Here is a 72089-nt window from a genome sequence, read left to right as displayed (position 1 = left end):
TAGAAATCTTTATTTCTAATATATAAACATGCACCGAAAATTTCGGATCAGTTGGTGGTCCAGATTTTGAGTTATGGCCATTAGCGTAAAACTATGTTCTTAAGTTACATAAACGGCCCTTTTCGTGTATAACCTATTTCTGGCCACGTTTTGATATAGAACTTTTTACCCACTGATGTTATATATTATAGTGACTTTGTTAAGCTCACGGTAATCGATGCACAGACGCATCGATCCATCCTTCTTTTTAACGAACAAAATTGGCGCTCCCCAAGGAGAAGAGCTAGGTCTAATAAAACCTTTAGCTAACAAATCATCCAACTGCGTCCTCAACTCCTTCATCTCCGTTGGTGCCAATCTGTATGGTGCTCTTGCTACCGGTGCTGCGCCTGGTATGATATCTATCCGAAACTCTACTTGTCTATCTGGTGGCAAACCAGGTAGCTCTTCAGGGAATACCTCAGGATATTCTGAGATAACAGGGATATCCTCAATCTTCGGCTCATCAATGGTAACTTGTGCCATATAAATGACACATCCTTTCTGCATGCATCTGGATGCCTTGAGCATGGACACTTGCTCCGGCAATCCATGATGGGTATCTCCTTGAATAGTAAGTGACTCACCAGCCGGAGTCTCCACTATCACCTGCTTTCTATTGCACAGAATCTGGGCTTGGTTACTCGACAACCAATCCATGCCTATCACTATGTCGAATCCAGCTAGCTTAAAGGGAAGCAAGGATAACGGGAAGGAATGATTCCTAATGGATATAACACATCCATCTCGAACTGTCGAAGCGGTTTCTATGGTTCCATCGGCTAATTCCACCTCATATTTCACGCTTAAGGTTTTAACAGGAAGGTTCAACAATTTACAAAACTTATCATCTACAAACGACTTATCAGCTCCTGAATCAAACAAGACTCTAGCAAAAACATCATTTACAAGAAACGTACCTGTAATGACGTTGTCGTCAAGAACTGCCTCCTTGGCGTCCATTCTGAAGACTCTCGCATTAGTCTTCTTCCCATCATCAGCTTTCTTCGCATTCTTTGGGCAGTTTGGCCGAATGTGCCCCTTCTCGTTGCAACCAAAACAAGTTGCATCCTTCATTTTCTTGCAATCCACAGCTTTATGATCTGTGGACTTGCAGATCCCACAACGTTTCTCGAAAGACTGGGACTTAGACTCCTGCCTGCATCTCCCAAAGTGATGCCTCCTACAAACCTTGCATTTGGGTTTCTCACCCGACTGACGATCTACTTTCTTAGATCCCGACCCTTTTTGGTGGTCGTTGCTCCCTCTGTGTCGTTTCTCAGACCTTCGTGAGGTGTCATCCTCACGTTTCCTTTTGTTTTCTTCTGAGCTCTTAATAGCTCTCAATCTGACCAGATCTTGAGTGAGGGAGAGGGATAGATCGGCTACTGATCTAAATGTAGTAGGCCTTGAAGCCTTGACGCTTGCCTTTATCTCTGGTGCCAGACCCCCAATAAATCGAGCAATCCTACGCGGTTCTGGGGTCACTAGATAAGGCACTAAACGAGACAAGGTGTTGAACGTAGTGAGATATGCCTGACAATCGAGGTTTTTCATAACCAGGGATACGAAATCTTATTCTATTCTTTCGACCTCATGCTGCGGACAGAAATTCTCCTTGATCAGTGCTACAAACTGATCCCATGTCATGCTATACAGAGCGGTCTTTCCAGTAGCTTGTAGAAGCGACTTCCACCATGCTAACGCGTCTCCCTTGAACGACTGGGACGCGTACTTCACAACATCCCTATCAGCACACCCGCTGATATCAACCACAGTATCCATCTCATCAATCCACGTCATACAATCGACGGCTCCCTTTTCCCTAGTGAAATCTCTGGGCTTGCAAGATACGAAATACTTGTACGTACAGGACCTGCTGTGCGTATCATGCTTCATCTTAACTTCTTGCTTTGGGATGCTGCTGTGGTTGGAGGAGTGATTATCATCCTCATCCTTCTTCGGCTCACTCTTTTTAGGAGGTGGCTTACTATGAGCCTCAGAATGAGTCTTGGGCTTTACGTGCGTTACTGTTCGGGTCCTACTCCGAGTACCGCTAGATTCTCTGAATTGCCTATCCATCTATCAGTGCTTGCAATTCTTCACCAGTGACGTGAATCCTGGTATTATCTGGGTGCTCCCCAGAATGACTGTTGATCTCCTCCGATTTGGCCATTGTAGCTTTAAGCTACAATAAAGGACAAAGTCTATTTAGAAACCTAACAGTATGATCGTTCTAGACGATTTATTAACCATGGTATCAAGAATCTTAACAGTTAATTTAATAAATTTCATTCAGGCTCGTATTAGCAATCAAGGAATGAAAATATATATATTGGCTCCATAGGCCTAGTCACTACGGACAATTACTAAATTATAAATTTAGATTTTTATAGGATTATAAATTGTATAATTAAACAAATAATCCTTTACTAGACAGAGGGTCATAAACCACAACTGCCACTATATGACATAGTCATAACCCGTAGGTATCAAATCATTAATAGACTTGTATACAGATATAATCTGTAGATAATTTATTAAAAAGGGTGGCTTGTGTGATTTTCAGATCACGCTTAGCCAGGAATGTTAACATGTTTTCAGATGTTAACCGGGAGTTGAATCTTTTCAATCAGGTTTTACCATCATGGCCAGGCCTGTTAATAAGGCATTCAAGCTAGGTTATACCTTACTAAGATTCTTATAAATGGCAAATCAAATAAAAATTGATATTTTCCATTATTTAAATATTAAATTCATGCACATAAATAAAATGAGAAATTCCAATTAACCATTTCAAATTTCAAATAAAGTAACTAGTACATCTTTGCCCTAAACGGGACTTTAATTCAAATAACATGAATAACATGCCCGCGAAGGGGCTAAACAAATAACAACAACAACTAAGCAAAACAAACCCACGCAGGGGTTAACAGAACAACATACCCACACAGGGGTAGAATACAGGAATAAATGTCCACGCAGGGACATGAGTAAATGAGATAACAATCAAAGGATTCAATGATCCTTCTTACTCTTACCCTTGAGTAAGTCAACACCTTCTTGAACATGCCACTGTTGCGTCGGCGATCAGCTCGCATCTCGTGTTGCAACTCACGTCGCATGCTGTTAATCCCATGCAGGATTTCTTGAACCTACGGCGGCGACATCATAGGCGCCGGTGGCGGTGGCTGGTACTGCTGCGGCTGCGATGGCTGTGGCTGCTGGTAACCCGGAGGGTAACCAAAAGTAGATTGCCCAGCAGCCCAAGTGTCTCCAAATGGACCACTAGGTGGGAGCGAGCTGTAGTTTGCAGCTTGCCAATAAGGGTCTCCTGTGTAATCGTAACCCTGAGGGAAAACCTGCTCAAAAGGGTTGAACTGAGCTGCGCTGGCATAAGCCGGAATCGGCTCTCCGTAGTTCTGCGGCGGCAGAGGCGGGATCGGTACTGAAGTGACCTCCGATACGGGATGCGGAGACTCCCCCGTCTCGGACTCCTCGTGAAGAGGCGTGTAGCGGCTGCTACCAACGTGTGGAGGGGTGCCTATGCGAATCCCTCCGCGCGTAGACATACGCGCGTTCCTCCTTGGCCTCTGAGGCGGAGGAGGTAAAACTGGTGGCGGCGGTGGCGACGGAGTGATCACGTCGCGCTAGAGGGCCTCAGATAGGTCCTGCTGCAAGGGCGGCTGCTGAAGCTGCTGCTGCTGAGAGTGGTGCTGCGAGTGCACCGGCGATCCATGGTGTGACTGGAGCATCGGAGAGTTGTGGCGGCTGGGGGTGTAATACCAATCGTGCTGCCGAAATCTCTCCTGAAAGCTGTCCACACCATTGTAGGGTGATCCCCTAAATGGTGACCCATCCGATATCTCGATGGGATGGTTAGGCGTACCTGACGGTGGCAGTGAAGGGTCCGTGTCCTCGTCAACTTCCATCTCGTGATCACCAGGAAAGTGGTCCTCCAGTCCTAGTGGGTTATGACCCACCGGCTCGTCCAAATAAGCATCAGGGTTATACATACCCTGGTAAACTGGTGCTGGGTATTGGTGAGGCGACTGATGAAGAGGTATATAAGATCCATGAGAACCATGGGGCCCATTCTCCGAGTGGGGCCCAAATGATTGGGTAGTGATGGCGAAGTGCTCATAGACACCGAGTGTCTAGCCGGCTCGGCGAATGATCCCCAAAGATCATTGGCTGCAGTGTTGTGCGTAGCTGACGGGGCTCGCCTGTGTGAAGGTCCTGCCTCATGGTCGTGAGATGTAGCGAATCCTCCTCGACCTCTCATACGTGGCGGCATAATGATCCTGTCAAAATTTAAACAAGTTGCACAACAAAATATATAAGACAAAGCTAATAATAAAAATAAAATAAAATAAAGGAAATGTTGAACATTTCCTAAGTTCTTTGTCAAGACTCGAAAATCGAGGAATGTGCAATTGTGTAACTGAGATTAAACACATTAGGATAGTGTTTAATTCACTCAGCGTTGGCTCTGATACCAACCTGTCACACCCCGATTTCCACGTGTCACCGGTGGGCCCGGTGTGGGGTACAGTGACGTAGTTGGCATCGTCATAGACAATCAACACAATATAATAATGCACAGCGGAAGCAGAATAGATACATTTCAACTTTTAAATAAAGTGCAATAATAATATCACAGTAGTTGAAACGGATCCACAGGCGGATCAAATAAAAATAAGATAAAATTTGTTCAACAGTTTATTTGTCGTCCGAGCTTGCGAGACTATAGTGGACGCTCTTAGGAAACAGCCAGCCGAGTTCGTATAGTACTTGCACTTAACCTTTTGGGGAAAATACGTCAGTTTACACTGGTAAATACAAATCGACTGACTCATTTGAAAATGATTGAAAATTGATTTAAATGCACAAGGCATAAATATTTTTATTAACTTGGGATAATTATACAATATAAACTTGTGAACGATTTACATGCACTCGTATCTTTGGTGGCCCGGGATCTGCTGTCCGGGCTAAAGATTAAATGACACACCACATTAAAGAGTTATACACGCCGAGTGTACGCCTACACCCCGTGCTCTGGTCGTGGCCATCTCGTAAGATAATGCCAAGGATATCCGGGACACGGTCAATAACCCCCCAAAGCCTAAAGTAAGACAAGAATGTTTAAACGAGTCGCACAAGCTATTCAAGACTGTACACCCATAAGGTGCAGGACTTGTGCGCCCGATCAAGCGGTATTTTAAATACCGTACCCCAAGCCCGTATAGGGAAAATAAGTCAAAATGTATTTACCTGAGCAAGTATGTAACAAAAACGGTAAGTGTGGTAGCTTTTACTGGGCCTCCTAATCTGGAACAAAGGTTTATAATAACCTATTAGATTTCTAACGGGTCTTTTATTTAAGCTTAAGCTTTGACCGGTTAGTTTTAAGGATGATACGGTTTACGCACGATTAAGCGAAAGACCGGATAGAATGTGATTTAGACCCGACAAGTTTGAATACTTGTATAATATGGGTATACTAAATACATTCTGGATTTTGAGATAAAAATGATAACGTTTGACCCGTTTCGGTCAATTTACGCATACTAGTTACGTAAACCGAACCGAACGCAAAAAGGGCGTTACGGGTAGCCAAATGAGTCAAATGCAAGTTCCCTGAGATAATATGCTTTTTATGTGATATAATATCAGTAAGTTATGTTCTATATTGCCCGGAATAATTTTAAACTCAATTTATGCCTTAGAAGGGCATTTTGGTCATTTAAAAGATTATGAAAGAGTCAAATTAGAAATCTGAGGTTCGGGTCTGGTTCATACAGAAAATATACTTAATTTAACATGTTATAACAGTAGGGTATGACCCATATATCAAATTTATCATTTAAAACCAAACTATGCACCGTAGGGGTATTTTAGTAATTTCACAAGGGCTAAAAATGCCAAAACTGGAAATCTGAGTTCAACATATTATACTTACTGTTATCATATGAAAATATGTAATTTACATCAGTAGGTATAAGTCTTATATGTTTAAAACGAGTTTAACGCTTACTGTGCGCTTAAAACGCTAAAAACGCGATTTAGAGCCGTTTCCGGGTTTATATATGAAAGCTGAGATTTTTATATTTCCAGGAGGCTCAAAATAATTTATTTAACATATAAAATCAGTAGAAAAAGGTTTCGGGTCAAAAGAATGTATAAAACTCATTTTATGGCTTAAACGGTCAAAACCGACATAAACCGAAATAACTAAGCGATCTAAGATCCGTTCAGCCAAAAATTAATTAAAAATCATCAAAAATCCCAAAATAATATATAACATCAGTGGGTAAAAAGTTCTATATCAAAACGTGGCCAGAAATAGGTTATACACGAAAAGGGCCGTTTATGTAACTTAAGAACATAGTTTTACGCTAATGGCCATAACTCAAAATCTGGACCACCAACTGATCCGAAATTTTCGGTGCAAGTTTATATATTAGAAATAAAGATTTCTACTCTTTCACTTTTCCAAGAATCACGTTTTATATCAAAAAGGGCAAAATAGTCAACTTTGTGCATAAATCGGAAACATGCATTTGAATCGGCTAAGTATAGACTCAATCAACAAAAATTCCAGAAAGTTTTACCAAAATAAAAATGGTCAAAAATACTCCCCAATACAGATCTCAAACATGCATGTACGAATCCGAATCGATAGTCTACGAATTAGTCGTTTTACAAGACTTTCGGCTCCGATTCGTATTTATACTAAAGATTGTCGAGTTGATCATTGTAAAACACATTCTTATATTCATTATAAAGCTATCTATGATGATCAAACAGATTGCATGTTATTTATATTACCATTTAAGCTATTTTTTCTCAAAAATCACTTCTGTTGACTTTTTAGAAACACGTTTGACTCGACAATTAGCATGCATATAGTGGGATTCAGATAATACCCATTAGAGGGATTGTTTCCCACATAAATACCAATATATATCTGGTTTCAATTTGAGAAATGACTGAGTGAAACTCGTTTAATCAGAAAGTCAAAGTTTATGAACAATCAGTTTGACTTTTACTAATAATCGATGCAAGAACGAATTAAGGACTGAATTAGAAGCTTACCAAGGTCCTATTGATGCTTAGTTAACACTAGGATTCGGCCTTGATGTCCAGAAATGCTCCAGAGATTGTTTGTGAAGTTCTTGCAAGTTGAGAGCTTCTTGGTTACTATGAAAATGTCCAACAATTGGTCTTTTAATCTAATTTAAAGCTGGATTTCAGAGGTTACTGTTGTCCTAGCCATGCAAGCAATGTTATTGGAGCAAATGGAGGTGAAAAACAGCTGGTTACCACTCAATTTCGGACCCAAATCGCTGCTGTTCGCGAGATCCGGAGCTGGGCGCTGGGTCGCGGCCCGCGTAGGACCTCAGGCGGGCGCCTGGGGTCTGCAGTTCCAAAGTTTGCCCATTTGTTGCAGTTTTGGTCCCTGTACTTTGGTTGCGATGATTTGGCCATGAATCTTGACTCGTAAACCCTCGAATCTGGTTTTTAAGGACCTTGGGACATTTACCTACATGGTAATGTCCTCGGATAATTTTGCGCTCAACCGAAAAGCCATGAAATTCGACGTTGACGCTTTTAGTCCCTTAAGTACGGTTTTGGCCATAACTTTCTCATACGTTGACGAAACTTCATGAAATTTTTACCACATTTTCTAGTGAGTATATTTCATCTTTACAAAGCTTCGGGTCTGCCAAAAGTTCACTCAGAGGTATAAATTGAACATGTTGACACTTTTGGCCCCTATAGTTTACAATACTTCACTTTCGTGCAATTTCCGCGTCGTATGATCCATGAACCATCCGTTTAAGGTTATAAACATTATGTAGGGTTATCATAGAGTCTATTTATCCATTGTTGACACTTTGGACCCTTACGTTCCATAGTTTTCACTGTTTGTCACTTTTAGTCCCTCTAAAGTTTGTTTTCACATACCGGAACCTTATGACACGTGTCAAGGCATTATTGGATGAAATTTTTTCGAGGTGTTATCGGATGACCATCCGAACGGATTGTCACCCGATCGACCGGCCACCCGATCGGATTACCGTCCGACCCACTAACACTTGTTCCGTTTTACGCGTCGCTTATCGTTATTGCTATCATTCTTATCAGGCTAAACCCATTCTAAGCGCTCCCTTCAATCCATCATTGCTTTGAGTATATTCGATCCCTTTATGCTTTACGCACTTTTGGGTGTACATACGTTACTTATACTAAATCACAGCGAACACACTATGCAATACTTTAACGCTAACCGTTACCGCATGTTATACGTGACTTAATGAATGCCTGTTTGTTATTTTTACACATGGAATGCTGTCTACCTGCCTTAGCAACGATAGTACTATAGTTTGGACTCAGCACCTGTTTACTCAGGGGTTGTTAAGGACAATTTGTTACGTGGCTCACAGTGGTGAGTGTGTATTACGAACTGCCTTGGGCAGTCAACCCGCAGTCATTGGTATCGATAGGTTCATGTCGATAACTAGCGTGCTTCATTTCACTCTGTGTACGTGCCGGTTATGCGTAATCGATTTCGAACTCTATTATATCTGTTAAACTTGTATGCTCACCTTTACACTATGTGTATTGACTTTTACTTTAACGTATGTGGCAGGTGCTTAAGATGTTTAGATGCTTGGCTTGCTGTGAAATCGAGGCTAGGAAAGGTCTAGAAACAAATAAATGAATTATCTGTATTTGAAATCTGAGTTGTCGGAGCAGAACAATTTGACTGGATTTTGTCTGTAATAATTGTATTACTTTTTATGTCATGGTATGGGATATGATGCTTTAAATAATTGGTAATTATAGTTGTTATGGAAACTTCTGGACAATCTGTTTCGCGCAGTGCCACGCCCCGATGTTTCCGCCATCGCTTGGGGTGTGACAAGGGACTCGTGGCAGCACTGGGTGCTTGCCTGGTGTTGAGTTGTCGCGCCCCGCGAAGCACACCCCCATCAGGGTCGCGGCCCGCGGGCGGCCCTAAAATCTTTGTTTTATTTGATTTTTGTTAAAATTAAAGCTATTTCGGGCTCACTTTTCGTATTCGGGGTGTATTTTAGGACATATAGGGGTATTTTAGAGATTTTAGGAGAGTTGTTATATGTTACAACTGATACTTTTGTATGTGTGAGAGTGATATATCCCGAAGCTGATCCAGTTAAGCCAATTTATAGTACAAGTCCAAAATAAATCCTAACTACTGCTCTGAAATATCCAGGATCCTGAAAGAATTAGGCTTTGACTGTTGCCAGCCTCCAACGTTATTTCCACACGTTCTCTCGAGCTAACTTAACGACAATTCAGATGCAAGCTCCCTCCTAGTCGTTAACAAAAAATATTCCTGCAAAATTTTCGCTCAACAAAGAAGCAATTGATTAGTAACAAACATGTTCAGGATTCTAAGTTCTTCCAGGATCCTGGCACAATTAAACTGCATCAGGATCTTACTACATACTTGCTAAAGCCAAGATCCTGACTACAAAAATTCTATCCCAAATAGATGTCACCAGCAGTTTACACCTCCTATATATAGTTCTGAGTATCCTTGTAATTAGTTAACAGTAAGAGCCGAAGAGCATAAAAACTTAGTGAGAGTGTGATCACCTGGTGAGGGGGAGTATTGTGTACTTATTGATTGTATTACATATCCTAAATCTATTATGAATCATTTGCAATGATTCCCTGTTCGTTTATGATTTTGTTTGATGTGTTTGGATATTACTGTTTGATTGAATTTTTTAATTTGATTAATTGTTCTACAAGAAAAACACACAATACAAACTCAGATCCAACACTCACCATGGGATTCGAAGCTGGGTCATCGTGTTAAAAGCCAAACCTCTAACCAACTAGGCTACTTGCCGGTTTAGATTTATAAATGATATCTATTTAACCAGTATTATTTAATTTTGTTTGGTTGCCTTTTTTTAATATATAGATGTATATTTGTTTTTAGTTTTTTTCTTAATTCAAACTAAATGTTTTAGTATGTAAATAGTAATGTTGTTTTAATACCGATAACGTGTCAGGGCTATTCTTCATTTTTGTATGGTTTTATTATTTATGTATTTTGAAATGAAACACAACAACAATCGAACCCAGTAAAACTCGCTCATTAGTAAATTTATATATAGGGTCTGAGAAAGGTGGGATGTAAGGAAACATTTACCCTATCCATGGGAATATAGACTGCTTCCAGAGAGACCCTACCTTCAAAACAAACACATATAAATAGATTTCAAAATGAAACAACGCGCTTAATTTAATTGGTATTTCGATGTGAACTATTTTCACGCAATTGATACCGGTGTACAATCACGATTTATTTAAATTACAACGTACTTTTTCGTAGACACATTTTCGATGTTCAAAGCCGAGCCAAAACACGATGATACAAACACACGTAGACATCATATTACAACTTTATTTTCCAGGGTTTTCATTATCAATTGACTAACATATTGTGCGCTACCAAGTAAACTCCCACCTTGTCCTGTAGCAACAAAGCACTAGTTTCAAATTTTAAATTTTTGTTTTTATTTTTTTTATTTTTTGAATGACAACCCTTACGTACTTAAAGTTACATTAAATAATTTTTTTTTTGAATGTAAATTTCTCTTATTCCTGTTGTCTCTGAGATTGAACCCAATATCTTCCACTAAGACACAAAAACCTCTATCATATTAAGTTGCCCCACATTAGCCTAATTTAAATTAAATTAGTTTTTGATACATTTTAAATAACTACTAGCTTAAGAACCCGTGTATTACACGTGTGGTCTCACAATAAATTATATTATTTAACAGTTTTGACATAAACTTTTAATCGAAAGCAACGTTCCATTACTAAGGTAAATATTTTAATTACAATGCATGAAAAGAAATGACTACGAAAAAATCACAAGTTGTAAAGGATTTCATTATACAATGCATTTGAAGCACTTTGCACTAGTGACTCACTACTTAGGCAAACCACAACTACCATGCTGTGAATAAATGGTCTATAGACTCCACATCACAGTCGCGCATAAACTTGGATTTTCCTTTTAGCCAACGTTCAACTCCGTCCTCCACATAAAAATAGTACAATTTAAAGGCACTCACTTGCCACATTTTATAACATAATTCTGTCTATAATTCTTATTTTAGATTAGCAGTTTTCTTACCGATTTAACAGAATCCAAACCCATGTGTCCTTAGACCTTTTCTAACCAATCACACTAATCACCTTAATACACTTTTCCCACTCCGTGACCTCCTCAAGCGTGCTCAAGGTCTCCTCCAATCCCACTTCCATTAGATGACAAAGTTAATCCATCTAAACCAATCCATAATTTTGCAACTTTTGTTCCTTCCTAACATAAACAAAAATAGCCTGACATGCATTATTAGCAACAAAGATGATCACAATTTTGTTAATTATTATGTTTAAAACTCATATTTAATAAAATCTATTCGATCTCAAAAATCAAACTTAAACCATTTATGTGTGTATTTATGTGTGCAAAATATACCAAGTACAACTGTTCATTTTGCATTGATTTCAGTAACAAAGATTAGTGTTTTCTACTTTTTATTTTTCTGAATTTTCAAAAACAACTAACTTACTATGGAAGACTCGTCCAATCAGGCCATGTATTTTTTATTACTTATGTTAGTTAGATAATATAAAACGTATATTTATGTTTTCATGATGTATCATAGTAATATCCTAAGCGTGAATATTCGAAGCCCTATACATGCTTAATTCACAACCCTATGCAGCTGTGTTTTTTCGGCCATATAAGGCTGTATAACAGTCCTATTTACAGCCATGTATAACTATATTTTCCAGCCATAAAATACAACATAACAGTCCCATTTTTACAGCCCAAATTGCTGCATTTTAGGGGTGTTCAGAATTCGTTTCGAATTCGAAAAATTCAAAATTCGTTTAAATTCGATTCCATTATCAAGAATTCGTTTCGATTATAAGAATTCGAATTCGAATTCGATTCAATTCGAGTCAAGTAAATCGAATACGAATTTACAATTTCAAATTCGATTCGATTCGTAATTCGAATAAATATTATAAATTTTTATTTATTATTTTTATATACAATACATATAACTTTTATTAGGCTATACTATAAATTATTTTCAAAATTTATTCCATGTATTAAAATTACCCATTACAAAACCAACTACATGTCCCATAACTAAAAGCTAAGTAACAAATCTATCAATAGATTTCTAACTTTAAAAATATTAACTTGTAATGTGGAGTGGTTATTCCTGACTTCTCGTTTTGAATTTTAGATTTGTGATACTTTATTTAGAACTGTTTTAATATGATTTCATGCTTTATGGTTACTATAAAATTGATGTTTCATTTTTGATAGTTTTTTTACATGTTTTTAAAGAATCTAAATCAAATCGAATTTATTCGAATTCGAATTTTTAATCGAATACGAATTGGGTTTTTTTATTCGAATACGAATTCGAATCGAATTTGGTAGATTTTAATCGAATTCAAATTAAATACGAATTCAAGGGAAAATAAAAATTATTCGAATAATTCGATTCGCATAATTCGAAAATTCAATATTCGATTCGATGAACACCCCTACTGCATCTAATACGGGCGGGGGCAGGGTGACTTGGTTGGATTTGGTTGGCTACTTTAATTAAAAAAAATTCACATGGCTGGCCACGCCAAGCTAAGCCACACCCCTCCCCTCATTTTTCACCATAAGCTTGTGGATCCCACCCTCGCCACGTGTCAAGCAATGCCCCCAACCCAAACCCATCCACTCCCCACAGTCTAATAGAGCAGCCTGTATCACTAACCCATGTAACTATCATTTTCCTTCAATGAATATATTTATGCATCCATTGGCATGATGAAAAAAAAAATGTTTCTTCAATGCAAGTATTTATGCGAAATGAAACCAAACCAGGAGTATGAACCATCAGAAAAGAAAAGGCAATGTTATTCGATAGATATCGGAATGAATAAGTGACCTAAAACCGTTCAAACAAATACAACTTAAAATCATTCATCTCAATCACTGCTTTAGAAATCAAGCTTACAAATAACATACATCATCATTTCTTACCAGAGCTAGGCCGCTGTCGTCATACAATCTTACTGCACACAATACAAAATTATCAGACCCACATAGTGCAAAAGCAATTTATTTTATTTTGAAAAAAAATAAATTCAAATTATTTTTATTATAATATAATCAATGAGCTACTCCAGAATTGCTGACTCAATTAAAGAGCTCAAGTCTAGCCTATAGCTCATTTAGTAAATGTGGTCAAACTCAGGCTTCATATGCTAAACTTGATTAAGCTCCTGAGCATAAACGAAACTATTATTTATATGAATATAAGTATTTTGTTTAATGCAAAAAATATTATTGTACATATAACTACGAAAAAATATATATACTTGAAACAACCATATTTGCATATAACTAAAAGAACTAAACAATTAATAAATAACAAAGAAGCCAAACTCAAGCTTTAAAAACTACTTACAAACCGGGCTCGAACCAAGGCAAACTCGGGCTCTGCTTGTTTACACCATGTATATAATTCATAAACATATATGAAAAAGGCTACATGGAAACCCAACCCAATTTTCTCTATATATCTAATCTGCCTTCTTTTTAAAGAGCAGTGGTGGAGTATTATTAAACAAACTAAAACAACAAAGCGTCCAGCAGGGAGCTAGATCATACAACAAATATCCGACATCTGAACCAACCCTATAGACTTGACCCACATTTTGAGTTACATGTTTTGACCCGAACCCATATATTGACCCGTTGGCCAGCATAGTCTAATCATATATGTGGTTATTTTTAAAATGAAATGGCAAACCCAACGGAGCATTATGATTATGAATTGCTTACCTCTTCCGCACCAGATTTGGTGATCTCCATCTTTTCATCTTCTGCAAATGCAAGACACAACAATAAATAAAGAGGCATAAGGTTCTACTTAGCTTTAAAAAGTGTGGGGCGCTCCAAGACATTCAAGTCCCAAGGCCGTGAGAAAAGAGTTATCAATACAATCAAATAGTATGGATCAAATGTTTGGTAAAATGAAGACATATTAAAAATAATCAGACAAAGCTAACAAACTCAAATAGTAGTATGGAAAATACCTCCATCCTCTAGAATGTCGGAAGTCCACAAAGTGAGGTTGTCCCTCAAGAGCTGCATAATTAAAGTGCTATCTTTGTACGATTCCTCGCTCAAGGAATCAAGCTCTGAGATAGCTTCATCAAAAGCTTGTTTAGCAAATATTTTGTAGCAAGTGTATAGAGAAGAAGATTAAAAAATACCTTTCAGGAGAGTTCATGATCTCGTAATAGAACACAGAGAAGTTCAAAGCCAAACCCAACCTGATCGGGTGAGTAGAAGATAATTCAGCTTCTGCTGAGGTGGAAGCCAAGTGCAAACAACAAATTTCATTGGTGTTAGTCAACACGATGATTAAAAGAACGTATACATAAGGTAGTTATCAAGATGAATATAAAAAGAAATGTCAATGAGAAGGCATCTAAACATCAAGTGCAGATGGATATGTGCATAAATGACAAAACATTTAATATTTATTAAAAGGATTTTGAAGCATTGAAAAGAAAGTAAAAACGAAAATGACAAATAAGTAAACCAACACTAACTGCAACCTTATATACTTACTTGATAAGCCTTCAAAGACTATTCAGCTGCCTCTTTCTTATCATCGCCAGTCTTGAACTCTGCAAGATACCTATAATAATCTCCTTTCCTGTATCCAATCAAGAAATCATTAATCCATTAGGTTGTTCAGTTTTATAAATTTCCCAGACAGGGTGTTTTAAACCCTAACATTTGAAGAAGACATAATGCTGGTAAATCAAGTTTAATTTAACTCACTGCAGCCTGATCAAGTTTAAATACATACACTACAACCATGACTGATTAGAATTTGATTCATCTTCAGGTACTGAAAAATGTGTGTTTCTTTTTTAGAGGTGAATAATCATGTTTGATCAATGTCCTATTCAGGTTCCAGCTGGTTTCTTAGTGATGCATGTGACAACCCTCATAATTACAGGTATCCGTACAATTAATTAATATTGATTTATGCTTAATGACTGTGCTTAATTACAACTGATGATATAAACTGCTTTCTGCTATCTGTATCATACATACATGTGCATCACATTTCATACTGTCACACCATTTATTACATACAAACTTTAGTGACCTACATGATGCACAAAGCACAGTTAGCACCGTTAGCGGATAACTCAGAAACATGCTGACAAGGTCAGTACATAGACTGACAATGTTTTGAGACCCCGTAAGGGCCAGAGACAAGGTACTACACTAGTATGGAGTGTAGGGAAGTAAGGACCATAAAACTACGTCACTAGGTGATAGTTTAAGTGCCGGAAAGTGCCTAAAACCCACTCAAAGTGCAGAATTCTGCATTAATCAGCAAAAATCAGCATTTTAACATGCTAGTAACATGCAAAAATATGGCAAAATGGTCCTGTATGCTTTCCTAAGTGTCGGGAATTAAAAGTGTCGCACAAAGTTACATAAAAGACACTATACGGAATAACTTGACACTTTAACGAACCGGTATCAAACTAAACAACCGGACATTACCCGGAACACCAAAATACTGCTAGAAGCATTGTTTTACTTTTTCTGAGCTAGTTATGAACACCCTAACATACTACATAATGCAAGATACACATAAAATGCTAGACTTTATACTTGTATTCCAACTAATTACACAACTTATCATCTAAACTTGCACTTAGACCCCTCCCCCCCCCCCCTATATTTTTGGCTCAAGGTGGCCCCCACCTCCAAAGATTTCACAAGATTGCTCTTGATATTCCTTGGATTCAACAAGATTTAGTAGAGATTTGTGTGTACTTATGAAGACATATAAACCTATGGATAAAAGGAATGAGAGTTTATATATTGGACCTTAATCATTCATCATCTTCATCACCAACTCTCTTCTCTCTTCCTCCCTCCTACCTCTCGGCCGTGTACCCCCTCCCCACCATCACCATTTTCGAACATCCATCCATCCATTCCAAGCTCCACACAAGGTGTAAGGTGCAAGATTAGAAGGTTTGGTGGACTCGGATCTTGAAGGACCTCACCCGTTTGCTTTTATCCACTCCATTTTCACCATTGTTCTTCCCTAGCTTTAAGCTAGTAGTAAGGCTCTCTTGATCCTTGTTTACTTCTAATTTTAATGGTCAAAAGATGTAGTATGATGCAAATCACTAGAACCATAAAAGACATAAACTTGAATCTTGAAACATAAGATGAAATATGATGAAATCTTGTTGAAATGATGTTGTTTAGTGCATGAATGATATTTGCTTGTTGATTCCTTGAGATGATGATGTCAATCATCACATGGAGCTTGCTAAGTGGTTATTAAACACATAACCTAGCAAGTGGGAAGATGAATATGTAACAACCTATGACGATCATCTTCTTGTGAAGATATGAACTTGATGAATAAAAATGATTTCTTGTAAAATAATAAACAAAGTGAGCTAGTGAACTAGTAGATCCAAGATTTATGAATGATTTTCCAAGAAAACAAAGTTTAAAATATGATTTTTGGAAGATCATAGTTTTTACTTAAACCTACACTATATTTAGTGGAAAACGAGTGTAGAGATACTAGTATAACAAGAAGGTTTAATAAATAAACATTTTTGTAAAATATGTTTGCAAGTTGTAAACATCTAAAACCTTCAAGAATGAAGTTTATCAAGAAGTAAATACATTTTGGAAGGTAACTAAGTCCACTAAAAACATTACCAAGTTACTACAAGTTTTTACAAAAACTCAAGTTCATGATCTTGGTATAGATAGTTTATTCATGCACTTGGTAAGTGCAAGATGTTTAGAGTTTGATTGTTGATCTTTGTGTGTTGAATTGGAAAAGAAAATGATATGCTAAATAGCATGGACACCTCCATTTTCAAAGGAAACTATGGCGAAATTTTCTAAAAATGCAAACACTTAGAAAATATTTTCTAGACAAGTAATTACAAGAATATTTTAAACCATGTTTTTCGATATAAACCTTGCCATAAATTTTATTACAAAAATACAAAGTATTGGATGTTGGTTTTTGTAAAAAAAATGGATAAATATATATTTAGAATATATATTTTATATTAAAACACTTGTGTGAATATTTGTATACTTTGTGGAATAGTTATATTATTTTAGGGTAAAATAATATAACTTAACAAATACCAAAATCTACAACTCCAAAATAATACCAAAAATCACAAGGAATGAAAGATAAGTTACACACTTAATACTGTGAAACCGAACACGAAAACGTAACTTACGAAATATTCTGAAAAATACCATTACATACATTTTTGATAAATATTATTTTGGAAACGAAAGGAGTGAAAATATGATTTTTGTACATATTGACAAGTTATATCATATTTTCGAGAAAAAGAAAATATATTATTTTTGGGAGATAAAGATATATTTTCCTAGTATATTTAGACGATATATAATTTTTGGGAAAAATATATAATTTCGGGACAATACACTATTTTGGACAAAATAAGTTTAGATATATTTTCTAAAGTGAGACTTGGAAATATATTATACAATAATACAAAGATACATGTATAAGATACCCCCATCCTTGGGAAGGAAATACGGAAATAAATACTTGAGAAGTATTAATACAAAAATATTGTTTAACGATTATTCCAAACAATATAATTTAAAGTTAAAATAATTTATTTTAACAAGAAATTATCACTTGGAATAATATTGGGAACATAAGAAACGCAACTCAAAAACATTAAACTCTAAGCCAAGGCACGACCCATTCGTCTAATAGACGTTCGTACACTGTAGGTAGTCGTGTTTGCTGCGGAGACTTGAGTTGCTAGTGCTGAAGACGCAATACAGTGGGTTCATGTCCCTCTTTTACTTTAAACTGTTTTGTTTATTAACTTCGTGGGTGAAATACATGTTACAAGGGATTACATACAAATACTATTGGTATGATTAGCCTAGGAAAGAACCATAGATCATGTGATAGGGTAGGCGGATACTTGGGACCACTAATCCTCGTATAAGGACCGAGGTGCTTGAGTAATAGATCTATTTGGGTGTAGCGAGCCCACACCCATGAGGCCAGGGTGGCCCATAGTGGTGACTATGTCTTCCAGCCGGAAGCCCGGTATAACTTTGCTAGGTTTGAGTCTTCCTACACCGTCACACATATCAGTGGCTTTGCAAACCATTGGTGATCTTTTCCTTGTTTGCAATCATACCGGGACATACATATATACACTGTTTACAAAGGTTTACACATACTTATACGAACACATGAACTCGCTCAACTTTTGTTGATGTTTTCCAAACTACATGTATTTCAGGGAACTAGTGGATCTGGCAGGGTATGCATGTGTCTTCAAGCTGCGTTTGAATAAAAGATGTCATCCATGGTTGTTGAGTCTAGGGGGTGTATCCTATTCCTGGACGGGATACATAATTCTAAGCTCAGGTTTTAATTAAAGTCTTTTGTGGAGTCTTTATGAACTCAGTTGAACATGTTATGGTTTGTAACTTAATTTGGTGTCGATGTTTCCAAGACAAGTATGTTGTGTTATTTCTAAACTTTATTAATGGATGAACATCTCATGTTTTATCATATAGAGTTGTTATGATTGAATGCTATGGATTAAGAAGTCTCACCAAATAAACCACGCTTCCGCAAAGTCAGGGTGTAACTGCTTAGTATCAGAGCTTTGATCGTAGCGAACTAGGATTCTTTCTTGAGTCTAGACTACGATCATTAGGACTCTCACAAAAACATTTTCAAACATGTTTTACATTGCATACACGAAATGTCCAGATCCAGGGAACAAACATTTTTACAAACAAAAGGCACAAAAACACATTTCAAAAGGGCTATGTTTATTCAGTCTTAGAGACTGGGGGAGTTCAGTCTTAGAGACTGGGGAAAATTGAGTCTTAGAGACTGGGGAAATTGAGTCTTAGAGACTGGGTAGTTCAGTTTGGGAAACTGGGGAGTTTTAGTCTGAGAGACTAGGGAGTTCAGTCTGAGAGGCTGGGTGGGATAGTCTGGGAAGACTAGGATGAATACTTGCTTACGTTGTTAGTGCTTACATGCTTATTTGATGATTGTTGATATATGTGCATATGTGTGATTTTTTTGTCACAGACACCATGTCATCTTCCTCCGAGAGTGGAGTATCAGACACCATAGACCCTATAGTTATAGTATCGGATGACGAGATCATCCCAGAGGACGAGGTTTTTACATTTGACACCACGAGTAGCGACGGCGATGACTTTCAGCCCTTAGCCTTACCAGATTTTGGAGATGACATACCTATAGCTGATGGTTTTCTTGATGGGGATCTACCTCATGTTCAGATCCCTGCTCCTTTTCCTCTTGCTGCATTTCTTGTTGAGGATCTGCCTCTTGACGCGATGTCTGACGATGACATCGATCTTTTCATCGAGGGTCCCCATGAGGATGCCCAGGATGGCGGGGCTCCAGTTGATGATGATGTTGCTATTCCTCTTGATGAGATTCCTGTTGTCGATGCCATTGTTATTCCACCTGTCGAAGTTCCTATTGTGGAGGTTTTATCTGACCCGTCTGGTCCCGATTCGTTTGAGTCCATGTCGTCTTCTACTCTTCATGCACTGAGATTACAACGTTATCCCACAGACACTGATTCCGACGCCGCTATGTCTGCAGCGCCTGTTCCGCCGCAGGATTTTGAGTTCGGCGATGAGTTTGACCCTATCTTTCCACACGACCTTGACCCAGATCATGAGATCGAGTTTGTCCTTGAGGAGCAGCCTTTTGAGGCACCTGTTTTTCCTGACGATCAACTCCTTGATGTACCTGCTGATCATGAGCTTGCTCCAGCTGACCCAGAGCCTGAGATTGCACATGAGCCTATATCGGCACACGATCCTTTACCTGAGCACGATCCAGTACCTGTTGTTGTACCAGTTGTTGCACCACCCCTGCTGTCACACCCTGGCTTTGCAGAAGCGTGGGTTATTTGGTGTGACTTCTTAATACCATAGCAACAATCATAACAATGCTATATGATAAAACATGAGATATTCGTCCATTAATATAGTTTAGAAAAATACCATTTTATACTCGTCTTGAAACAACAATCACAAAATAAGTTACAAACCTTGACTTGATTTAATTGAGTTCATAAAGACTTAGCAAAAGACTTTAAACAATACTAGGTTTAAAGGTATGTAACCCGTCCAGGAAGAGGTTACTCCTTCTAAACCCTGGATGACTTCTTTATTCAAACGCAGCTTGAAAATACGTGCATACCGTGCCAGATCCGTTAGTTCCCTGAAATACATGTAGTTTGAAAAGTCAACATAAAGTTGAGCGAGTTCATGTGTAAGTGAGTAGGTATAAACCTTTGTAAAAATATCCGTATGTATGATAATCCCTGGTATGTAGCAAATAAGGAAAAAGAGATCACCATTGAGTTGCAAAGCCAATGATATGTGTGAACTGCAGTAGGAAGACTCAAACCTAGCAGACTTTTGCGTCGGGCTCAAAGTCACCACCTGGCTCATTCAGCGAACTCAGGGGTGGGGCTCGCTACACCCAGATAGATCTACCGCTAATGACCCTCGGTCCTACAATGAGGATTAATGGCCTCCAGTTCCCGCCTACCCACTCACATGATCTAAGTAGTAACCCTCCTTACGCTAACCATACCATGTAAAAAGTATTCGTAATCATAGTAACATGTATTTCACCCCCGGAGTATAAAAACTGATAATAGTTAAGAGAAAAGGGGGACATGAACTCACAGTATTACGTCTTCGTACTCGTAACCCAAATCTCCACGGCAATCACGACTACCTACAATGGTCTATTGTCTATTAGACGAACGGGTAGTGCCTTGTCTTAGTATTTGTGTTTTTGGGTTACGTTTCTGGTATTATTCCAAGTTATAATAATTGTGTTTAGTTTTGGAATAATTGTTCCAAATAAAAAAAAAATATGTTAATATCTTCCCAATATATTTTTCCAAATCCACATACTTCAAGTCTCACTTAACTATATATAAACAAACCTTATTTTTATTTAGTCATGTATCGTTCCAGAAAATATATATTTTTCTCAAAAATTATATGTCTTCTAAATGTACTAGGAAAAATATTCTTTTATCTCCCACTCGAAAAATATATTCAACTCATTTTCCCAAAAACAACGTATTTCCAAAATATACATATTCTTCCCAAAAATATTATATTTTACTTCACACAAATTCCAATATATATATATTTTTCCCAAAAATATTATATTTTACTTCACACAATTTCCCCAAAATAATACTTTGTCAAAATACACCATTAAGCGTATTTTCCGAAAATATGCGCGTTACATTTTAGAGTTCGCGTTGTAAAAACAATACCGATGTAACTTGAATGTTTATTGTGAAGGCGTTGGTATTATTTTGGAGTCGTTACGTCTCAGTGTATTCGGGTTATATTATTTTTACTCTAAAAATAATATATATAGTTCACAAAATAATCATAAACTCACACAAGCATTTTATTATGAAATATATATTCTCAATATATATTTAACAGGTTTCATTTACGAAAATCCACCTTCGACACTTGGTTATTTTGTAATAAAAATCATGGCGAATTTTATTTGGGAAAACAAGTTAAAATTGTGTTCATAACACTTGTCACAAAATATTTCTAAGTGTTATTTTCTGGAAAAATTTCGCCAGAGTTTCCTCTGTAACTTGAGGTGGCCACGCTTACAAGCGTATCATTTTCTTTTAAAAACTCAATCAATCAATTTTCAACCATCAATATTCAATATCAAAACATCACACTAGTAAAAAAAATACTCATAAAACGCAATCTCATTAACTTGTAAGTTGTGTAAAAGTATGTAGTAACTTTCCAATATTCTTAGTAGATCTTTCTATTTCTAAAAATAAAATCAGTTTCTTGGAAATCTTATCTTTAAAGAAAATGTAACTTTACAACTTCTTAGTCGAAAATTATGAAAATATTTCTTTGTTAAATCCTTTTGTCACACAAGTGTTTACACACTTGTTTGTTCACAAAATGCCTTTAGTTCATGAAAGATCCGGCTTTTAAACATGATTTGCATCTTACACTTAGTTCTTCCAAAAAACCACTTGTAGATCTTTAGATCTACTAGTTTAGAACTCTATTTTACAAGAAAAATCACTTTTACACAAGTTCATGTTCGTAAGTAGTAGAGTTCATCATCTTACCATTTTATACTTATCATAACACTAGTTCACGTTTCATGAACATGACCTAGCCTGGTTAGATGACGATCCGTTCCACTACTGGCATCAAACAACATAAAATAACCATAACTAAACAAGTTTCACAAGTTTTACACCACTATTTTCTCTTTAACCAACAAGTTTATCATTCTTACAAGACTTTTAGTTTTGATCTTTAGTGTTCTCGATTTTTATCCGTTAAATCTCTTATTAACCACTTTAAACAAGAACAAGGAAGTGTTTAGAATCACCTACAACTAGCTCAAGGCTAGGGAAGAATCAAAGCGAAAACTAGGTGGATAAAAGCGATGTAGAGAGGTCCTTGTGATTCCGTAAGTACCGAGCCTCCTCGTATGAACTCTAGCACACTTGTATGTATGTGGTTTAGCAAGAGTGAAACTTGAAAGTGGTGGTGGGTGTGTGGGAGCTTGCGGCCGAACACAAGAGAGGGAAGGAGAGAATGTGCAATTTGTTTTTGATGGAGTGTTTTGTGAAGTAAAGTGGTGATCTTATGGTCACCTTTATAGACCATAATCTCTAATTACCCATGGTGTAACATGTAAGCTTGATATGAGACATGCTTGATTAAAGTAATCAAAACTTTGTGGTGTGTGTTCCCTAGGGGAACCGATCGGATCAAGGGGGGCGGCAATATGGTTGGATTTCAACTAGATAGTTAGTGATGGTTATGCTTAGTTAGGTGATTAATAGTTACTAGTGTGTTATGTGTTATAACGGGTGTTAGGGCGTTCGGAGACCCTAACTAGCTCAGAAAAGGAAAAACATTGTCAATGGCAATATTTTTATGTTCCGAGTAAAGTCCGGTTGTTCGGTTGGATACTAATCCGTTAAAGTGCTTAATAAGTATTTAAAGTGTCTTTAATATTATTTTTAGTGACACAATGAATTCCGGACACTTTGGAAAGTGTCTAGTATTATTTTCCCATGTTTTTGCACTTTACTAGTCATATTAAATGCTGAATTTTGTATTATAGTGCAGAATTTTGTAATTAGAACATGTTTTAGGCACATCCGGTCACTATAACTATCACCTAGTGACGCAGTTCTACAATCCTCATTTCCCTACACTCCCTACTAGTGCAGTAAACTATTCCCGGCTCATACTGGCCTTAGAGACAGTGTCTGTCTGGTGTTGGCTATGTCAGCACGTTTACTGGGTTATCCGTTCATTGTGCTACTGTGCTATTGTGCATCAAGTTTGTCACTATAGTTTGTATGTAAATAATGGAGTGACAGTTAATAAAGTATGATGCATGTATATGTATGTATCAGAATTCAAGTAGCAGTTTAACCACAATTGTAAGCAAGCACAGTAATTAAGCATTAATTAAATATAAATTAATTGTACGGATACCCGTACTTTTTTTTAGGGTTGTCACACCTGCCTGACCCGATACCTGCACTTGTTGATCGTGCCCCTTTTGCTACCCATGTAGACCCCAGGTATGCACACACCCACAATGGATGGATTGAGGATGATGACGACTACCCTCCTTTTGTCAGACCAGTTACTCCCCCTCCTGCATCTACCCAGGCACCTGTTGATATCGCCCCATTTCACCCGCACGAATCTGAATTCACCGCACAGATTTACCAGTCACATTCCTTCAGGATATCCCTCCTCCCCGTCCAGGGGAAGGACCTTCAAGCCAGCAGGCTGGTCACATACCACCTATGTCAGCAGCCTTTCCTTTTATGCCCCCATTTGCACCTGCCGCACACATTGCTCCTTCTTCTGCACCCACGGGCGAGCCACCTATTTGGTTTCTGCCCAACGTGATGCCTATATCTGATCCATACCATCCCTTCCACATTGGATACTCGAGGGATGATCTGCTTTTATCCTTGCAGCTCCAGCAGGATTTGTTGAGTCGTAGAGTCACTGAGCTAGAGAGGTTCCCGCGTCCTCCACCTGGTGCTGGTCCATCACAGTTTGCTGCTCCACCTGCTCCACTATTTCCTTACCCGGGTTTTGACATCCGATTTCTTACTATGGAGCAGCAGATTAGCTGTTTGTTGCATCTTGTTCATGCCCTCGAGGAGGAGTTAGCACGTATGCGCCATTTGCTTTTCATTCCTCCACCTCCTCCTCCTCCCCCATCAGCTTAGAGGTTTTTGGTTTGATTCAGATAGCGTGTTTTTGATAAGAGTGCAGCTATTGAGCCAGATTGCACAGCTTTTGAAGACCACACTTTGACTTTTGACTTTTGACTGTTGTAGTTGGTAGATGATTCAGACAAGGGTGATGTGACCCTTAGTCTCTTTTGATGTATGACATTATTATAAAACTTGTAAACTGTACTTGTGGTCTTGATATATGATAGCTCAATCGCAACCTTCTCATTACATGTTTTGTTGGATTACTTGTTTGTGTTATGACATGGGATGTTATGTATTTACTTGTGTTAATAAATGTTATTACATACGCGTACCATACCTATATGCATAAGACCTGACCTATACAATCTTCTTATAGAAGATGCCTCCACGAAGGGAAAATCGTTAGCCCACTACTAAGGTCGAATTACAAGAAAGGATCTCCCGAGCAATAGCAGATTACGAGGCCTCACACACCGAAACTAGCGGGGGTACCTCGAGGAACAACCCACCACATGGTAATGTTTAAGTCGCTTGGGACACATTACATTACATTTGGACATTCCATGTGCAATCGCTAATGCTTCTTGTGAATGACGTTACTTGTACAGGTTGTACCTTTAAGCAATTTTTAGACTGTAAACCGCTAAATTTTGACGGCACCGGGGGTGCTGTGGCTTATGTTTGATGGACGAAGAAGATCGATTCAGCGATAAGAATGAGCAACTCCACACCAGAACAACAAGTCACCTACATCTCCGGATTGTTCATTGATGGAGCGCTTTCATGGTGGAATCTCCAAGTCCAAACTCTGGGAGAGGCAGCAACATACGCTTTGACTTGGAATGAGTTAAAGGAACTCATGCGTAAAAGGTATTGCTCCAGGGCCGAAATTCAGAAGTTAGAAACTGAATTCTGGAACCTCAAGATGGACGGCCTGAAGATCGCCGAATATGTGCAGAGATTTCACGATCTATCTCACGTGGTACCATACATGGTCAGTCCGGAATTCAAACGCGTAGAGCGTTTCATTTGGGGGTTGGCGCCTCAGATTATGAGTATGGTAACATCGTCAAAGCCTGCAACAATTTCTGAGGCTATCGATCTGAGCGTGTCACTAACTGAGGAAGCTATCAGGTTAAACAAGTTTTCGATCTCAGACCAGAAGAAAAAGGAAACTCACGTTGAGTCATCTGGTGAGAACAAACGAAAGTTCTCAAACTTTAAGAAGGGTACCAGTAGTTCGAACAAGAAGGATTAGACAAGCGCACCGGCCAAGGCCAAAGGAAAGGGGTATATGGGCACCTTGCCCAAGTGTAACGCGTGTCAGTTGCATCACGATGGACGATGCCGATCTGGAAAATGTGAATCTTGTGGAAGAGTTGGTTACTTGAAAGAAACATGCTGGGTTGGTACTGGTCGTGGCGGTCAAACGGGTTTTGGTAACAACAATCGTGGAGGTAATGGATATGGAAACCGCCCGCAAGGAAATAATGGCGGAAATGGAAATCGTGGGAATCAAGCTGGTAATGGAAACCGTGGAGCAAACAACACTCAAGGTGGTAATGGGAATGGTAATGGTCGGGGACCAGGATGTTTTAATTGTGGAGACATGGGGCATTTCAAGCGAGAGTGCCCGAAGCTCAATCAAGCACAAGGAAGGGTTTTCAACATCGGTGCGAGGGAAGCACGCCAAGATCCAAATGTGGTCACTGGTACGTTCCCTATCAACCAACGCTTTGCATCTTTCTATTTGACACTGGTGCCGATTATAGTTTTGTATCGCTAGAATTTAAGAATATTCTTGGGTTGGTAGCTAGTAATCTAGATGTACCGTATTCAATAGAACTAGCCAATGGAAAGCTAGTTGAGACAAATGAAGTCATCAGAGGTTGCGTGATAGAACTGGGAGAGCACGAGTTTACACTTGATCTTCTGCTCGTCGAGTTGGGAAGCTTCGACGTGGTAGTAGGGATGGATTGGTTGTCCAGCAACCAGGCAGAGATTGTGTGCCATGAGAAAATCATTCGCAATCCAATGGCGGATGGAGAAACGATTGTGGTTCATGGAGAGAAATGCGATACGCCTCTAAGGATCATTAGTTGCTTGAAGGCTCGAAAGTGTTTGTAGAAGGGATGTGTTGCCTTCCTGGCACACATCGTGGATAAAGAAGCCGTTGAACCAAAGCTAGAAGATATTCCAGTAGTGAAGGAGTATCCTGAAGTCTTTCCAGAAGACTTGCCAGGATTGCCGCCACAAAGATAAGTCGAGTTTCATATTGACCTAGTTCCGGGCGTCGCGCCTGTAGCTAAGGCACCTTATAGACTAGCGCCTTCGGAAATGCAAGAGTTGTCGACACAACTTCAGGAGCTACTAGATAAGGGATTTATCAGGCCAAGCTTCTCGCCTTGGGGAGCTCCAGTTTTGTTTGTTAAGAAGAAAGATGGTAGCTTCCGCATGTGTATCGACTATCGCGAGCTGAATAAGTTGACTATCAAGAATAGATATCCTTTGCCAAGGATAGATGACCTGTTCGATCAATTACAAGGGTCGAGTTTTTACTCCAAGATCGATCTTCGATCAGGTTATCACTAGTTGAGAATACAAGAGGAAAGTATTCCAAAAACAGCCTTTAGGACTCGATATGGACATTATGAGTTCCTGGTTATGCCATTTGGGTTGACAAACGCGCCAGCCGTGTTTATGGATCTGATGAACAAAGTCTGCAAGCCCTACCTCGATAAGTTTGTGATCGTGTTTATTGATGACATTTTGATTTATTCAAAGACGGAAGAAGAACATGAGCAACATCTAAGAGCTATCTTAGAACTGCTTAAGAAGGAGAAATTTTACGCTAAGTTCTCGAAGTGCGAGTTCTGGCTGCGTGAAGTTCAGTTTCTTGGTCATGTGGTTAATGGAAATGGAATTCATGTGGATCCCACAAAGATTGAGGCAATCAAGAATTGGGAGACTCCGAAGACGCCAACCGAGATTCGACAGTTCCTAGGTTTGGCTGGCTATTACCGCAGATTTATTGAGGATTTCTCAAAAATCGCTCAACCGTTGACCTCCCTCACACAAAAAGACAAGAAGTATGAATGGGGAGACAAGCAAGAAGAAGCATTCCAGTTGTTGAAAAACAAGCTTTATGATGCACCAATCTTATCTCTACCTGAAGGCACTGACCACTTCGTGGTATATTGCGACGCTTCACGTCAAGGTTTAGGTTGCGTGCTGATGCAGCGTCATAAGGTTATAGCATATGCTTCTAGCCAGTTGAAGGTCCACGAGAAAAATTACACCACACATGATTTGGAATTGGGCGCGGTGGTGTTTGCGTTGAAAATCTGGCGACATTACTTATATGGCACGCGATGCACGATCTTTACTGATCACAAGAGCCTGCAGCATATATTCGATTAGAAAGAGCTTAACATGAGACAGAGACGCTGGGTTGAGCTATTGAATGATTATGATTGTAAGATCAAGTATCACCCAGGAAAGGCGAATGTAGTCGCCGATGCCCTAAGTCGGAAGGAAAGAATCAAGCCCATAAGGGTTAGGGCTTTGGAAATGATCATACAAACGGACCTCTCGTTGCGCATTCGTGCTGCGCAGAGAGAAGCTCTTAAGGAAAAGAATCTTGAGAATGAATATCTCCGTAGGATGGAGAAGCAGTTGGTACCAAATGAGGAAGGAACGTTGTGCTTCATGAAACGGATTTGGGTTCCCTTGTTTGGTGGTTTGAGAAATGTTATTTTTGATGAAGCTCACAAATCACGGTACTCGATCCATCCAGGATCGGACAAGATGTACCAAGATCTAAAGGATTTTTATTGGTGGCCGAGAATGAAAGGCAGCGTTGCGATATATGTTGGCAAATGTTTAACTTGCGCCAAGGTAAAGGCCGAATACTAGAAGCCTTCAGGCCTCCTGCAACAACCAGAAATACCCAAGTGGAAATGGGAACAGATTTCTATGGACTTTATAACAAAATTGCCAAAGACACCCAGAGGTCATGATACGATTTGGGTAATCGTAGACCATCTGATGAAATCTGCACACTTTTTGCCAATCAAGGAGAAAGACAACACTAGCAAGCTAGCTGAGCTATACTTGAGAGAGATTGTTGCACGACATGGAGTGCCTCTCTCAATTATTTCTGATAGAGATGGAAGATTCGTGTCAAGGATTTGGCAATCCTTCCAAGAAGCTTTTGGTTCTCAGTTGAATCTGAGTACTGCCTTTCATCCGCAGACAGACGGACAGAGCGAACGAACGATTCAAACGTTGGAAGATATTTTGCGTGCTTGTGTAATGGATTTGGGAGGTAGTTGGGACACTCACTTACCCTTGGTGGAATTTTCATACAACAATAGTTACCATGCAAGCATACAAGCTGCACCGTTCGAAGCTCTCTATGGACGTAAGTGTTAATCACCGCTATGCTGGGCAGACGCGGGTGATAGACAGCTTGTTGGTCCGGAATTGGTTCAGGAGACGACAGACAAGATTACACAGATCCAAGAGCGCATCAAAGCGGCTCGTGATCGTCGAAAGAGTTATGCGGACCAAAGAAGGAAACCTCTAGAATTTAAGGTGGGAGATATGGTTTTGTTAAAGGTTTCACCCTGGAAGGGTGTGGCACGCTTTGGGAAGCGTGGGAAGTTAAATCCGCGATACATTGGACCATTTAAAATCCTGGAAAGGATTTGTCTTGTAGCATACAAGTTGGATTTACCTGCTGAACTGAATGGCGTTCATGATACATTCATGTATCAAATCTGAAAAAGAGTCCAACTCATGAAACAGTGGTCATTCCTCCCGACGAAGTTCATATTGACAACACACTCCACTTTACAGAAGAACCTGTTGAGGTTACTGATTGGAAGGTTAACAAGACACGCAGGAGTAGTGTCAAACTAGTCAAGGTTCGTTGGAATGCACGTCATGGCCCAGAATTCACGTGGGAGCGTGAAGATCGTATGAAAGCAAAATACCCACATTTGTTCCCCAAGACCCTGCATCGAGTAGCAGAACTAAAATTTCGGGACGAAATTTTCTTAACAGGGGGAGAATGTGACAACCCTCATAATTACAGGTATCCGTACAATTAATTAATATTGATTTATGCTTAATGACTATGCTTAATTACAACTGATGATATAAACTGCTTTCTGATATCTGTATCATACATACATGTGCATCACATTTCATACTGTCACACCATTTATTACATACAAACTTTAGTGACATACATGATGCACAAAGCACAATTAGCACCGTTAGCGGATAACTCAGAAACATGCTGACAATGTTAGTACATAGACAAACAATGTTTTGAGACCCCGTACGGTCAGAGACAAGGTACTACACTAGTATGGAGTGTAGGGAAGTAAGGATCATAAAACTGCGTCACTAGGTGATAGTTTAAGTGCCGGAAAGTGCCTAAAACCCACTCAAAGTGCAGAATTCTGCATTAATCAGCAAAAATCGGCATTTTAACATGCTAGTAACATGCAAAAATATGGCAAAATGGTCCTGTATGCTTTCCTAAGTGTCGGCAATTAAAAGTGTCGCACAAAGTTACATAAAAGACACTATACGGAATAACTTGACACTTTAACGAACCGGTATCTAACCGAACAACCGGACATTACCCGGAACACCAAAATGCTGCTAGAAGCATTGTTTTACTTTTTCTAAGCTAGTTATGGTTCCCGAACACCCTAACATACTACATAATGCAAGATACACATAAAACGCTAGACTATATACTTGTCTTCCAACTAATTACACAACTTATCATCTAAACTTGCACTTAGACCCCCCCCCTATATTTTCGGCTCCAGGTGGCCCCCACCTCCAAAGATTTCACAAGATTGCTCTTGATATTCCTTGGATTCAACAAGATTTAGTAGAGATTTGTGTGTACTTATGAAGACATATAAACCTATGGACAAAAGGAATGAGAGTTTATATATTGGACCTTAATCATTCATCATCTTCATCACCAACTCTCTTCTCTCTTCCTCCCTCCTACCTCTCGGCCGTGTACCCCCTCCCCACCATCACCATTTTCGAACATCCATCCATTCCAAACTCCACACAAGGTGTAAGGTGCAAGATTAGAAGATTTGGTGGACTCGGATCTTGAAGGACCTCACCCCTTTGCTTTTATCCACTCCATTTTCACCATTGTTTTTCCCTAGCTTGAAGCTAGTAGTAAGGCTCTCTTGATCCTTGTTTACTTCTATTTTAAATGGTTAAAAGATGTAGTTTGATGCAAATCACTAGAACCATAAAAGACATAAACTTGACTCTTGAAACATAAGATGAAGTATGATGAAATCTTGTTGAAATGATGTTGTTTAGTGCATGAATGGTATTTTCTTGTTGATTCCTTAAGATGATGATGTCAATTATCACATGGAGCTTGCTAGGTGGTGATTAAACACATAACCTAGCAAGTGGGAGGATGATTATGTAACAACCTATGATGATCATCTTCTTGTGAAGATATGAACTTGATGAATAAAAATGATTTCTTGTAAAATAATAAACAAAGTGAGCTAGTGAACTTGTAGATCCAAGATTTATGAATGATTTTCCAAAAAAACCAAGTTTAAAATATGATTTTTGGAAGATCATAGTTTTTACTTAAACCTACACTATATTTAGTGGAAAAACGAGTGTAGAGATACTAGTATAACAAGAATGTTTAATAAATAAACATTTTTGTAAAATATGTTTACAAGTTGTAAACATCTAAAACCTTCAAGAATGAAGTTTATCAAGAAGTAAATACATTTTGGAAGGTAACTAAGTCCACTAAAAACATTACCAAGTTACTACAAGTTTTTACGAAAACTCAAGTTCATGATCTTGGTATAGATAGCTTATTCTTGCACTTGGTAAGTGCAAGATGTTTCGAGTTTGATTGTTGATCATTGTGTGTTGAATTTGAAAAGAAAATGATATGCTAAATAGCATGGACACCTCCATTTTCAAAGGAAACTATGGCGAAATTTTATAAAAATGCAGACACTTAGAAAATATTTTCTAGACAAGTAATTACAAGAATATTTTAAACCATGTTTTTCAATATAAACCTTGCCATAAATTTTATTACAAAAATACAAAGTATTAGAGGTTGGTTTTTGTAAATAAAAATGGATAAATATATATTCAGAATATATATTTTATATTAAAACACTTGTGTGAATATTTGTATACTTTGTGGAATAGTTATATTATTTTAGGGTAAAATAATATAACTTAACAAATACCAAAATTTACAACTCCAAAATAATACCAAAAATCACAAGGAATGAAATATAAGTTACACACTTAATATTGTGAAACCGAACGCAAAAACGTAACTTACGAAATATTTCGAAAAATACCATTACATATATTTTTTATAAATATTATTTTGGAAACGAAAGGAGTGAAAATATGATTTTTGTACATATTGACAAGTTATATCATATTTTCGACAAAAAGAAAAAATATTTTTTTGGGAGATAAAAATATATTTTCCTAGTATATTTAGACAATATATAATTTTTGGGAAAAATATATATTTTCGAGACAATACACTATTTTGGACAAAATAAGTTAAGATATATTTTCTAAAGTGAGACATGGAAATATATTATACAATAATACAAAGATACATGTAAAAGATACCCCCATCCTTGGGAAGGAAATACGGAAATAAATACTTGAGAAGTATTAATACAAAAATATTGTTTAACGATTATTCCAAACATTAAATATAATTTAAAGTTAAAATAATTTATTTTAACAAGAAATTATCACTTGGAATAATATTGGGAACATAAGAAACGCAACTCAAAAACGTTAAACTCTAAGCCAAGGCACGGCCCGTTCGTCTAATAGACGTTAGTACACTGTAGGTAGTCGTATTTGCTGGGGAGACTTGAGTTGCTAGTGCTGAAGACGCAATACTGTGAGTTCATGTCCCCCTTTTACTTTAAACTGTTTTGTTTATTAACTTCGGGGGTGAAATACATGTTACAAGGGATTACATATAAATACTATTGGTATGATTAGCCTAGGAAAGAACCATAGATTATGTGATAGGGTAGGCAGATACTTGGGACCATTAATTCTCGTATAAGGACCGTGGGGCATGAGTGATAGATCTATTTGGGTGTAGCGAGCCCACACCCATGAGGCCAGGGTGGCCTATCGTGGTGACTATGTCTTCCAGCTGGAAGCCCGGTATAACTTTGCTAGGTTTGAGTCTTCCTACACCGTCACACATCTCAGTAGCCTTGCAAACCATTGGTGATCTTTTCCCTGTTTGCAATAATACGGGGACATACATACACTGTTTATAAAGGTTTACACATAATTATACGAACACATGAACTCGCTCAACTTTTGTTGATGTTTTTCAAACTACATGTATTTCAGGGAACTAGTGGATCTGGCAGGGTATGCATGTGTCTTCAAGCTGCGTTTGAATAAAAGATGTCATCCATGGTTGTTGAGTCTAGGGGGTGTATCCTATTCCTGGATGGGATACATAATTCTAAACTCAGGTTTTAATTAAAGTCTTTTGTGGAGTCTTTATGAACTCAGTTGAACATGTTATGGTTTGTAACTTAATTTGGTGTCGATGTTTCCAAGACAAGTATGTTGTGTTATTTCAAAACTTTATTAATGGATGAACATCTCATGTTTTATCATATAGCGTTGTTATGATTGAATGCTATGGTATTAAGAAGTCACACCAAATAAACCACGCTTCCGCAAAAGTCAGGGTGTGACAATGCACACCTGAAAACATTACCATGTCTCTGCAGATTGGTTACCAATAGGCCTATAATCAACCATAGAGAAAATGAAAGACTAATAAATCAACATATTCATATGGTTTCTTATTTAATTATTTTATATGCTTTCTTAGTTTCTTAAAGATGATTTTTTTGGTTAGATTCCAGTTGGGAGACTTACATCCCTTAGCTCAGTTCGGTAGGATGTGTAACTAATCTTACAAATGACACTCGTGAGATATGGTCTCTACAATTGTTATTTTTAGTCATCAGATACTTTTTTTCCCTTAAAAGACTCCTTTCAACCCTTAGCCCATTTGGTCGTAACTCATTTTGACCAATACATTTTCTAAACGGCCTAAGTTGACTCAAACCCGTTATGACTCGACACTCTAGTTCTTACACTAGCTCACCTGTTATGGCCAACCATGATACCACCTATGTCAAATAAGCAATACATTGATTACTTCATAATCTGTATTTCTAAGGATATCATAATTCAATGTATCAGATTTTGTACTCCAGATATACATAGAACAATCTTCTAAAGCTTGGAGTAGAACCCCAAAGGCAAATCCCTTAAGACAAATTGTCAAACACTTAGCGTGCATTACAAAAACCCAAAAAAACCCTAACTCTAAACACAAATCATATAATGAAGAACAACACAACAGATTATGATACTGAAATTAAGGCATAAAAACCCGTCGCTAACCTGAACAAAGAAAACCGCAGAAGAAGCGCCCAAAACCACTGTAGGCGGCCACCGGAACATAAATAACCTACTAAAGAAAACTAAGCGCCACATAAAACTCAACATCAAGATAAGTCACGCATCACACACAAGAGGGACAATGGGGCTGGGTGTTTTCAGCGGTGAATGTAAGTATTGAAGAACAATAGGGGTCACGAGAAACCTAGAAACGCAAATCGCTGATAAGTCCTTTCAACATTTGTTATTATATAAAGCAAATTATTTTGATAAAAAGCATAGTTTAGAAGACAATCAAACAAACCTGAATGCAATTGACAGTGGTAAAACGGGTAGCTTGTCGTTCTTAGGTTTGGACGCGATCTGAAAGGATATCTAAAAATCTTGACGATTTGCCCCCTTTGCTTCATAAAATAACAAAATTAGTAGGTTTCAAAACGAAACCGGGACGTCGAGTGAAATAACAGGAGTTAAATTGATTACCGGAAGCAAAATGCTATTGCTTTACCCGAATCCGTTTGAGCACATGCCATCAAATCTCGACCAATTAAAGAAATGGTTTGAGCAGAAGCTTTCATATGGGATGTCACACCCCGTTTTCCACGTTTTTCACCGGTGGGCCCGGTGGGGATTACCGTGACGTAGTTGGCAACAATATAGTCAAACCACACAATATTTAAATGCACAGCGGAAGCATAAAGATTGATATATTTCAACCATCGAATGTAACATCCGAGTATCACAAGTAGTCGAAATAAATCCACAGGGGATCAAAATAAAAATCGAATATTGTTCAACAGATAGTGGCATCCCAAGCTTGCGAGACTCTAACGATGCTAAGGAGTGGCCAGCCTATTGCGTGAAGAACCTGCATTTAATCTTTTTGGGGAAAATACGTCAGTTTGCACTGGTAAATACATTCAACCGACACTTTTGTAAAAAGGTTTAATAAAATTGATTTGAATGCACAAGGCACAAACTCTTTATAACTTGGGATAATTTATCAATTAAATCTTGTAAAAGAATTACATGTTCACTATGCGTTCAGTCGCCCGGGTCGTGCCGGGTTTAAGGTTAATAGACACGCCACAAGGCATAAAGCCGTGGCGGGAAAACCAACGGTTATACCTTTATAATTATAGACACATTGTCGGGTGTACACCTACACCCGCGTGTCGAGGTCGTGGCCATTTCGTAAAATGGTGCCAAGGATATCTGGGACATGGTCATTAAGCTCCCAAAGGCGTAAAGCTAACAAAACAAATTTTTAAACGGGTCACATTGATAATACCCAACTACTAATGAGTTGGGGCCAATTGCCCGACCAAGCGGTATATTTTTATTTTTTTTTATATACGTAACCCAAACCCGTATAATGGAAAATAAGTTAAAAGTATTTACCTGAGCAAGTAATAACCTCAACAAACAAATGCAAGTATCTTTTACTGGTCTCCTATTCTGGAACGAAGGTTTATAACAACCTATTAGAATCCTAACGGGTCTTTAATTTAGCCTTAGCTTAGACCGGTCAGTTTCGAAGGATAATTACGGTTTAATCACGTGAAAGGCGAAAACCGGGAATGGAATGTGGTTTGGACCCAACAAGTTTGAAGACTTGTTTTATATGGGTATAATAACCACACTCTGGATTTTGAAGTAAAAACAATAAGGTTTGACCCGTTTCGGCTAGCTTATGTAAACTAGTTACATAAACCGAACCATACGCGTAAAAGGCGTAACGGGTAACCGTAAGAGTCCTACACAGGTTTCCTAAGTTAATATGCTCTAAAGAGGTTGTGGTATCAGTAGGATACCTTCCATAATGCCCGTAACGAGTTTAATCCCAATATACGCCCCGTATGGGTATTTCGGTCTATTTAAAGATTTTAAATGAGGTTTCCGAGTCCTACAGGAAATCTGAGTTTTCCGAACAATTTATAAAGTCCAAAATACTCTATTTATTATTTAAAATCAGTAACAACTGGAATCGGGTCAAAATAACATGTAGAACTCAAGTTATGTCCGAAAAGGGTATATTCGGTATTTTACCGAATCGATGCCATAACCACAGGTTATGAGCATGTTAAAAATAATTAGAAATCTTTAAAAATCTCAAAATATTATTTTACATCAGTGTGTAAAAGGTTTGGTGTCGAAATTTGGGTTTAGATAGGCTTTATGCTAATTGCGCCGTTTAATTACTAAAGTTTCCGTAATTGCGCTATTTAGCATAACTCCTATTCTAGACCTCGGATTGACGTGAAATTTTAGGGACATGCTTAGATATCAGTAACTAAGGTGATTGTCCTTTCACATGTCCAAAATTCTTGTTTTAAAGTAAAAAGGGCGTTATGGTCAACTTTTGAGCTTTTAACGGAAATGTGTGAAAGACTCGGACAAACTATGAACCGGTCACAGAGGGTTGTACCATCATGTAACCTGATCCTAAGAGAGTCCTAAGGCATATCTAAGTCATACCATAACGGGTCAAAACTGAAGTCAAAGCAAAAGTCAAAGCTTTGCGACTTTCGGTTCCGAACCGGGTCAAAATAGTAAATGGTCGGATCAAACAAGCTTAGACTAGTTAATATACTTATTATCATGTTATATGAGTGTTAAAACAGGTTACAATAAAATCGGAAATTAGCATTCTGTTGACTTTTTCTAAGCAAGTTTGACTCGACATTCGGACTAGCTAGAGTGGGAATCAGAGGGTGCCCTTTTAGGGGTTTAATGCCCACATAATGACCAACATATAACTACCTTTGATTCGACAAACCACTGGACCATTTGTGATTTATCGTTAAGTCAATCGTTAATTACAACGGATTGACTTTTAAGCTATAACTATGTAAAAACAAAACCACAAAAGGTTAGGCACACTTACAGAAGTTTGGTATACGACTAGAGATACTAGAAGAGTGTTCTTGAGCTCCAGAAGTGATCAAGAAAGCAGATTTAGGTGTGTTTCTAAAGTGTGCACAACAAGGCCTTTTATAGTGAACTTTGGAGCATGAGATCATTACAACAAGACCTATAATTGTTCATGGATGATCAACAGCTGTCCCTGAGTGCTAGGGGACGTTTAGGGGGCGCCCATGCTCTCATTATTGGCTTTAAGGTCGGTTAAAAGACCAAACAGTGCTTCTGTCCATGTTTTCTGCATCTGGGGCATTGATGCGGCCCGCGTTAGTGATACATCAACTCTTACGCGGGTTGCCTGAATCCATACGTCAGAGCCCATATCTTTACTGACAATGCGACCCGCGTAAGATCCTTTGATTCTTTAACGCGGCCCGCCTGAGACTTGTTTTTCAAGATTTTCAAATCTTTTGTAATTATTGCCCTGGCCTTTCGGTTTCGAAGGGGTAACTTTACATTTTGGGCCTCGTTTATTTACGAATAAGGGCCTCGGAACTTTTACCCCACTAATTAACCCTTGGTTAATTTATTATTTCTTGAAAAGTCATAACTTTCAACGTTGACGCTTTTAACCCCTCTTTTATGAATTCGATCATAACTTTCTCGTTTTAAAACGGAACTTCGCGAAATTTATATCGTATATTCTAGTGAGCGTAATTTACTATTACAAAGCCTCGAGTTTGTTAAAGGGTCACTCAGAGGTATAACTTAAACATGTTGACACATTTAACCCTTGTAGTTTGTAATCTCTCACTTTCTTCCGCATTTCGTTCCGTACGATCCATGATTTATTCGTTTGAAGGTACGAGCATCATTTAGGGTTACTATATAGTATATTTATCCCTTGTTGACATTTTTAACCCTCGAATTTACATACTTTCAATGTTTGTCAACTTTAGTCCTTTATTTAGTAATTAACACCACGTGTAAACCTAAGACACGTGTCAATACATTATTGGACGCAAAATTTCGAGGTGTTACATCCTCACCCCCTTAAAAGAAATCTCGACCTCGAGATTTATTGAAATAAATGAGGGTACTTTTCTTTCATCGTGGACTCTACCTCCCACGTGTTTTCGGGATCTCTACGGGCATCCCATTTTACCTTCACAATCGGTATATACTTCCTGCGAAGCTTCTTAACCTGTCGATCCTCGATCGACACAGGTTTTTCAACGAACTTTAAGCGCTCATCGATGTGTATGTGGTATAACCAGTGATTCGTCAGCGAAACACTTCTTCAAGTTACAGATGTGAAACACATTATGGATACCACTGAGCTCCTCTGGTAAGTTTAATTTGTAGGCAACCGATCCGACACGTTCGATTACCTCGAAGGGTCCAATATATCTCGGGCTTAGCTTGCCTTTCTTACCGAATCGCATCACCCCCTTCCAGGGTGATACCTTAAGCAAAACCTTGTCGCCTACTTCGAAATTGAAAGGCTTACGCTTCAAATCTGCGTAGCTTTTCTGCCTGTCTCGGGCGGCTTTCAGTCGATCGCGAATTTGGACAATCTTGTCCGTTGTTTCAAATATTATATCAGGTCCTGTCATCTGGACATCTCCCACTTCTGCCCAACAAACGGGCGTTCTACACTTTCTACCATATAGAGCTTCAAAAGGTGCAGCCTTAATGCTTGTATGGTAGCTGTTGTTATAGGAGAATTCGACTAATGGTAGGTGGTTATCCCAACTACCACCTAAGTCGATCGCACATGCATGAACCATGTCTTCCAATGTTTGGATTGTACGCTCACTCTATCCATCTATCTGAGGGTGGTAAGCCGTACTGAAATTCAAACGTGTGCCCAAAGATTGTTGGAAACTTTTCCAAAAGTGTGACGTGTATCTGGTATCTCTATCAGAGATGATAGATACAGGCACGCCATGAAGGGCTACAATCTTATCTACAAACAACTGGGCTAGTATATCGGAGTTATGAGTCTCCTTTATGGGTAGGAAATGTGCTGACTTAGTCAATCTATCAACTATTGCCCATATTGTATCGTTTCCCTTCTTTGTCTTTGGCAACTTGGTGATGAAATCCATCGTCACCATTTCCCATTTCCACTCGGGCAGTTCAGGCTGTTGCAGCAAGCCTGACGGCTTTTGATGTTCAGCTTTTACTTGCGCACAAGTCAAACACTTTGCTACATAGGTGGCTATAGACTTCTTCAAGCCTATCCACCAAAAGTTTGCCTTCAAGTCCTGGTACATTTTATCAGCTCCAGGATGAACAGAATATCGGGAACTGTGGGCTTCCTGAAGGATAACGTCACGAAGACCTCCATAAACAGGAACCCATATCCTTCCATTTAATCTCAGAATTCCATCTTTGCCATAGGATAACTGTTCTTCAGTTACTCCTAGCTTTTCGTGAGGATAGTTAGCTTCTGTCACAACTTCTTTCTGTGCAGCTAACAATCTCTCATTCAGACTGTTCTTGACTTCAATGCTCTTGGCATTAATCCTTATTGGTTTCACTCTTTCTTTCCTGCTCAAGGCATCTGCAACTACGTTGGCCTTGCCTGGATGGTATCTTATTTCACAGTCATAGTCGTTCAGAGTTTCCACCCAACGTCGCTGCCTCATATTCAGATCTTTCTGATTGAACAGATGCTGAAGGCTTTTGTGATCAGAATAGATCACAAATTTAATGCCATACAAGTAATGCCTCCAAAGCTTTAGTGCAAATACAACGGCACCCAACTCCAAGTCATGGGTGGTGTAATTCTTTTCATGCACTTTTAATTGTCGTGAAGCATAGGCAATCACCTTGCCCCTCTACATAAGCACACAACCCATACCGGTGTGCGATGCATCACAATATACGACAAATTCTTCCATTCCTTCCGGCAATGTCAACACTGGAGCATTGCTCAGCTTTTGTTTGAGGATATCAAAAGCTTCTTGCTGCTTAGGGCCCCAATTAAACTTTATACTCTTTCTAGTTAAAGAAGTTAGGGGTGCAGCAATTCTTGAAAAATTTTCGATGAAGCGTCTGTAGTATCCTGCTAGACCTAGGAAACTGCAAATCTCCGTAGGTGTCTTCGGCTCCTGCCAATTCATGACGGCTTCAACTTTAGCGGGATCCACTTGGATACCACGCTCGCTGACTACATGTCCAAGGAATTGGACTTCTCGTAGCCAAAATTCGCATTTAGAGAACTTGGTATAAAGCTTTTCTTGATGAAGCAATTTAAGAATACATCGAAGATGCTTCTCGTGGTCAGCTTGACTCTTTGAGTAGATGAGGATGTCATCGATGAAGACAATGACAAATTTATCCAAATACGGCTTGCAGACGTGATTCATGAGATCCATGAATGCGGCAGGTGCATTAGTGAGCCCAAAAGGCATCACTAGGAACTCGAAATGACCATAACGAGTCCTGAAAGCAGTCTTGTGTACATCTTCGTCTTTAACTTTCAATTGATGGTACCCTGACCTTAGGTCAATCTTGGAAAAGTAGCTCGCTCCTTGCAACTGATCGAACAGATCGTCGATCCTGGGCAAAGGATACCTATTCTTGATTGTAACTTTATTCAGCTCACGGTAATCGATGCATAGACGCAACGAACCATCTTTCTTTTTGACGAACAGGATTGGTGCTCCCCAAGGAGATGAACTTGGTCTAACAAAACCTTTGGCTAGCAGATCATCTAGCTGCGTCCTCAATTCTTTCATTTCCCTGGGTGCTAATCTATAAGGTGCTCTCGCAATAGGCGCGGCTCCTGGAATGATGTCGATACTGAATTCCACTTGCCTGTCTGGTGGCAGACCAGGCAGTTCTTCTGGGAAAACTTCAGGATAGTCATAGATGACTGGAATGTCTTCAATCTTGGGTCTCTCTTCACCAATAGTCACCTGTGCCATACAAATGACACATCCTTTCTTCAAACATCTGGATGCCTTTAGCATAGATACTTGTGCAGGCAGTCCATGCCGAGTATCTCCCTGGATGGTAAGTGGTTCTCCAGTCGGAGTCTTGATTACCACTTGTTTCTTATTGCACACAATTTGGGCTTGGTTATGTGATAACCAATCCATAACCAATACTACGTCGAAACCAGCGAGTCTAAAGGGTAACAGGGATAAAGGAAATGAGTGATTCCTAATGGATATAACACATCCATCTAAAACAGTTGAGACTGTTCCCATAGTCCCATCAGCTAGTTCTACTTCATATTTCACATTCAAGGTTTTAACAGGAAATTTTAACAACTCACAGAACTTATCATCCACAAAGGATTTATCTGCTCCAGAATCAAATAATACTCTTGCGAATACATCATTGATAAGAAACGTACCGGTTATGACGTTGTCGTTCTGGATAGCCTCTTGAACATTCATCTGAAAGACCCTCGCATTGGTCTTTTTCCCTTCTTCAGCCTTCTTCACTATCTTCGGGCAGTTAGTCTTAATGTGCCCTTTCTCGTTGCAACTATAGCAAGTTGCATCTATGAGTTTCTTGCACTCAAGAGTCCTATGTTCAGAGGACTTGCAAATCTGACATGCCTTCGGCTGGGATTTCTGCTCATATCTGCACTTTTCGAAGTGGTGCTTCTTACAAACATTGGACTTGGGCCTATCGCCCGATTGTCGGTCACCCTTCTTGGTCTCTGATCCCTTCTTGTGGTCACGATTTCCCCGATTCTTCTTGCTTGACCTACGTGAATCATCGTCTTCACGTTTCCTCTTTTCAGTATCAGCATTTCTCAGAGATCTCTGCCTCACTGCATCCAGTGTGAGAGACAGAGATATATCTGCCACGGATCTAAATGTAGCAGGCCTAGAAGCCTTCACGCTAGCCTTTATCTCTGGGGCCAAACCCCCGATGAAACGCGCGATCCGTTTAGGTTCCGGGGTCACAAGGTACGGAACCAATCTTGATAAGGAGTTGAAACTCGTGAGATATGCCTGGCAATCCAGGTTCTTCATGACCAGTGATATGAAATCAGACTCTATCTTCTCAACCTCGTGCTGAGGGCAGCAGTTTTCCTTAATGAGAGCGATAAATTCCTCCCATGACATGCTATACAAAACAGCCTTCCCTGAGGCTTGAACCAATGATCTCCACCAAGCTAGGGCTTCACCCTTAAATGACTGGGATACAAACTTCACCACATCCCTCTCAGCACAACCACTAATGTCCACCACGGTGTCCATTTCATCCAGCTAGGTCATGCAATCCACAACGCCTTTTTCCCCAGTAAAATCTTGGGGTTTGCAGGAAACAAAGTACTTATACGTGCAACCCTTGGCGCGAGGTGCATCATTGAACACTTTATTCTTAGGACGGACACTATTCTCGTTCGATGAGTGTCGATCATCGTCCTTCTTAGGCTTAGACTGGTTCGAAGGTGGTTTGCTGTGATGTTCAGAATGGGTTTTTGGTTTAGAGTGCGGTGCAGATCGGGTCCTGCTTCGAGACTCGGTGTATTCTTCGTACTGCCGATCTAAGGCCGCCTTAACAGCGTCGTCTACTAAAGCTTTTAATTCCGCACCCATTATATGAATTTGGGCGTTATCATTGTCATCCTCCTTTGATTGACTATTAACTCCATTTGGGTCAGCCATCGCGATCTTGATCTGATACAAGGAATATGACAGAATTTTATTTAGGAGTTTGTTATGGAATTGTCTTTTATGGCAATTCATTTACCATGGTAAACATAGACCATATTTGGTTAATTTGTTACTCACTTTTATTTAGGATTTGAATATAACTTATCCTAATTACAATCAATATTGTTAGTGGCACAAAAGCCTAGTCACAATGACGTTTTATAATATAAGCCAGGATTTCGGAGAATCAAGGCATGAAGGTTTGAACCATAGTTCTTTTACCTTTTCTGACAGGGAGTCATAGACTACAACTGTCTGTTGTCTTATATGACAATAAGTATGGCCCGTAGGCACTACATCACTAATGGATGATTTAACCCATGATTTATAAGTCATTAACTTAAGTCTTGGAATCCTTTGAAGGATTCTTATATAAGAATGACGCGTGTGATTTTAACGAATCACATCTGCCAAGAATGTTAACATGTTTACAGAGGTTAACAGGAATCTGAACCTTTTACTCAGGTCTCACCATCTTGGCCGGGTCTTATAACGACACCAGGCTAGGTCTCACCATTAAGATTCTTTATTTAGGCAGACTTAATTAAAAGGAATGATTTTTAATTTATTTCATATAATAATGTATTAAAATGAAAAAAATGAAATTTATAAGCTTAACATTCCATTAATCATAATAATGATTACACACTGCCCTAAACGGGACTTTTAATAGACAAATACCTACGGAGAGGTTTACAGAAAACAAGTCCACGCAGGGACCAAATACAAGGATAGATGTCCGCACAGGGACAAAAAGATAAGTCCACGCAGGGACTGAAAGGCAATTGTCCATGCAGGGACTAATCATAAAAATGTCCACGCAGGGACTAAAACAAATAGATGTCCACACAGGGACTTGATTTAAAATAGGAAATACAATAGAACATATAAAGACTAATGATCTCGCTTCTTCTTCCCCTTTAGCAGGTTTGCTAGGCCTTTAAGGAATCCACGATTGTTCTTACGTTCTTGCTCAAAGTCTCGTTCTACCCTATTTAAACGGTGAAGGATTTCTTCCTGCTCCGGTGGGGAAAAACGTGGCTGCTGCGACGGTTGTTGAACTGGAGGTCTAGTAGGTGCTGGATACCCATGAGCTGTGTATCCTAATCCCCAAGGATCCCCATAAGGTCCTTCGGGATGGAGGGCGTTGTAATTGGCCGCTACCACGTATGGGTCGGCATCCGCATAATTATAGTTGTAGCGCGTGTGAGCTGGCTGCTCAAACGGGTTGTACGCTGCGGAACCGGTGTACGCAGGTATCGGGTTATCATACCCAAATAGTGGCAGAGGTGGTGCAACTGGTGCAGAATTCACCTCTGCAGGGTGGCTCGAAGGTTCACCCACTTGTGGTTCTTCAGGCAATGGCGGAAAATGACTTGCACTCGAGTGGCGAGGGGTGCTAAAGTGGAATTCCCCTCCTCGGGTGGACATCCGCGCGCCTGATCTCCTACGCCTTGGCGGATCTGGAGGTGCTTGTTGAACTGGTGGCGGTGGAGGCGGTGGCGTAACTGCCACGAAACGCGAATCCTCGGAAGGATCATGTTGCTGCTGCTGCTGGTGAGGTGATGAATGGTGAGAGGGTGTAAAGTACCACTCGCACTGGTTAAACCTTGCCTGGTAGCTGTCGGGACCTTGATAGGGTGTTCCATGAAAGGATGACCCATCAGAGATCTCGATAGGATGGTTGGGAGTACCTCTTGCGGGTTCGATGGGATCCGTGTCCTCGTCCATATCTACCGCATTATCCTCGGAGAAATGGTCTTCTGGTCCTAAAGGGTTATAACCTATTGGTTCTTGGACATAATCAGCCGGGTTGAACTGGCCTTGGAAGAAAGGAGTAGGATTGCCATAGGAACGGTGCGAAACAGAACGCTGGAGAGATATGAAAGAAGGTTGAGGGTTACTGGGCTCGTTCTCCGAATTTGGTCCAAAAGAGTGACGGTATGAAGTTGTCGAACTGTGTGAGGTAGACCGTCTTGCGGGCTCAAAGAGGTTCCTTCTACGCCTCTGAGGTTCTTCACTTCTTGTGCTGGAAGGAGCTCGCATATGTGAAGGTCCGGCCTCGTGATCATTGTGAGTAGTGATCGGCCCTTTGCCTCTTCCTCCTCTTCTAATTGCTGGTGGCATATTTCCTGCTTAACAAATTTTTAAATCACAATAAACAATAAAAGACAAACTGGAATAACAATTCGAATTTGTCCTATGTTCTTATCTAGACTCGAGTATGTGCAATTGTGTCATTGAGATTAAACACATAAAGATAGTGTTTAATTCACTCAATGTTGGCTCTGATACCAACCTGTCACACCCCGTTTTCCACGTTTTTCACCGGTGGGCCCGGTAGGGGATTACCGTGACGTAGTTGGCAACAATATAGTCAAACCACACAATATTTAAATGCACAGCGGAAGCATAAAGATTGATATATTTCAACCATCGAATGTAACATCCAAGTATCACAAGTAGTCGAAATAAATCCACAAGGGATCAAAATAAAAATCGAAATATTGTTCAACAGATAGTGGCATCCCAAGCTTGCGGGACTCTAACGATGCTAAGGAGTGGCCAGCCTATTACGTGAAGAACCTGCATTTAATCTTTTTGGGGAAAATACGTCAGTTACACTGGTAAATACATTCAACCGACACTTTTGTAAAAAGGTTTAATAAAGTTGATTTGAATGCACAAGGCACAAACTCTTTATAACTTGGGATAATTTATCAATTAAATCTTGTAAAAGAATTACATGTTCACTATGCGTTCAGTCGCCCGGGTCGTGCCGGGTTTAAGGTTAATAGACACGCCACAAGGCATAAAGCCGTGGCGGGAAAACCAAGGGTTATACCTTTATAATTATAGACACATTGTCGGGTGTACGCCTACACCCGCGTGTCGAGGTCGTGGCCATTTCGTAAAATGGTGCCAAGGATATCCGTGACATGGTCATTAAGCTCCCAAAGGCGTAAAGCCAACAAAACAAATTTTTAAACGGGTCACATTGATAATACCCAACTACTAATGAGTTGGGGTCAATTGCCCGACCAAGCGGTATATTTTTTTTATATACTGTAACCCAAGCCCGTATAATGGAAAATAAGTTAAAAGTATTTACCTGAGCAAGTAATAACCTCAACAAACAAATGCAAGTATCTTTTACTGGTCTCCTATTCTGGAACGAAGGTTTATAACAACCTATTAGAATCCTAACGGGTCTTTAATTTAGCCTTAGCTAAGACCGGTCAGTTTTGAAGGATAATTACGGTTTAATCGCGTGAAAGGCGAAAACCGGGAATGGAATGTGGTTTGGTCCCAACAAGTTTGAAGACTTGTTTTATATGGGTATAATAACCACACTCTGGATTTTGAAGTAAAAACAATAAGGTTTGACCCGTTTCGGCTAGCTTATGTAAACTAGTTACATAAACCGAACCGTACGCGTAAAAGGCGTAACGGGTAACCGTAAGAGTCCTACACAGGTTTCCTAAGTTAATATGCTCTAAAGAGGTTGTAGTATCAGTAGGATACCTTCCATAATGCCCGTAACGAATTTAATCCCAATATACGCCCCGTAGGGGTATTTCGGTCTATTTAAAGATTTTAAATGAGGTTTCCGAGTCCTACAGGAAATCTGAGTTTTCCGAACAGTTTATAAAGTCCAAAATACTCTATTTATTATTTAAAATTAGTAGCAACTGGAATCGGGTTAAAATACCATGTAGAACTCAAGTTATGTCCGAAAAAGGTATATTCGGTATTTTACCGAATCGATGCCATAACCACAGGTTATGAGCAGGTTAAAAATAATTAGAAATCTTTAAAAATCTCAAAATATTATTTTACATCAGTGTGTAAAAGGTTTGGTGTCGAAATTTGGGTTTAGATAGGCTTTATGCTAATTGCACCATTTAATTACTAAAGTTTCCGTAATTGCGCTATTTAGCATAACTCCTATTCTAGACCTCGGATTGACGTGAAATTTTAGGGACATGCTTAGATATAAATAACTAAGGTTATTGTCCTTTCACATGTCCAAAATTCTTGTTTTAAAGTAAAAAGGGCGTTATGGTCAACTTTTGAGCTTTTAACGGAAATGTGTGAAAGACTCGGACAAACAATGAACCGGTCAGCCTATTACGTGAAGAACCTGCATTTAATCTTTTTGGGGAAAATACGTCAGTTTACACTGGTAAATACATTCAACCGACACTTTTGTAAAAAGGTTTAATAAAGTTGATTTGAATGCACAAGGCACAAACTCTTTATAACTTGGGATAATTTATCAATTAAATCTTGTAAAAGAATTACATGTTCACTATGCGTTCAGTCGCCCGGGTCGTGCCGGGTTTAAGGTTAATAGACACGCCACAAGGCATAAAGCCGTGGCGGGAAAACCAACGGTTATACCTTTATAATTATAGACACATTGTCGGGTGTACGCCTACACCCGCGTGTCGAGGTCGTGGCCATTTCGTAAAATGGTGCCAAGGATATCCGGGAGATGGTCATTAAGCTCCCAAAGGCGTAAAGCCAACAAAACAAATTTTTAAACGGGTCACATTGATAATACCCAACTACTAATGAGTTGGGGTCAATTGCCCGACCAAGCGGTATATTTTTTTTATATACTGTAACCCAAGCCCGTATAATAGAAAATAAGTTAAAAGTATTTACCTGAGCAAGTAATAACCTCAACAAACAAATGCAAGTATCTTTTACTGGTCTCCTATTCTGGAACGAAGGTTTATAACAACCTATTAGAATCCTAACGGGTCTTTAATTTAGCCTTAGCTAAGACCGGTCAGTTTTGAAGGATAATTACGGTTTAATCGCGTGAAAGGCGAAAACCGGGAATGGAATGTGGTTTGGTCCCAACAAGTTTGAAGACTTGTTTTATATGGGTATAATAACCACACTCTGGATTTTGAAGTAAAAACAATAAGGTTTGACCCGTTTCGGCTAGCTTATGTAAACTAGTTACATAAACCGAACCGTACGCGTAAAAGGCGTAACGGGTAACCGTAAGAGTCCTACACAGGTTTCCTAAGTTAATATGCTCTAAAGAGGTTGTAGTATCAGTAGGATACCTTCCATAATGCCCGTAACGAATTTAATCCCAATATACGCCCCGTAGGGGTATTTCGGTCTATTTAAAGATTTTAAATGAGGTTTCCGAGTCCTACAGGAAATCTGAGTTTTCCGAACAGTTTATAAAGTCCAAAATACTCTATTTATTATTTAAAATTAGTAGCAACTGGAATCGGGTTAAAATACCATGTAGAACTCAAGTTATGTCCGAAAAGGGTATATTCGGTATTTTACCGAATCGATGCCATAACCACAGGTTATGAGCAGGTTAAAAATAATTAGAAATCTTTAAAAATCTCAAAATATTATTTTACATCAGTGTGTAAAAGGTTTGGTGTCGAAATTTGGGTTTAGATAGGCTTTATGCTAATTGCACCATTTAATTACTAAAGTTTCCGTAATTGCGCTATTTAGCATAACTCCTATTCTAGACCTCGGATTGACGTGAAATTTTAGGGACATGCTTAGATATAAATAACTAAGGTTATTGTCCTTTCACATGTCCAAAATTCTTGTTTTAAAGTAAAAAGGGCGTTATGGTCAACTTTTGAGCTTTTAACGGAAATGTGTGAAAGACTCGGACAAACAATGAACCGGTCAGCCTATTACGTGAAGAACCTGCATTTAATCTTTTTGGGGAAAATACGTCAGTTTACACTGGTAAATACATTCAACCGACACTTTTGTAAAAAGGTTTAATAAAGTTGATTTGAATGCACAAGGCACAAACTCTTTATAACTTGGGATAATTTATCAATTAAATCTTGTAAAAGAATTACATGTTCACTATGCGTTCAGTCGCCCGGGTCGTGCCGGGTTTAAGGTTAATAGACACGCCACAAGGCATAAAGCCGTGGCGGGAAAACCAACGGTTATACCTTTATAATTATAGACACATTGTCGGGTGTACGCCTACACCCGCGTGTCGAGGTCGTGGCCATTTCGTAAAATGGTGCCAAGGATATCCGGGAGATGGTCATTAAGCTCCCAAAGGCGTAAAGCCAACAAAACAAATTTTTAAACGGGTCACATTGATAATACCCAACTACTAATGAGTTGGGGTCAATTGCCCGACCAAGCGGTATATTTTTTTTATATACTGTAACCCAAGCCCGTATAATAGAAAATAAGTTAAAAGTATTTACCTGAGCAAGTAATAACCTCAACAAACAAATGCAAGTATCTTTTACTGGTCTCCTATTCTGGAACGAAGGTTTATAACAACCTATTAGAATCCTAACGGGTCTTTAATTTAGCCTTAGCTAAGACCGGTCAGTTTTGAAGGATAATTACGGTTTAATCGCGTGAAAGGCGAAAACCGGGAATGGAATGTGGTTTGGTCCCAACAAGTTTGAAGACTTGTTTTATATGGGTATAATAACCACACTCTGGATTTTGAAGTAAAAACAATAAGGTTTGACCCGTTTCGGCTAGCTTATGTAAACTAGTTACATAAACCGAACCGTACGCGTAAAAGGCGTAACGGGTAACCGTAAGAGTCCTACACAGGTTTCCTAAGTTAATATGCTCTAAAGAGGTTGTAGTATCAGTAGGATACCTTCCATAATGCCCGTAACGAATTTAATCCCAATATACGCCCCGTAGGGGTATTTCGGTCTATTTAAAGATTTTAAATGAGGTTTCCGAGTCCTACAGGAAATCTGAGTTTTCCGAACAGTTTATAAAGTCCAAAATACTCTATTTATTATTTAAAATTAGTAGCAACTGGAATCGGGTTAAAATACCATGTAGAACTCAAGTTATGTCCGAAAAGGGTATATTCGGTATTTTACCGAATCGATGCCATAACCACAGGTTATGAGCAGGTTAAAAATAATTAGAAATCTTTAAAAATCTCAAAATATTATTTTACATCAGTGTGTAAAAGGTTTGGTGTCGAAATTTGGGTTTAGATAGGCTTTATGCTAATTGCACCGTTTAATTACTAAAGTTTCCGTAATTGCGCTATTTAGCATAACTCCTATTCTAGACCTCGGATTGACGTGAAATTTTAGGGACATGCTTAGATATAAATAACTAAGGTTATTGTCCTTTCACATGTCCAAAATTCTTGTTTTAAAGTAAAAAGGGCGTTATGGTCAACTTTTGAGCTTTTAACGGAAATGTGTGAAAGACTCGGACAAACAATGAACCGGTCACAGAGGGTTGTACCATCATGTAACCTGGTCCTAAGAGAGTCCTAAGGCATATCTAAATCATACCATAACGGGTCAGAACTGAAGTCAAAGCTTTGCGACTTTCGGTTCCGAACCGGGTCAAAATAGTAAATGGTCGGATCAAACAAGCTTAGACTAGTTAATATACTTATTATCATGTTATATGAGTGTTAAAACAGGTTACACGCCATCTACATTACTGATTATGCATAAAATCGCAAATTAGCATTCTGTTGACTTTTTCTAAGCAAGTTTGACTCGACATTCGGACTAGTTAGAGTGGGAATCAAAGGGTGCCCTTTTAGGGGTTTAATGCCCACATAATTACCAACATATAACTACCTTTGATTCAACAAACCACTGGACCATTTGTGATTTATCATTAAGTCAATCGTTAATTACGACGGATTGACATTTAAGCTATAAGTATGTAAAAACTAAACCACAAAAGATTAGGCACACTTACAGAAGTTTGGTATACTACTAGAGATACTAGAAGAGTGTTCTTAAGCTCCAGAAGTGATCAAGAAAGCAGATTTAGGTGTGTTTCTAAAGTGTGCACAACAAGGCCTTTTATAGTGAACTTTGGAGCATGAGATCATTACAACAAGACCTATAATTGTTCATGGATGATCAACAGCTGTCCCTGAGTGCTAGAGGATGTTTAGGGGGCGCCCATGCTCTCGTTATTGGCTTTAAGGTCGGTTAAAAGACCAAACAGTGCTTCTGTCCACGTTTTCTGCATCTGGGGCATTGACGCGGCCCGCGTTAGTGATACATCAACTCTTACGCGGGTCGCCTGAATCCATACGTCAGAGCCCATATCTTTACTGACAATGCGGCCCGCGTAAGATCCTTTGATTCTTTAACGCGGCCCGCCTGAGACTTGTTTTTCAAGATTTTCAAATCTTTTGTAATTATTGCCCTGGCCTTTCGGTTTCGAAGGGGTAACTTTGCATTTTGGGCCTCGTTTATTTACGAATAAGGGCCTCAGAACTTTTACCCCACTAATTAACCCTTGGTTAATTTTTTATTTCTTGAAAAGTCATAACTTTCAACGTTGACGCTTTTAACCCCTCTTTTACGAATTCGATCATAACTTTCTCGTTTTAAATTGGAACTTCGCGAAATTTATATTGTATATTCTAGTGAGCGTAATTTACTGTTACAAAGCCTCGGGTTTGTTAAAGGGTCACTCAGAGGTATAACTTAAACATGTTGACACATTTAACCCTTGTAGTTTGTAATCTCTCACTTTCTTCAGCATTTCGTTCCGTACGATCCATGATTTATTCGTTTGAAGGTACGAGCATCATCTAGGGTTACTATATAGTATATTTATCCCTTGTTGACATTTTTAACCCTCGAATTTACATACTTTCAATGTTTGTCAACTTTAGTCCTTTATTTAGTATTTAACACCACGTGTAAACCTAAGACACGTGTCAATACATTATTGGACGCAAAATTTTGAGGTGTTACATGGGACTCAACGTATGCAACAATAACACAATTAAATTCAGAGGTGTCTCTAAGAATTCACGTACCTTCTTTGAGCTTGAAAAAATGTGCCCTTGCGTAATATTTTATTTATTTAAGAAAAATCAAATTAGTATGGGGCTCAATAAACCTAATGCCAAGTGCCCTTTCGTAATATTTCTTTAAATCACGTGCCCCTCGAAATCACGGGCTTTGTGCGGAGGTCCTCCTCGCACACCATCAAAGCCGCCACTGATTACATTCACTGAAAGGCAAAAAACTACATTTGAAGAAGACATAATGCAAGTAAATTAAACTTAATTTAACTCACTACAGCCAGATCAAGTTTAAATACATACACTACAACCATGACTGATTTGAATCTTATTCATTTTCAGGTACAGAAAAATGTGTGTTTCTTTTTTTGGAGGTGAATAAACATGTTTGATCAATGTCCTATTCAGGTTCTAGCTGGTTTCTTAGTGATGCACACCTGAAAACATTGCCATGTCTCTGCAGACTAGTTACCAATAGGCCTATAATCAACCATAGAGAAAATGAAAGACTAATAAATCAACATATTCATATGGTTTCTTCTTTAATTATTTTATATGCTTTCTTAGTTTCTTAAAGATGAATTTTTTGGTTAGATTCCAGTTGGGAGACTTACATCCCTTAGCTGAGTTCGGTAGGATGTGTAACTAATCTTACAAATGACACTCGTGAGATATAGTCTCTACAATTGTTATTTTTAGTCATCGGATACTTTTTTTCCGTTAAAAGACTCCTTTCAACCCTTAGCCCATTTGGTCGGAACTCATTAATACCAATACCTTTTCTAAACCGCCTAAGTTGACTCAAACCCGTTTTGACCCGACACTCTGGTTCTTACGCTAGCTCACCTGTTGTGGCCAACCACGACACCACCCATGTCAAATAAACAATACACTGATTACTTCATAATCCGTATTTCTAAGGATATCCTAATTCAATGTATCAGATTTTGTACTCCTGATATACATAGAACAATCTTCTAAAGCTTGGAGTAAAACCCCAAAGGCAAATCTCTTAAGACAAATTGTCAAACACTTAGTGTGCATTAACAAAAACCCAAAAAAAAACCCTAACTCTAGACAAAAATCATATAATGAAGAACAAAACAATAGATTATGATACCGAAATTAAGGCATAGAAACCCGTCGCTAACCTGAACAAAGAAAACTGAAGAAGAAGCGCCCAAAACCACCGTAGGCAGCCACCGGAACACAAATAGACTACTGAAGAAAAGTAAGCGCCACATAAACTCAACATCAAGATAAGTCACGCGTCACACACAAGAAGGACAATGGGGCTGGGTGTTTTCAGCGGTGAATGTAAGTATTGAAGACCAACAGATGCCGGTCACGAGAAACCTAGAAACGCAAATCGCTGATAAGTCTTTTCAACATTTGTTATTATATAAAGCAAAATATTTTGATAAAAAGCATAGTTTAGAAGACAATCAAACAAACCTGAATGCAATTGATGGTGGTAAAGCGGGTAGCTTGTCGTTCTTAGGTTTGGATGCAATCTGAAAGGATATCTAAAAATCTTGACCATTTGCCCCCCTTTGCTTCATAAAATAACAAAATTAGTAGGTTTCAAAACGAAATTGGGACGTCAAGTGAAAAATAGAGCAACTAATTAAAAAATATGATTTGTAGAACTGTTCACAAAAAAACTTAATGGGCAACAAAACACAAGCTTAACTTGATTAATAAACATTTTCATAAACCTCGTACCGTATTATCCTTTTTAACGCTAGCAAGCAGTGGTTAGAGCATCTCAACAGGAATTTCAGAAATTCTTTAAGAACAACAACAAACATATAACTAACCTGGGATTCTTCAAGGAGTAAAAAAGGTTCAAAATTGTCAGCCTGGTTCTTCAAATTTTGGTGATGATAAGCAATTTAGTAACAAAACTCAAAAATTAAAATCAAAATTACCTTCAAGCGTTAAAGTTGAAGGTTATGCACACCAAATCAATAGATACCGCTGCTGTCGAATCTGTATCAGTGATGATCTTTTTGTTGATTCCACCATAAATTGGTAAACATATAAATGATTAAGATCGTATGTTCAAAATAAATGATACAACGATTGTTACCTGCATGCCAAACATCAGATTAGGATAACAAATCGAGACGAAATCGAGTAACTTTCGTTGTTATGGAGGAACTGCTGGGAGTAAAATAACGGCGATTAATGAAGAACAAACCAGTAGAGGAAGAAACCTAGGGAGGAAAAGAGCGACGATTGATGAATTAGGGTTGTGAATCGTGTTGTGGAAGGGAGAAGCGTGTGAGAAAGTATAATATTTTCAAGTGATTGGTGATTGATTGTGGTTTCCATATCAAGAGCAGCGGTTTCAAAATTGAATGAAGGGGAATTGAGAAAACCTTTTTGCCGCTTATGAAAGTGAAGGAGAATAGAGAAAAAAGGCATATTGGCGCTCAAAACCTAATTATCTGGCTAAATAACAATGTCGTGGCTAAGGAGAATTTATTTAGTATAGTACATAGATAATAAATTGATTAGTAGGCTTTTTTTAAATAACAAATTTCTTTAATTAGTTGTTGTTTGTGAGACCACCCGTAATCGTCCAAATTGGGGCGTTTTTTACCCCTAAAACGCCCAAAAAACACCCGTAATGGCCCCCATGGGCGTTATTTTTGAATTTTTTGGTCTTTGGCGTTGGTTTTAAAATGCTCTCGTCCCTTTGAATTTTTTATTTGTTCGAGACTTGACCGTTTGACAACGGTAAAAAACATTTAATATTTTATTTTTTTCTTTTCAACTTTAAACCATATATATATACCACTTTTCATTCAATTTTTATAAAACTTTCACCTTTACTCTCAAATTTTTAAAAAAGTTCTCCACTTTTCACCCACAATCATGAATCTCTTCCGACCTCCATGTAGTGTGCCTTCGAGACCCGGTAACCCCAACGCGTATCGGCCGAACACCACGCAATCCCAACCGAGCTTCAACCTACAAGACATGGATTCTAACGTATTCGCGTACGCTCAAATATTAGCATCGGCTGGTTCCCAACCATTCTTTCAAGTTCCTCAAACCTATCAAAACATGGGCGGTTCGCAAACGTCTCCGGAGAAAGAAATGGTGCCGGAGACACAACCCGAACCCGAGCCCGTTGTCGAGGCATCGGAACGCTCCTCGTCGAAAAGGTCACACAAAAATAAGGGAAAAAAAGCCCGTGACGGAGACCGCCGGGTAGAAGAAGTGCCAAAATAAAGGAAAACAAAGCGGAGTCCTCTTCTTCTAATCAAAAAATATTGCACCAAGATTTCGAAGAGATGAATCGACACCTTCAAGACATTCGAGATCTCGGTCATAAGCGTTTACAAAGTATTGAGGAAAGAAACGACGAAAACAAAAAGTTTGTTGCGATACAAGAATCGAGACAAATGGAGAAAGATATCGAATTTTTGTCTAAACCGATCGACCATCTCACAGACGACGCGTTGATCCTAGCCCAAATGCGTCGGGAACAAATCCGTAAAAAATACGGACTCTAGCTTCGTTTCGGTTTTTTTTTTAATTTATTTGTTTCGGTTTTTTATTAATTCCGGTTTTTATTTTTTTTAGAATGTAATGTTTTTTATTTAATGAAATTTAATTAGTTTTAACTAAAAAAAATTAATGATTGTATAATGATTGACGGGGCATTATTGGGCGTTATCACCACTACGCCCCTTTGTGAATAACGGCCCTTTGATAACTAGGATTACACGTGACGCAAAACGTCCTAGGATGGGGTATTATTCACCCCAACAATTACACATGATCTGAGACTTGAATACAAGACCTCCCTATCTGATACCTAAATATTTATACGGTTTGGTTTTAATACAAGAGCTCTCCATCCGATACCTAAGGGTGGAGGGTATAGTCAATCAACATAGGGAGTTTGAGTGAAATTCTACCCAATAATATTATGTCATGTCAACTCCTCATTTCACTCACTATTTTGCACTCAATCAGGGGTATAGTCAATCACCCTAGAATGTTTGAGTTATAAATTTTTTGATTGGTTCCTCTCTTCTCTCTCTCCTCCATCACCTTTCTCCACCTTCGATGACTTTACACCGATTTTACACTCTCTCTCCTACTCAAACACCCTCACTCAATCAAAAGGTGTGGTCAACAATCGGTGACACCCATTCAATCACCCACTCCCGCACATTATACCCCCACCCTAAGTATTTATACGGTTTGGTTTTACACAATCCATTGGTAAATTGATTGGTAGGCTCTATAACCCTGACGTGGCATAATCATGTCAACTCCTTATTTATTATCCAATCACAATTGACGTCCGGATATCTTTCCAACCGTTTGCATGTAAAAAGTTTTACAAAAACAATAAACAGAAAAAGTTACACGAATAGTTCCAAACTTAACAGAAATAGAGGCAAAGAAGTTAACGCCCTACTTCACTTCGTCCCCTCCGGATCTCTCTCACTTTCTCTCTCTCTCTCTCTCTCTCTCTCCTCCCTTAAATCATCATAGATCCACCAATGTAGCTTCCTTTCAAGTTTCATTCATAACATGGGCCATCACCATCATCACCGGAAAACCGGTAAAACCCCAAGATCACAAACCCTCCCTTCTTCCCCAACACATTCTTCTTCATCTTCTGATTTTGAATTCACTGTGTCGCTTTCGCCCCGAAAATCATCCGCAACGAATCTCTGCCCGGCAGATGACCTGTTTTACAAGGGCCAGCTTCTTCCCCTACATCTTTCACCTCGTATCTCCATGGTCCGCACCCTCCTGTTGTCCTCCTCCTCCACTTCCTCCTCCGCCACCACCGCCCGCCACTCCTCGGATTCGCATTCGTCGTTTTCGACCGACGGATGCTGCGACTCCTCCCGCCCTAGCTCTGTCACCGATGACGACCTCCACCTCCACACCAAACTGGTTAATCCGAATTCGAATAACGCTAGCATCGTCGCCAACAACCACAAAAAACCGAATAAGTATTTCTCGTTATCGAGATTCTCATCCGTCTTCCGTAAGGAAACGAAAACGTCGACGAGTAAAGTAGATCCGGATATCATGGTATCCGGATCTTCTGTCAAACGGATGAGTGCGACAGCTAAAGAAATGATAAGAAAATATCTGAAAAAAGCAAGGCCGTTGTACGAGAAACTCTCGCAGAAAAGTGCCCCGTCACATCAGTCGCCTGCTGAGACGACTAAAACTGACGGGGCCAGGAAGGAAAACGATGTGATTTCTCACTCGTTTTCCGGAAACCTTAGGTACCCGAGACGTAGAAGCTGCGTGTCAAGTTGCCCATCGTCGATGCGGTCATCGCCTAGCCACTCGGGCATATTGTGCCACAACAGTGTGGTGCGAGGAGCCGGCGGCATCTGCTCGAGCAACTCTTCTTCTATGGAGGAACTGCAGAGTGCGATTCAGGGGGCCATAGCTCATTGCAAGAACTCGATGACTCAGAACAAGTAGAAGATCAGAAGAACAAAGAGGATAATAATATCTGGAGTGTACAACTGCTTCAGCGCAAGGTACAAGTCGTTAACAGCGTCTGTGATCTGGATCTGACTGTTTTTAGTAGATCGCTAATTAATTGATAGTGCTTTAAATTAAAATTTGTAAACTCTTAAGATTGTTTTTTGTGGACTTGTTTCAATAACTTATTTCTAAATTTTATTGGTTTTAGGAATATTATTCTAAATTTTATATAATTTATTTAGTCTTCCATCTGTCTCAGTTATTATGTAAATTAGTTATGTATCAAAGTATCAATGTGGAGGTGTTTACGATCTATTTTAATTAAAAAAAATGGACCATATTGATCAATGTTTTAAAAACCGGTTTAAACCGGCCGGTTGAACCGGTTAAACCAGATGCCGAATGTTTGGCCGACACGAATCATATCGGTAAACTAAGGAAAAGGCAAATAACTTGTACCGCTGGTAAATTGGGCTCAACCAGTTGAATCATTTCTGAGTCTAATCCAGTACAATTAAAATAAGGTTTTTAAAACATTGATATCAATGGCTGTTGTTTCGGAAATGACAACCCAAACGATGCATAGTATGCGAGTTGCCTGGACCACTAAGTTTTAACGGTTTACACCGGTGTTATTAATTCCCTTTCCAATATTATTAGTTTGTATTCAAACTTAAAAACAACACAGTAGTGTATATTCTAAAAACTAAATTCATAAAAAAAAGGTTTACACAGCCTCTTCAAAACTATTAAAACCTAATTGTAAGGATCTTTATTCGATTAAACCGGCCGACTTATTTCAGTTCAGATGTTTTTTGGTTGGTTTTAATATTTATTTACAAAAATATACATACGAGCTCCTATATAGTAAGTAGTATTTAAGATTGTAGAAGAAGCGAATGTTTGCTGGAAAGTTTAGTTACGTTCGTCCATTTAATAAATAAACAAACATGGACGACGAATTTCGTTCGATTAAAAAAATGAACAAAAAACTAAATGAACAAATATAATAAAGGCCGCGTTTATTCAATTGTGTTTGTGAATGTTCGGTAATGTGTTCATTTATATTCATTAATATTTGTTTACGGATGTTTGTTTGTTTATGTTTGGTTATTAAAGTTTTTTATGTTTTACGATTTTTAGTTTTTAGTATTTGACCCTAACATTTAAACTTCTTGTATTTTCTTTTTATTTTTAATTCTTAGTTTATTATCCTTACATTGAAACCTGAAACCTTAGTCGTCACACCGTTTATGTGTTATCCCCTTTTCCTTCCTCGCATTCGCTTCCAAGTTAACTATATATTTATAGGGTAAAGTTCTTGTACAAATAATCTTAACATACTAAACATACAAATTGAAGGAAAACTCAAAAAGACAAGGTGGCATTTTTGTAATTATCAATAACTATCAAAGTTACTCTACAAATATACCTAAAAAAACCTAACCACTCCCCCACCCCCAAAAAAACCTAAACCCCCCACCCCCCAAAAACCTAAAAAAAACCTACCCCCCCACCCCCCAAAAACCTAAAAAAAACCTAACCCCCCCCACCCCCCCAAAAACCTAAAAAAACCTAACCCCCCCCCCACCCCCCAAAAACCTAAAAAAAAAACCTATCCCCCCCCCCCCCCACCCCAAAAACCTAAAAAAACCTAACCCCCCCCCCCCCACCCCAACAACCTAAAAAAAACCTAAAAAAAATTTTTTTTTTTTGCTAACGAAATGTAGCGATTTTTTAATAAAAAATGTTAAAAAAAATTTGTGTTTTTTTAGGTATTTTTGGTTGTAACTTTGATAGTTGGTGGTAATTACAAAAATGCCACCTTGTCTTTTTGGGTTTTCCTTCAATTTGTATGTTTAGTATGTTAAGATTATTTGTATTTGATCTTTTGCCTATATTTATATTCCATAATTATGTTGAATACATGTGATTAAATATGTTGATTTTTATTTTTCAAACTTTTATATGCTTGTTTATTAGTTTGTATTCGTTTATGAAACTAACAAATGAAAATGAACAAAATTTTTTCCTTAACAAAAGAATTCGAAAACAAAATTTCGTTCGGCTATTTTCTCGTGAGCCGTTTGTTTCTCCAATAAAAGCTTAACGAACGAATATGAACAATGCCTTGTTTAATTCGGTTTGCTGACAACGCTATAGTAAGTTCATATAAAATCACTAAATATTTAAGCATTATTAAGAATAAATTTTTGTGTTCATAAATATATAATTTATCAAGAATACGTGAATTATTATACACAATACCATATGTGAATAATTAAGCGCACAATATTACGTAACATATATAAATAATTACGTAACAATTATAGTAATGCATCGTGTGAATTTAATTACACATTGTTACGTGTATAATTACGTGTAGTTATGAATATAAATTACACATTATATATGAATATATATATATATATATATATATATATATAGGGGAAGGTTCATTTGAGAAGAAAATTTAATTGAGAAGAAAAAGAACAAAGGGTAATTTTGTAAAACATTAAATAGTTTTTTCACTTATCTCATTTATTATAATTTTTAACTAATTAATTAGTCATAAAGGTTAGTATCCTCCACACTAACTTTTTTTGCCTACACAATCAAAAGTTATCTTACATATTTCAAAATTCATCCTACACATTGAAATTTATCCTACACAACTCGTAATTTATCCTACACAACTCGTGATTTATCCTACACTTTAAATTATTTTATTTTATTTTTTTTGAAAAAAAATATATATTTTGAAGTTAAGTTACAAAAAATTTAATGTAGTTAGCTATTAAAAAGGAACACTAGAAATTAATGACCTATGTAGATTTACCAATGTACCCTTATAGTAACATTAAATACTTATATTAAATGAATTAAAATAAAGCATTCTTATTGGTTAAAATTTCTTCTTTTTTCTTCTTACAAAAAATTTCTTCTCATTTGAACTCTCCACTATATATATATATATATATATATATAGAGGCCGATTAACGTACAATACCTCTTATCCTACATTATGTACGCGATGCCCTCAGCCGTACGATCTTCAATCGATCAAACGCGAACGAAACTAATTAAAATGATTAAATTAATCATTTTAATATATCTAAATCATACCTGGAAGGTTAAACGTCATTGCGAGGTCATAAATCTCTGTAATTGACCGATGATAGTTCAAAATCAAACCCTAAATCAAATTCAAAAACCTGAAAATCTTCTTCCCCAACCTCCCTTCGTTCCATTTAGTGCGATATCGATAATAAGAACTACTAATTTGGGAGTTGTGAGGGTCAAATGGAAGAAGACTGACAATGATCGACCAACAATCGAAGAAGATGAACAGTAACACACACAGAGATTTTTCACATGCGATATTCAATTTTCCACATGCGATTCTACACACCCCATGCCATTTTTCACATTACCCCATGCCATTTTTTCACATGCGATATTCAATTTTCCACATGCGATTCTACACACCCCATGCCATTTTTCACATTACCCCATACCATTTTTTCACATGCGATATTCAATTTTCCACATGCGATTCTACACACCCCATGCTATTTTTCACATTACCCCATGCTAGCCATTTTTCACATGCGATATTCAATCTTCCACATGCGATTCTACACACCCCATGCCATTTTTCACATTACCCCATGCCATTTTTCACATGCGATATTCAAATCTTCCACATGCGATTTTGTCCATCTACACACCCCATGTCATTTTTCACACTACCCCATGCTAACCATTTTTTCACATGCGATATGTATTGAATTCGCACCAGATCTGCACCTGATCGAACGGCTGGGATGATCGCGTATGTATCGTACGATAAGCGCATTTGTATTTTACTCTTTACCTATATATATATATATATATATATGGAAATTAGGAGGAAAAACTCCATTTGAGTTCAAAAAACTTAAGAAACTCAATTAATGAACCACATGTTGGCACGTGTTACAAATTTTTTCAGATTTCCGACATGTAATAGCTTTGTCAGGAAAGAGAAAGTTGATATGTTACACCTCTTTCGCCCGTTTACGTAGATGTAACATCACATGTTACACTTTCTTTTCAATAGCAAATTTTACAGGTTTTACAAATTGTAACATTTTCGAACTTAAATTTACGAGTTTTCAATGTGTTATCCATGTAAAAACATGTTACATGTTTTAAAGAAAAAAATTACTGTAACAAACAAACCTTTTACATGCTAGTGTGTCCGTCAGAAAAAGCAAAACGTTGCTCTAATTATTATCCAATCTCAACCATAGATTTTTTTTATGAATGGTGAAGATTGAGTTTTCAGAATTTTCTTAACTCAATAAAGTTTTTAGATATGGTTTCCATATATATAATAGGAAGACTATATATTCAAGTTAAAACACACCTTTTTTGTGGCATTTTAGTTTTAATAATAAAGTAAATAAAATAAAAATATATGATTAAAAAAATAACAGATTTTAACTCAAAAAAGTCAACAGTTAAAAGGCTTATTCCTTTTTAATCTTTTCAGTTATTTGAACACCTCTGTCGTACACGATCTTGTTATCGACTAACATAATTACATAAACCAAGTGAGAAAAAGGTTCACATAGGTTAATTTCTTATACATCAATTTAATATTATTTTATGTAGCCAATGATCTCTAGATCAAGTGGTGGAGGTTTGCATTTCTCTTAAGAGATGCAGGTTCAACTCTCACTTGGTGCAGAGTGTGGCACTGGTGGGCAATGATAGAAAACACAGGGAAACCACCTGGGTTGGATTCTTGAGCCAAACGGGTTTTACTGGTAATTTCACTGTCGTGCCTATGGGCTGGTGGGTTACTGGGTTTTCTCTGGAATTGGTGGTGGACTCGGGTTACTCTCGGAGTACTACGTTTGTCCAGTGAGTGCTCCAATAGTAATCGAGATTGATTTCGTTGGCTGTTAAAAAAATTATTTTATGTATGTGTGTGTGATTTTTAGTTTACTTACATCTATTAAATTCTATTTATTTGTATGTTTATTAATGAATTGATGATGAAGATTAGTGTGCATTGCTTGATATTTAATTATATTTATTATGAATAATGAGGAAATAATTGATGAGGGCCACGTTCCATGTGCAACTGCTATGTTTACGATAGTCATGCCAGTGTACTTGTACTCTTTCTTGCTTTGATAATCACGCCAATTTATTAACAAACACTTCCCCATTAATCTCACATGTGACATTAAATTTTTTTTTAAAAGTAAGCTTTATTAACACACATCTGTGATTCAAACGGGCAAAAGGCCAAACAATAAACAACACCCCTGACTCAAACGGCCAAAGGGCAGACAATTACAGAATATACATCGTGTATTTACACCAATCCCTCCAACTAATATAATTACAGGACGATCTATTCCTAACCCACCCGTAACCTCTCAGTTTAACCTCCCCTAAGATATCTTGCGGACTTCGACTGATCTGCTTGAAAACCAATTCGTTTCATCCTTTCCAGATACACTAGCATGAAACAATCACCAGACCTTGAATGAGACTCCTAGCTTTCTTACCTAGTTGTGAGAAATTGTGTATCTCCGTAATATCTTTGAAGTCGAAAGCATATATCTGAGGTAATTTACACCAAGCACTGAAAGCTGACCAAAACCTCTCCACCACTGGACATGCCGTTTATAACATATGAGGGAGGAAGTGACACTTAAAGTAGGGTATGAACATTAGCCTCGAACAATCAAAACCCGTCATGTTAAATTTGACTCAAAATATTCATTAGCTTTTTTTTCAAAAGTAAATTTCATAAACACAACAAGCCAAACCTCAAAACGAGGCGTCCTAAACCAAAAACTACATAATTACATATTTACACCAATCTTCCCAAGAAATAGAAACCTTTTTCAACCACAAAAACCCATCGACTTTGTCTCGCTAATGATATCTTCTATCTTGACCTGCTTATTATTGAATTTTGTCCCATTCTTAGCTCTCCAAATACACCAACACCGCAATCAAATTAGACCTTGATTTAAATCAACCCTTGCAACTAACTGCATCTCAAACTTCATCAACCCCTGTTTCTTAATTTAAATCAAGTTCTACAAAATTCTCAGAAATTTATAAGCAAATATTTCTATGCAATAGATTCGTACCACATGAATATTTAGTACATCGAAGTATTTATACTCAGATTTCAAAATTCAAATTCCTTTCAACTTTTAATGATTTCAAATCTTCAAGAACGGTTAATAATTTATAATTTGAAAAACAAATAAAACACTCTCTTATTGGATTTTTTTGATTTTATGAAAAACATGACACTATTTTTGGATTTTTTTTAATTTTATGATTTTTTTTTATTTTTTATAAGAATATAAACACAAACAAATAAACACAAAAATTAACTCAACAGTTACAATTATACAATTACAATTGCAATGGGATCAAAATCGTTCTCAGGCAGACCAAGGAACATTTTTTAGTGCGAACTTATTCAGACTGCTCTAAGTGATTGTCGTATGTTTGTCCACTTAAACTTTAACGCTCAACTTTCATTTTTTTCAACTTCGTGATATGCTTAAGGTAATATTATACTATAATACTCGTGTGTCCCATCCCATGACACACCCCTGCGATCAATGTAAGCACAACGATTTATCATAGCAAGTGAGTATACTGAGTTCATCCCTTTGTTTTACAACATCAGACTATTGGTGAATAGGTCAGTACTTTCGTACAACAAAGTGACCAGTATTTGTGTCCAACGAGGGTTAGGCAAATAGCTTTTTCGTACGATTATTGTTTTTTATAAGCACATGGAATTCCCTCATTTGAGTTTGTCTCCTGTTAGTGCATATGTCTGTTGCCTACGTCTTGATGTAATAGGACTTGAATATGTAAAATACGAGTTGTGTATAAAACTAGCTCATCCGTACAGATGTAGTACATCCGCACGGATGAGCAGGTTAATCCGCACGAAGATGTTAGTTCGCACGAATGAACATCACGTCTGGACGAAGGTAAATGTATATAAATAGTTGTGCGGACTGGGCGATAGGTAGACGCGTGTGGTTGACAGTGAGGCGAAGCGCTGTCAAAATTGTACCAGAATTGTGAATTATATAGAAAACCTAGAAAATTGTGAAATCTTATGTTTCTACATATTTCTGATGGATTCCGCACATCTGACTTAGGATTAGATATCTCCATATATGTTAAAGACGATCCGTCAAAACTGGACCTACAAGTGGTATCAGAGCAGGAGGCTAATATCCACAGAAACTACAAGACTTGGACACTTAAAACATTCTTTATACACATTTTCTTTGTTTTCATAGTTTTCACGGTTAAACTGGATTGATTTTTTCCAAGGATTGTGGAAAACTCAGTTTTAAACTGTGACAACTGGCACAAAACCGGTAATTTCCGTACTATCTATTTATTATTTATTATCAGCAATTATGTGCTTAAACGTCAACATTATGTAATTACTTGCTTTACATATGAATTCATGCATGTTTTATACTACAAATATTGCATTGTGCATTAGATTAAGCATTGCATCAGAAAAACTAGTAAACTCACCGGTAATACACACTGTGTCAGCACTTCCGCAGAAAGCAGTCAGACAATAGATTTAGGGCCTAGGAGTAGGTCCAACATCAAAAACACATTAAAACCCAAGTGTGGATACAAGGGTTAACATATACACTTTCCGGAAACTAAGATATGCACTAAAAGACACCCGAAACTCACTTTAAATGTTGAATTCTGCAGAATTCAGCAGAAAAATAGCAAAAAAAAAAACAGCATTTTAACACCAAAATATTATGCAGAATTGATGCTTTAGTGTCCAGAATAACTTACAAAGTGTCGGGAATTGAAACTGTCACAAAAGGTGCTTCATACCTAGTAAAACTGCGCAATTTAGCACTTTAACGAACCGTTAACGAAACGAATAATCGGACACTACCCAAAACATCAAAATTAAACTAGAAGCATTGTTTTTATGATATTAAGCTAGTATTGGTGATAAAACACCTTAAAAATCATAAAAACACCTAAACACACTTAAACCTTCTAGTTTACACTTTAAACCTCCAACTTTCAACAATTTGCAAATACCCCCCCCCCCCGCCTCATTCGAAAACTGGCCCCAAGGGCCCCACCTCACCTTTTGAATAAAATATTTACATGCATGCTTGATATGGGACATGAAATCTAGTGGACAAAGGAGTGTTGGAGAATTATAAGTTGTAACCTAAAGACTAACTTCACTATCTTTCCCATTTCCAAAAAAATCACCAACTCTTCTCCTCCCTCTCCCTTTCTCTCAACCGACTGTTGGTGCACTTTGTGTCTGTACTTTGTCTGTATTTTGTAATGTATAAAACGATGTCTTTTGTCTGTTGTGTTTACGTCTTTGTTATGTTGTTTATGTGTTGGAGTGTGTGTTTGACCAAGTCAACCATCCTCCTGGTTTGACTTGGCCAAACATCCACACTTAGTGTTTAAAAGATGATATGCTTCGAAGGATGTCATCGAAGGATGAATTGTATCCTTCGATGACCTCGAAAGATAATGTTTCGATGGATATTAATGGACCTCGAAGGATATATCATCCTTCGAGGTATGTTGGGATCCTTCGAGATCTTTCGATGGCAATTCTGGTCGATAGATGATCCTTCGACCAGAATACCTGATCCTTCGTGCATGGTTGTCTGTTATGGGTATATATATCCCATGAGGGTTTCACTTCAAGCAGAAGTTCTGTGTAAGTGTGTTTAAGTTGTTGAGAACTTTTGTGTGTGAACCCAAGTCTTGTAAGAGAGCATTTCAGTTTGGTCAAGGTCTGTAACCGTGTCCACTGAAATACAAGAGAAAACTTTGATACTTTGCTTGTCTACTCTTTCTCTTTGTAATCTTTGCTTTCATCTAAACTATGGTTTGCACTCTAGCTTGGATTCCGCACTTGCTAGAGTGTTGAACATAACAAGGAATAGGTTTATCCTCAACCTCCGAGGGAGCTACAAGTGGTATCAGAGCCGTGGCTCTTTTCCTTGTTAAAACCGGGTTTGTGCAAGACTTTGGTTGTGTTTGGACAAAAACTTTCTTGGTTTAGCACCCGTTTTTAGTGTGTTTCTTGCATTTTTAACCATAAAAACGTGTTCTAAACTAACCGGGTGTGTTACGGGAAGGTTTGGGTAACTTAAAAATCTTGTTTGAAAAGGTTTGTGTTTTCCGGCCAATATTCCGGTCAAACTCCGGTTGCTTGGTGTGGATAAGAAGCTTCCTTTTTGGGCATTATTTTCAAAGTCAAATCTGACTTGGTGAAAAGTTGTTGTCAGATCATCCTCTTTGCCGAAAGTTGGTCACCAACCACATCACCTTTTCACCAACCTGTCGTCCTTTCTGTCAGTGTGTCAGACCGTCGAAAGATACCTTTCGAGCTCGAAAGATCATCCTTCGATCAAGGAGATTCGAAAGATAACCATCCTTCGAACATCCTTCGAAGTCAGTGAGTTATCCTTCGAGTCAAGGAATCTTTTCGAAAGATACATCCTTCGAGTTACTGTTCATTTCGAAAGATAAGGATCCTTCGTATAGGTGAATCTTTCAAAGTTATCTTTCGAGGTTATTGTTCGAATCTCAACAGTGATCCTTCGAACACTGTTGATCCTTCGAACAAGTGTCATCTTTCGTGCATCCTTCGAGTCTTATTTGTTTAGACTTAACAGTTGTGAATTTCAGGTCTTTCGATCCTACATCCTTTGGCTGTTTGTTATCCTTCGAAATTTTTAACATAGTTTGTGAAAATCAATTTTTCTAAAGTTAATTTTCATCTAATATATTAATTATAAAATGGGAACAAACGGTCAATGGGATCCTTCTGCGTGGACTACAACAACTTTGACTCCACAATCATCATCTACGCAATCATCAACCACGCAATCTGCGCCAGAGTTCAACAAAACTGCATGGATGCAGGCTATTGCCCCAACTCAAGCTGCAATGATAACTGCAAATCAATGGGCATTGGTCACTAATCAAAGCAACAACATTCAAGCAATGATGCAGAACGATAGTGAAACTGGTACAAGCACGAAACCGCCAAAGCTTAATCACATCAATGATTGGGGATGGTGGAAAGAAAGGCTGAGAACTTATGTTCAGGGGCAAGGTCAAGACTTATGGATGTGTTTCTTCACTTCATTTGAAAATGAGTTGGAAGTTGCAGGATCAAATCCAGAAACTTACAGCACACTGTCTGACGAAGATAAGAAGAAGTTTGAATTGGAAAAGAAAGCATTTATGATTCTCACGCAGGCTCTTCACAGAGATATATACCACCAATTCGTCTACTGTACGACTACCAAAAGTTTGTGGGATATGCTCACGTTAAGGTGTGAAGGAAATGCTCAATCAAGGAAGATCAAGCAGGAGCTGCTAAAGAAAGAGTTTGAAGGTTTTACCTGCATGGAGAATGAAGGTCTAGCAGAGTTGTCTACAAGATTTCACCATCTGTTGAGTGAAATGTTTGCCTTCAAAGTTTCTGCCACTCCACAAGACATGGTGAAGAGATTTGCTGATGCCTTACCAGCAAAGTGGAGCAGTTATCTTGAGATTCTCAAGGAAAACGGTGTTCTGGATACAATTACCATTTATGAGCTAATACAGAAATTGGAAAACAAAGATGTTGAAGAAAAGCTCAAGGCGAAAAGAACAATCACTCCTCAGAATCCAGAGATGTATTTTGGGATTGCAGGTGGTATTACTGGAGAAAAGCCAGCTTCTCAGCATGCTAAGCTTCAAACAGCGTTCATCTCCAACACTGGACCTTCAACAGCAAATCAATTTGATCCTTCAGCATACACAATGATGTATTCAAGACCAGATTCTTCTTCTCAACAACAACAACAACAGACAGCTCAACAATTCACTCCACCGCCTTTCTTGGATCCTAACAGAGCTCAACAGCAACAACCACAACAGCAGGGATTTTATGGAAGTTCTTCAAGCTTTCAAGCTACTTCCAATCCGAACACTGTCAGATTGGATACTTCCAATTTTTCAAAAGTCAGTGTTGAGATAGCCAAGGAACATATGGAGATGTTGAACACCTTGGTTAGCGCCTACTGTGGGTTGGTTGCGAGTCAGATTGGAAATATCAACCTAACCAACGAAGATTATCAGCAGGTTGATAAAGAAGAGTTTGAGATGATGGATATAAAGTGGGCTCTTGCTAGTGCTATTCGTAGAGCTAAAGAGTTTATGGAGAGAACGGGGAGAACCAACTTGGAAAACAACAACAACACCAAGTATGGTTTTGGTAAGAATGCTGTCACCTGCTTTAACTGTGGTGAAAAGGGTCATTTCAAGCGGGAATGTCAGAAGCCACCCAAGCAAGGCAATCAGAATCCATTCAGGAATCAAAGACAGCCTCAGCAACAACAGAACAATTCTGACAGACAAATAGTTCCCGTGGGAGGAAATACATCTGGAACCGCAAACTCTAATCCCCACAGAGGATTAGTTGTTCAAGCTGATGAGATTTGCAACTGGAATCTTCAGCTTGGTGAAGGAGGAAATGGTGGAACAGCATGTTATGCTAAGGTGGTTGAAAAGGTTGAAGAACCCGTGTCTGCTGGTGAATCTTCAGAAGATGAAGATAGCTCGGGTTATAGTGGAAGTATGGATGGGGAATCACTTGATGCTGGTGATCTATCAAGTGAGGCTTTAGATCTGGAGGTTGATGAGCTATTGGCTGATGCTGAAGCATTATGCAAGAGAAGATCTATTCTTTGCCAGAAAGCTGCTGGAACTTCTGAGAAGCTTTCTCAATTTTTCTCTGAAGATGGATCTTTTTCTTTTCATACAGCCTTCATGGCTCATGTTGAAGGACAAACCTCTCAGGTATGTGATTCTAAATCTGACTCTATTTCTGCTGCTGTTGAATGTGCTAAATGTCTAGAATATGCAGAAAAGGAAAGTCTTTTTGAAATCACACACAAACACAATCAAGAATTGATTGTTGATCTTTTTAAAGCAACTGAGGCTAACTTGTTTTTAACAAGAAATGAAAAGGAGTTTAAAGCAACAATTGCGTCATTAAAACATGATGTTTCTGAACTTCAAAAGGCTGTTTTGAGAAAACAACATGCTAATAATAATTTGATTGACACAATTGAGAAACAAATGGTAGAGTTAGCTACAGCTAGATGTGAATGTGAAACAATCAAGCAGAAATTGGAAAGCTATTCCAATTCCCGCTATGTTTTGGATCACATTATTGATGTACAAAGGAAAAAGGGGGATACAAAATGTATTGGTTACAAATCATGTCCTCCCCGATGAATCACAATTACTCCAAGTCGCCTAATGACGAGGATATGCCCCGTTTTGAACCTTCTGTGCCACTCGGTCTAGATGACTTTGCAGCAGGCCTCGGGTTCACAACTGGTACATCATCCTCGGGGCAATCTGAATCTGAGAATGTGAAAAATTCATCGTCTGTTAAGGAACAGAGTCCTCCGATTATTGAGGATGCTGAGTCTTCGGACGATGAATCTGAAGAAAATGAGAAACCACAGCCTAACTCGGTTACACCAGACATTCCAATTGAGAATCACATCTTGTGTGATCCACCAGTGAAACCGAGTAAGGCTGAAACACCAAAGGCAATGAAGCCCAGTGTACCTAGCAGTGAAAAGAATAACTTGTTGTATACGCTCAAGGGAGACAGCAAAATTTATTCTGACAGAGATTTTCCAATCAAAAATGTAAATCAAGATTTAATTGAGAAAATTTTTGAAGGACGAACTGATAAGTTTTTGGGAAACAAAGGTAACAAAGTGACGGTCACTCAATGTGAACCAATTCCGTGTGAGCTAATTAGAAAACAATACGGAAACCAAAAACTGCCAGTTGAGCGAAAACAACAAGTGAATTCTGGAAAGGGTAAGGGCCAGGTACAAGAAAAGAGGGCTCAAAACAAGAATGCTCAAGCACCAAAGGCTCAGCAGCCTAAGACTGAACAACCAAGGGTTCAACAACCTAAAGTTGAGCAGTCTAAGGCTCCTCAACCTAAGGCTGCACAACCTAAAATTCAACAATCTAAGGTTGAGCAACCTAAGGTTCAAAGGGTGCAAAACAAAAGAGCTCAGGTTAAGAAAAGAGAACAGAAAGTGAACTTTGTTGGATCAAAGGGTACGGACAAACTTGAAACATTTCAAAATAAATCTAACATTGAATTTGTAAAACAAGTTAGAATTTTAAAGAGAAATGATGAGAACAATTATACCCAACACACCAATGGATGTGACTTAGGTCCAAGCACATCTAGATCACAAAGTTCAGTATCTGGTTCTTCGTCTGGTCATCAACACGTTTCTCCGAGGTTTGTAGAGCGGAGAATGTGTTTTGAATGTGGAACAGTTGGGCACATTGTAAGATACTGCCCATACTTGCAAAAATTGAAAGGAAAAACAAGTGCTCCCCAAGAAACCAATTACCAAAAACAACCGGTTTCCCCGAAACAAGACCCACGTGTCTTGAAAGAAAGGGAAAAGAAGGTAAAACAAAAGAACAAAAAGGTAATTGAGAAGGCCTTAAAATCAGAGGTCAAGGATGAAAAACCTGTACAAGCTAAACCTACAAGTGTAAAACCAGTAAATACAAAAACAATTAAAACAAATACTGGTACAGGACAACAAGCTTGGAGACAAAAACAGGTAATTAAGTCAGGGGGAGCACCAGAGGTTTTATTTCCTAATCATCAAGTGATTGAGATCACTTTCCTTGATGATCAAGGACGACCCAAGTCCACAAAGGCTTGGGTCCCCCTCTCAAACTGATGTGTTAATTGCATGTGCAGGCGGCTCCAGGAGGAACTATTAATAGTCTTTGGATTGTTGATAGTGGGGCTTCCAGGCACATGACTGGCGACTATCGTCTTCTTTTCGATGTGCGAAGTATAAGAGGAGGATATGTTGCGTTTGCTGGAGACAAAGGAGGGTATATCACCGGCGAGGGAATGATCTCAAATGGAATTGTGAGTTTCGACAAGATCAATTATGTGCAACAGTTGGATCACAATCTCCTGAGTGTTTCTCAAATCTGCGACAAGAAGTTCACCGTGCATTTTGATGATGCCGGTTGTTATGTGCTGAAGCCAGGATTCAAGATTCCGGCTGAATGGATTCTCTTATCAGCACCAAGAGTTAATGATTTGTATGTCCTTGATATGAGCCAAGCAATAACACAGTCAAAACAAGTTACTTGCTTTATTTCAAAAGCCACTGAAAAGGAGACGATCTCTTGGCACAGACGAATGGGTCATATTCACCTCAGAAAAATGAATCACCTTGTCAAAAACAACTTGGTGAGAGGTGTCAATGTGAAGAACTTTCAACTTCAAGATGTCTGTGTGCCATGTCAGAAAGGGAAGCAGACCAAGAAATCTCATCCATTGAAGAAGGTTAACACTGTCAACATGCCACTCGAGCGTTTGCATATGGATCTTTTCGGCCCAGTCAAACACAAGAGTGTGCACGGAGAAGTTTTCTGCTTGGTAGTTACTGATGACTACTCAAGATTTTCATGGGTTGACTTCATGGTCCACAAGAGCGAGACTCCAAAAATTCTGAAGAATTTGATCACCCTGTTGGAAAATCTGTATAATCTAAAGGTGAGGCGAATTCGAAGCGACAACGGTACCGAGTTCAAAAACAGGGTTATGGATGAGTTTTGCACTGCAAAAGGAATCCTTCATGAATACAGCTCTCGGTACACGCCACAACAAAATGGAGTCGCTGAAAGAAAGAACAGAACCTTAATTGAGACTGCAAGAACCATGTTGGTTGAGTCTCAGCTTCCAGTTCGATTCTGGACTGAAGCTGTTGCCTCGGCTTGCTACACGTTAAACAGGGTTCTCACAGTGAAAAGACATGGAAAAACGTGCTTCGAACTCCTACACAAGAAGACTCCTGACTTGGAATATCTAGAACCTTTTGGTGCACCATGTACCATGATTGAACCTGATGGGAAGTTTGGTGCAAAAGCTATCGAAGGTTACTTCCTTGGGTATGCTACTCCTAATCTGCGAGTATGGAACCTGACTACCAAAAGGATTGAAGAATGGGGTGAAGTAAGAGTTC

The 72089-nt window shown here is 38.4% G+C and overlaps 1 protein-coding gene and 1 long non-coding RNA gene across 2 annotated transcripts; one reads left to right on the top strand and one right to left on the bottom strand.

Moving 5' to 3' along the window:
• Nucleotides 1-13029: 13029 nt before the first annotated feature.
• LOC110914678 lies at nt 13030-14533 on the bottom strand. The gene is made up of 3 exons (XR_002578502.2): nt 14242-14533; nt 13988-14028; nt 13030-13215 (listed from the first exon to the last, which is right to left on the bottom strand). It is a non-coding gene; the product is annotated as an uncharacterized LOC110914678 (long non-coding RNA).
• A 41220-nt stretch (nt 14534-55753) lies between these two features.
• LOC110910167 (probable membrane-associated kinase regulator 1) lies at nt 55754-57170 on the top strand. The gene has a single exon (XM_022154878.2). It carries the CDS (start codon nt 56002-56004, stop codon nt 56917-56919), a length of 918 nt encoding a protein of 305 aa, XP_022010570.1. The 5' UTR covers nt 55754-56001; the 3' UTR covers nt 56920-57170.
• The last annotated feature ends 14919 nt before the right edge of the window (nt 57171-72089 follow it).

Source organism: Helianthus annuus, chromosome 4, assembly GCF_002127325.2.
Source record: "Helianthus annuus cultivar XRQ/B chromosome 4, HanXRQr2.0-SUNRISE, whole genome shotgun sequence".
NCBI lineage: Eukaryota > Viridiplantae > Streptophyta > Magnoliopsida > Asterales > Asteraceae > Helianthus > Helianthus annuus.
This window is presented reverse-complemented; position numbering and strand designations above follow the sequence as displayed.

Bases quoted from the DNA above. Each gene is read 5' to 3' on its own strand.
- LOC110910167 (XM_022154878.2), top strand. From the start codon at position 56,002: ATGGGCCATCACCATCATCACCGGAAAACCGGTAAAACCCCAAGATCA.